Below are 70336 nucleotides of genomic sequence, written 5' to 3'. Positions count from 1 at the left end.
GAGCGGACGTTCGTGCCCCGTTCGCTAGGGGTCGGCTAGAGGCCCAGAGGCGCGCCCAAAAGTACCTACGGGTGATCTGCCGGACCCGGTCCCCTGTCGACGGGGTCCGAGGGCTCGATGCCTCCCTCTGATGGGATTCCGTTACAAGATCGTTCCCGCTGGTCTCGGAAATGTCCTAGGGTACCTCGGGAGCGCAGCCCGAGCCTTGGTTATGTATCGAACGTACCCATGGTCATCCCTCGCTCTGTGCGGCTGTGAACCTTTCGAGGGCCAACCTTCGAACCCCTGATCAGTAGTGGGCGCGGAGCCCGAGTAGCCTGAGGCGGTCGTTGAACCCTTCCGAGGGGCCGGCCTTCGAACCTCTGACTAGTAGTGGGTGTGGAGCCCACGCGCTCTGAGGCGGCTGTTGAACCCTTCCGAGGGGCCAGCCTTCGAACCCCTGATCAGTAGGGAGGCTCGGAGCCTGGTTCCTTCACGGAGAAGGATCCTTTTCGGGGTATCCCCCTTTCCCGGTCCCTATTGTAAGAGAGAGAAAGAGGAAAAGGAAAAGGATACGAAATTGAACGACGCGGCATACCTTTTTTGACGCGGACATTATGGCGAAGGCGAAGCGTCGCTCGCTTCCCCTGCCAGAGGCGCCGCCTTTCCCGCCATGGAGTTAATGCGACGGGGCGTGCGGTTCGCGGGGCGGCCGTTGCGCGCGCGCGAGCCGTTCGAGGAACGGAACACGGGCGCGTCGTCTTCACGCCGTGAGAGAGGGTTCTCTCGCTGCCCCCGGATGGGACGTAAGCTTGGCTGACGACGTGACCGCTGCTCCTGCCCGCCTGCCACCGCCATTACTGCCGGCCCATTTTTTGCCGCATTGACCGTCGCGCCAGGCTGGCGCTGCTGGGTCGTGCGTAGGGTTGCCTCGAGTCGCGGTACTGGTTACGCAGTCGAGGAGGCGTGGCAGTGGCGCGAGTGGCGGTGCAGTTGCTCGCGCGTAGCATCCGGCGCGCCGGTTGCATGACGCGTGGGCCTGGGCCTCCATGCTGGGCGCGCTGGAAGTCGGAGAGGTGCGCCCACTTGGCGCGGTTGCATGCCGCCTGCATGGCTGCCCGCCCTCTCGCCCGCTGGTCTGGGCGAAAGTGGAGGGACGCTTGTAACCACTGGACGGTTGCATGCACCGCTCGCGGAGGTTTGGCTCCTTCCGCCCTGGGCCGGCTTGCATGACGCGTGGGGCCCAGCCCCCGCGCCGTCGGGGGAGAGGACCTTGGAGCTTGCTGGAGAAGACTCAGCCCGTGACGGCTGGGGATGCAAGTAGGGAGAGTCGCCTTTAAAAGGAGGGTGACCCCCTTGAAAGGCGACCATGTCTTCGCGCTTCCTCATGCATCATGTCTTTCCACCTTCCGAGCCCCCGGATGGGGGATGCCCGCAGTCTTTCCGCCATGTCGTTGAGGAATGCAACTCCGTGGGAGTTGGTACCTTTCAGCCATCGTTCGGCTTCAAGGATTTTCATCATGCAGCCCGGCTGCACCCCTCCACCGGCGGTCACCCAAGACGGTGACCTCCAGTTTGATGGCGGGGGAAAGCAAGTCGGGCTGCGGCCTCTGCCCCTCCCTCAGCCTCAAGGATTTTCATCACCGGTGCTGGGGAGGGGAGAGTGTCGAGTTGGGGTCGGCCCCTGCGTGGGCGGTGGCCCGCTCCTTCCCTCAGTGATCGGGGGGAAGGGCGGTTGCTGTCCGTGGCGCTGGCAGCTGCCGCGTGCCTGGCTCTCGGACCCGAGTGGCTTCGGAGCCGCTCTCGGCGCCGGCTTCCGCCACGGCAGCTGGAAGAGGTTCTTCCGCCGGCGAGATAGCCGGAGCCGCCCACGGACCGACCTCCAACTCTACGGCCTTCTGCCCGTCCTTGCCTCACGAGTTTGGGCATGGGCGGGGGGCCCCTGGCAGCAGCATCCGCCCTGAGGTCATTGCTGCCGCTGTTCGGCCCCCCGAAGCAGAAGTCGTCGTCGTCGCCGCTGCTGGAGCAGGTGACGGCGTGCCATTCGTCGGTCTTCTGTTGCTCCGCAGGCCCCCCCCCATCGAGTGGGGTTGTTCGTACCTGCGGAGGTGGAACCGGAGTTCCGTTTGTAATGGCACTTTGAATGCCAGTGTTTTTGTTCATTGTGGCTGTCGAGGCCTGAACATGTATGTATTTTTTCCTCATTTTCGAGCACTAAGACTCGCCTGTTGGTTGTCTGAACCGCTTCACCAAGCGTGAGTTGCCCCGTGCAAAGGTGACGAGTGAGGTATCCATATCCCGGAGGCGTAGGAGTCCCTCGGCTCGGTCGGCCTTGCTGCCCGAGGCTTCTCTTGCTTAGTTAAAGGAACCCCTCGGCCGCTCTTCGATGAGCCGAGGCCAGGGGTAGCGGTGTCAGCATGGACAGAGGCGGAGTTGGCTCGAAAAGGAGACTTGGTCGGCCGGAGCCTGGTCGGGTCGTCCGTTAGCGGGACCGACGCCGGAATTGATCTGCCGAGGCCTCGGGTCGGGGTGATGTCCTCGGAGGACAGCTGGCCGAGGCCTCGGGGTGACCAGCCGAGCCGCCTGCTCGAGCCGGATTCTTGGAGGAGACCCGGGCGGCGATGGCCCGGGCGTGATGATGAAGTCGTCCTTCAAGGTGGAGATCCTCCGACCGCGTCGCCGTCCGAGGCTAGGTCGGACCTCGCCGAAGGTGTTGTTGACGCCGAAGGTGCTGCGGCTCCCTTCAACTGTCCAGATCCGAGCCTGCAGGATCGGATTATCTTGTAGCGTGTGTTTTCTGCGGCCGCCGAGGCCCAAACACACCCTCGCCGTGTTGTAAAGCTGCGCTTCTTTTCCTCTTGTTTCGAGTATCTGGACTTTTTTCTCGGTAACAGAATTGTCTATGCGAGCGAGAGTTGCTTTTCACGGAAGGTGATGAGTGAGGTATCCGTATCCCGGAGGCGTAGGAATCCCTCGGCTCGGTCGGCCTTGCCGCTTACGCACGCTCTCGCCTGTCCTTGGGGTTCTGTCACCGACGCAGTCGAGAAGGCCCGAAGAACCGCTTCGGCAGAGGAGCTTTCGAACGTGAAGACTTGTTCGGTCCGCGGAATCACTTTTCCGAGCGTGAGTTACTTATCGCAGAAGGTGATGAGTGAGGTATCCGTATCTCGGAGGCGTAGGAGTCCCTCGGCTCGGTCAGCCTTGGCTGCTTACATGTACTCCGTCGTTTTCAGGATCCACTTTCGAAGTAGTCGAAAAGCACGAAAGACATTCTGGCAGAAAGGATCTTTTTTCGAGGAAAAAAATTCAACGCAGAGGGGGTTCCCCCCTTTTAGCCCCCGAGGGAGGGTCGGGCTTTGCCGAGGCAAGGCTGACCCTTCCTTGATGACTAAACTTTGCACGGGAGCGAGGTATATGGATAACTTGAAAACATCTTAAGGGTAGAAGCGACGTAGCTATTGGATGTTCCAAGTGTTGCTGTAGACCTCGCCTTGGCTGTTGGCCAGCTTGTACGTTTCGGGCTTCAGAACTTTGGCGATGACGAACGGCCCTTCCCAGGGAGGCATGAGCTTGTGCCGCCCTCGGGCGTCTTGTCGCAGCCGAAGCACCAGGTCGCCCACCTGGAGGTCTCGGGACCGGACCCCTCGGGCGTGGTAGCGTCGCAGTGACTGCTGGTACCGCGCCGAGTGTAGTAAGGCCTTGTCCCGAGCCTCTTCCAGCTGGTCCAGCGAGTCTTCTCGACTAGCTTGGTTGCTTTGGTCGGCGTAGGCCCTCGTCCTCGGGGAACCGTATTCTAAGTCTGTGGGCAAGATGGCCTCGGCCCCATAGACTAGAAAGAACGGCGTGAAGCCCGTGGCTCGGTTCGGCGTTGTCCTCAGGCTCCAGACCACCGAGGGGAGTTCCTTCATCCATCGCTTGCCGAACTTGTTGAGGTCGTTGTAGATCCGAGGCTTGAGTCCTTGTAGAATCATGTCGTTGGCACGCTCTACTTGCCCATTCGTCATGGGGTGAGCCACGGCGGCCCAATCCACCCGGATGTGGTGATCCTCGCAGAAGTCCAGGAACTTTCTGCCGGTGAACTGGGTGCCGTTGTTGGTGATGATGGAGTTCGGGACCCCGAAACGGTGGATGATATTGGTGAAGAACGCCACCGCCTGCTCGGACCTGATGTTGTTTAGGGGTCGGACCTCGATCCACTTGGAGAATTTGTCGATGGCGATCAGCAGGTGCGTGTAGCCCCCGGGTGCCTTCTGCAAGGGGCCGACGAGGTCCAGACCCCACACAGCAAAAGGCCAGGTGATGGGTATCGTCTGCAGAGCCTGAGCAGGCAGGTGGGTCTGCTTTGCGTAGAATTGACACCCTTCGCAGGTGCGGACAATTCTAGTGGCGTCGGCCACCGCCGTCGGCCAGTAGAAACCTTGCCGAAAAGCGTTTCCGACAAGGGCTCGAGGCGCTGCATGATGGCCGCAAGCCCCCGAGTGTATCTCTTGTAGGAGTTCCTGACCTTCAGCGATGGAGATGCATCGCTGGAGGATGCCTGAGGGGCTCCGGTGGTAGAGCTCCTTCCCATCTCCCAGCAAGACGAACGACTTGGCGCGCCGCGCCAACCGCCGAGCTTCGGCTCGGTCGAGGGGGAGCTCTCCTCGGTGGAGATATTGCAGGTACGGGGTCTGCTAGTTTTTATTAGGCGTGACCCCGCTTCGCTCCTCCTCGACGCGCAGTGCCTCACCCTCGGGGGCCGAGGGTACCTCGGGCTGAACCGAAGATGCCTCGGGCCGAGCGGAGGGTGCCTTGGGCCGAGCCGAGGGTACCTTGGACTGAGTCGAGGGTACCTCGGGCTCGGGCGTGTCGTCGATCTTGACGGAGGGTTGATGCAGGTCTCGGGAGAAGACGTCCGGGGGAACCGTTGTTCGCCCCGAGGCTATCTTAGCCAGCTCGTCCGCAGTCTCGTTGTAGCGCCGGGCGATGTGGTTGAGCTCGAGCCCGTAGAACTTGTCCTCCAGGCGCCGAACCTCATCGCAGTAGGCCTCCATCTTCGGGTCGCGGCAGTGGGAGTTCTTCATGACTTGGTCGATGACGAGCTGCGAGTCACCGCGAGCGTCGAGGCGTCGGACCCCTAGCTCGATGGCGATCCGCAACCCGTTGACCAGAGCCTCATACTCGGCCACATTGTTGGATGCCGGGAAATGGAGGCGTAGCACGTAGCGCAGGTGCTTCCCGAGGGGCGAGATGAAGAGTAGGCCTGCGCCGGCTCCTGTCTTCGTCAGCGACCCGTCGAAGAACATGGTCCAGAGCTCCGGTTGGATCGGAGCTGTTGGGAGCTGGGTGTCGACCCATTCAGCCATGAAGTCCGCCAAGACCTGGGACTTGATGGCCTTCCGAGGGGCGAACGAGATTGTTTCGCCCATGATTTCCACCGCCCACTTTGCGATCCTACCCGAGGCCTCTCGGCACAGGATGATCTCCCCCAGGGGGAAGGATGACACCACAGTTACCGGATGAGACTCGAAGTAGTGTCGCAGCTTCCGTCGCGTCAGGATCACCGCGTACAACAGCTTCTGAACTTGTGGGTAGCGGATCTTGGTTTCGGACAGTACCTCGCTGATGAAGTAGACTGGCCTCTGAACGGGCAATGCATGCCCCTCTTCTTGCCTCTCGACCACAATCGCGGTGCTAACCACCTGAGTGGTCACGACGACGTAGATCAAGAGGGCTTCTCCGGCAGCTGGGGGCACCAAGATAGGCGCATTCGTGAGGAGCGCCTTCAGGTTCCCGAGGGCTTCCTCGGCCTCAGGGGTCCAAGTGAAGCACTCGGCCTTCCTTAAGAGGCGGTACAGAGGCAGACCTCTTTCGTTGAGGCGTGAGATGAAGCGGCTCAGAGCCGCGAGACATCCCATGACCCTCTGTACGCCCTTCAAGTCCTTGATGGGTCCCATGCTGGTGATGGCTGCGATCTTCTCCGGGTTGGCTTTGATGCCCCGCTCGGAGACGATGAACCCCAAGAGCATGCCTCGGGGTACCCCGAAGACACACTTTTCGGGATTGAGCTTCACGCCTTTCGCCTTGAGACATCGGAATGTCACTTCAAGGTCGGAAAGGAGGTTGGAGGCTTTCCTCGTCTTGACTACGATGTCATCGACGTAGGCCTTGACCGCCCGGCCAATGTGTTCGCCGAACACATGGTTCATGCACCGCTGGTACGTCGCACCCGCATTCCTCAAGCCGAACGGCATGGTGACATAGCAGTACATGCCGAAGGGTGTGATGAAAGAAGTCGCGAGCTGGTCGGACTCTTTCATCCTGATTTGGTGATACCCTAAGTAGGCATCGAGGAAAGACAGGATTTCACACCCAGCAGTGGAATCCACGATTTGATCGATGCGAGGCAGAGGGTAGGGAACCTTCGGACATGCTTTGTTTAGACCAGTGTAGTCTACACACATCCGCCATTTCCCTCCCTTCTTTCTCACAAGCACAGGATTGGCAAGCCATTCGGGATGGAATACCTCTTTGATGAACCCTGCCGCCATTAGCTTGTGGATCTCCTTGCCTATGGCTCTGCTCTTCTCTTCGTCGAATCGGCGCAGAGGCTCGGATATCCAGCGAGTGCTCGGCGACATCCCTCGGTATGCCAGGCATGTCCGAGGGACTCCACGCGAAAACGTCGGCGTTTGCGCGGAGAAAGTCGACGAGCACTGCTTCCTATTTGGGATCGAGCTCGGAGCCGATCCGGATCTGCTTGGAGGCGTCGCCGTTGGGGTCGAGGGGGACGAACTTAACCGTCTCCGCTGGCTCGAAGTTGCCGGCATGACGCTTCACGTCTGGCACCTCCTTAGAGAGGCTCTCCAGGTCGGCGATGAGGGCCTCGGACTCGGCGAGGGCCTCGGCGTACTCCACGCACTCCACGTCGCATTCGAACGCGTGTTTGTACGTGGGGCCGACGGTGATGACCCCGTTGGGGCCCGACATCTTGAGCTTGAGGTAGGTGTAGTTGGGGACGGCCATGAACTTCGCGTAGCATGGCCTTCCCAGTACCGCGTGGTAGGTTCCTCGGAACCCGACCACCTCGAACATCAGGGTCTCCCTTCGGAAGTTGGAGGGTGTTCCGAAGCAGACGGGAAGGTCGAGTTGCCCGAGGGGCTGGACGCGCTTGCCGGGGATGATCCCATGGAAAGGCGCAGCGCCTTCCCGGACCGAGGACAGATCGACACACAGGAGCCCGAGGGTCTCGGCGTAGATGATGTTGAGGCTGCTGCCTCCGTCCATGAGGACCTTGGTGAGCCTGACGTTGCCGATGACGGGGTCGACGACGAGCGGGTATTTCCCCGGGCTCGGCACGTGGTCGGGGTGGTCGGCTTGGTCGAAGGTGATGGGCTTGTCGGACCAGTCTAGGTAGACTGGCGCCGCCACCTTCACCGAACAGACCTCCCGACGCTCTTGCTTGCGGTGCCGAGCCGAGGCGTTTGCCGCTTGCCCACCGTAGATCATGAAGCAGTCGCGGACCTCGGGGAACTCTCCTGCCTGGTGATCTTCCTTCTTGTCGTCGTCGCGGGCCCTGCCACCCTCCGCGGGTGGCCCGACCCTGTGGAAGTGGCGCCGAAGCATGACGCACTCCTCAAGGGTGTGCTTGACGGGCCCCTGGTGATAGGGGCACGACTCCTTGAGCATCTTGTCGAAGAGATTGGCACCTCCGGGGGGTTTCCGAGGGTTCTTGTACTCGGCGGCGGCGACAAGGTCTGCGTCGGCGGCGTCGCGTTTCGCTTGCGACTTCTTCTTGCCCTTCTTCTTGGCGCCGCGCTGAGTTGACGCCTCGGGGGCATCTTCCGGTGGGCGGCCCTGGGGCTACTTGTCCTTCCGGAAGATAGCCTCGACCGCCTCCTGGCCAGAGGCGAACTTGGTGGCGATGTCCATCAGCTCGCTCGCCCTGGTGGGGGTCTTGCGACCCAGCTTGCTCACCAGGTCGCGACAAGTGGTGCCGGCGAGGAACACGCCGATGACATCCGAGTCGGTGATGTTGGGCAGCTCGGTGCGCTGCTTCGAGAATCGCCGGATGTAGTCCCAAAGAGACTCTCCCGGTTGTTGCCGGCAGCTCCGGAGGTCCCAGGAGTTTCCAGGGCGCACGTACGTGCCCTGGAAATTGCCGGCGAAGGCTTGGACCAGGTCGTCCCAGTTGGAGATCTGCCCCGGAGGCAGGTGCTCTAACCAGGCGCGAGGGGTGTCGGAGAGGAACAGGGGGAGGTTGCGGATGATGAGGTTGTCATCGTCCGTTCCACCCAGTTGGCAGGCCAGCCGGTAGTCCGCGAGCCACAGTTCCGGCCTCGTCTCCCCCGAGTACTTTGTGATAGTAGTCGGGGGTCGGAACCGGGTCGGGAACGGCGCCCGTCGTATGGTCCGGCTGAAGGCCTGCGGACCGGGTGGTTCGGGCGAGGGACTCCGATCCTCCCCGTTGTCGTAGCGTCCTCCACGCCTGGGGTGGTAGCCTCGGCGCACCCTCTCGTCGAGGTGGGCCCGACGGTCGCGGTGATGGTGCTCGTTGCCGAGGCGTCCCGGGGCCGCAGGCGCTGTGTTGCGCGTGCGCCCGGTGTAGACCGAGGCTTCCCGCATGAATCGGGAAGTCGCAGCATGATGTTCCGAGGGGTACCCCTGCCTTCGGGAGGCGGAGCTCTCGGCCCGTCGGACCGCGGCGCCTTCCAGGAGATTCTTGAGCTCTCCCTGGATTCGCCGCCCCTCGGTGGTTGATGGCTTCTGGCATCGCACGGAGAAGCATTGCTGCTGCAGCCAGGTTCTGGCCGACCCCACTGGATGCGGGTGGCGGCCTAACCCTAACATCGTCGACGATGCGGTGCTGGAAGCCCTGGGGTAGATGACGCATTTCTCCGGCCAGAGGTTGGCCCGCCCATGCCTGCCCGACGTCCCGGCGGATTGGCTCAAGCGCTCCTGCTCCCTCGTCGAGCCTGGCCTGCACCCCGCGGATTTGCTCGAGCTGTGGGTCATGGCCCCCCGCCTGGGCGGGGACCACAGCTAGCTCCTGTGGGATGTCAACGCGAGGCACCGGCCTAGGGAGATCACCGTCCTCCGGCATGCCGAGATGGTTGCCTTCGGAGGGACCCCCTAGATCGACGTGGAAACATTCGCGGCTTGGGACGCAGTCCTCGTCGCCGAGGCTGCGGCTACCGTCGGAACAGTCGGAAAGGCAGTAGTCGCATGCGGTCATGAAGTCCCGCATGGCACTGGGGTCGCCAAGTCCAGAGAAATCCCAACAGAAGTCGGGCTCGCCATCTTCCTCGGACCCCGAGGGCCCGTAGGTCGAGACGTCCGTCAGCCGGTCCCAAGGTGACCGCACACGAAACCCCAGAGGGTTTGGACTCGCCTCTACGAGAGCGTCCGCCAAAGCAAAGCCGCTTGGCGGGTCGAGGCTGAATCCGAAAGGCGTGAGATGGGAATCGGTCGGTACCTCTTGGTCGACGGGCGGTGATGAAGTCACGTCGGGGACTGACTGCACCGTCGTCTCAAGTACGAGGGTGACGTCAAGCAAGCCTTTTGCGAGCGTGCTGGCGTCGTCCGTTTGCTCGGGATTGGCGTGTCGCGGGGAGACGGCGCTCGTCTTCGTCTCAAACGCGAGGTCGATACCCGACGCGCCCCCCATTGGGGCGCTGGCGCCGTCGACTCGCTCGACAGCCGACGAGGCGCTGCCTCCTGCTTGGCCTTGGTTGCCCCGCCCCCTCCTCCGTCGGCGGGGGAGAGGACGGGGTGACCTCGAATGTTGTTCTTCTACCACGCGGGGAAGACGTCGTCGATTCCGCCGCCGACGGGCGGGCTGTCGGCCGCCATTGTCGCTGTCGCACGGCGATGGAAGGAGTATCATGTCGTAGCTGCCGTCGAGAGACATGAACTCGAGACTCCCGAAACGGAGCACCGTCCCGGGCTAGAAAGGTTGCCGGAGACTGCCCATCTGGAGCTTGACGGGAAGCTGTTCGTCAACACGCAGCAGGCCCCTACCTGGCGCGCCAACTGTCGACGTTTCGAGACCGGGGGGTCCCTGGGCCGACGAGTGAAATATCGCTGCGTGCCCCAGCCCAGATGGGTCGGCGCGAGGCCGAGCGCGAAGGGGGGAGAAAGGTGGCCGGAGACGGGCGTGAGAGAGGTGGAAATCCCGCTGCCTTCGTGTTCGTCCCACGCCCAGGTCGGGTGCGCTTGCAGTAGGGGGTTACAAGCGTCCACGCGGGTGAGGGAGCGAGCGGCCTTGCGCGAGCACCTGTCTCGTCCTCGTCCCCGCGCGGCCAACCCTCTGTAAGAGGGCCCTGGTCCTTCCTTTTATAGGCGTAAGGAGAGGATCCAGGTGTACAATGGGGGGTGTAGCAGAGTGCTACGTGTCTAGCGGAGGGGAGCTAGCGCCCTAAGTACATGCCATCGTGGCAGCCAGAGAGGTTTTGGCACCCGGTTCGTGTGGTGTCGTGGCCGTCGGAGGAGCGCTGGATCCTGGTGGAGGGACAGCTGTTGGGGCTGTTGAGTCCTTGCTGACGTCCTCTTGCTTCCGTAAGGGGGCGGAGAGCTGCCGTCGTCAGGGAGCGTGCGGGGCGCCATCATTGCCTATCTGGTGGAGCGAGCCAGATGGGACGCTGGTCTTGTTCCTCGTAGCCTGAGTCAGCTTGGGGTAGAGTAATGATGGCGCCTCCCGTCGATGTGGCCGGTCCGCGCCCTAGGTTGGGCGATGTGAAGGCTCCTCCGAAGTCGAGGTCGAGTCTGTCTTCCGTGGCCGAGGTCGAGTCCAAGCTCCTGGGTCGGGCGAGGCGGAGACCTTCGGCTCAGGCCAGGGCGGAGTCCGAGCCCTAGGTCGGGCGGAGCGGAGTTCGCCGTCTTCCGGGGCTTAGCCCGAGTCCGAGCCCTGGGTCGGGCGGAGCGGAGTTCGCCGTCTTCCGGGGCTTAGCCCGAGTCCGAGCCCTGGGTCGGGCGGAGCGGAGTTCGCCGTCTTCCGAGGCTTAGCCCGAGTCCGAGCCCTGGGTCGGGCGAAGCGGAGCTTCCTATGGTGCCTGCGGCCGGGCCTGACTGCCTGTCAGCCTCACTCTGTCAAGTGGCACCGCAGTCGGAGCGGCGTAGGCGGCGCTGTCTTTCTGTCAGGCCGGTCAGCGGAGCGGCGAAGTGACGGCGGTCACTTCGGCTCTGTCGACTGAAGGGCGCGCGTCAGGATAAAGGTGTCAGGCCACCTTTGCATTGAATGCTCCTGCGATTTGGTCGGTCGGCGCGGCGATTTGGTCAGGATTGCTTCTTGGCGAAGACAGGGCCTCGGGCGAGCCGGAAGTATGTTCGTCGCTGGAGGGGGGCCTCGGGCGAGACGGAGATCCTCCGGGGTCGGCTGCCCTTGTCCGAGGCTAGGCTCGGGCGAGGCGTGATCGAGTCCCTCGAATGGACCGATCCCTGACTTAATCGCACCCATCAGGCCTTTGCAGCTTTATGCTGATGGGGGTTACCAGCTGAGAATTAGGAGACTTGAGGGTACCCCTAATTATGGTCCCCGACAGATACCGAATGGCTATGTGTTTAGTGCGGCTATGCTCAACGGGATTATCCGCCATGCGGATTGCACTCTCATTATCACATAGAAGAGGGACTTTGGTTAATTTGTAACCGTACTCCCGAAGGGTTTGCCTCATCCAAAGTAGTTGCGTGCAACAATGTCCTGCGGCAATATACTCGGCTTCGGCGGTAGAAAGAGCGACGGAATTTTGCTTCTTTGAAGCCCAAGACACCAAGGATCTTCTCAAGAACTGGCAAGTCCCCGATGTGCTCTTTCTATTGATTTTACACCCCGCCCAATCGGCATCCGAATAACCAATTAAATCAAATGTGGATCCCCAAGGATACCAAAGCCCAAACTTAGGAGTATAAACTAAATATCTCAAGATTCGTTTTACGGCCGTAAGGTGAGCTTCCTTAGGGTCGGCTTGGAATCTTGCACACATGCATACGGAAAGCATAATATCCGGTCGAGATGCACATAAATAGAGTAATGAACCTATCATTGACCGGTATACCTTTTGATCGACGAATTTACCTTCCATGTCGAGGTCGAGATGCCCATTGGTTCCCATGGGTGTCTTGATGGGCTTAGCACCCTTCATCCCAAACTTGTTTAGAATGTCTTGAGTATACTTCGTTTGGCTAATGAAGGTGCCCTCTTGGAGTTGCTTCACTTGAAATCCTAAGAAATATTTCAACTCCCCCATCATAGACATCTCGAATTTTTGTGTCATGATCCTACTAAATTCTTCACATGTAGATTCGTTAGTAGACCCAAATATGATATCATCAACATAAATTTGGCATACAAACAAATCATTGTCAAGAGTTTTAGTAAATAAAGTAGGATCGACCTTTCTGACTTTGAATCCATTAGTGATAAGGAAATCTCTAAGGCATTCATACCATGCTCTTGGGGCTTGCTTGAGCCCATAAAGCGCCTTAGAGAGTTTATACACATGGTTAGGGTACTCACTATCTTCAAAGCCGGGAGGTTGCTCAACATAGACCTCTTCCTTGATTGGTCCGTTGAGGAAGGCACTCTTCACGTCCATTTGATAAAGCTTGAAGCCATGGTAAGTAGCATAGGCCAATAATATACGAATTGACTCAAGCCTAGCTACGGGTACATAAGTTTCACCGAAATCCAAACCTTCGACTTGGGAGTATCCTTTGTCCACAAGTCGAGATTTGTTCCTTGTCACCACACCATGTTCATCTTGCTTGTTGCGGAACACCCATTTGGTTCCTACAACATTTTGATTAGGACGTGGAACCAAATGCCATACCTCGTTCCTAGTGAAGTTGTTGAGCTCCTCTTGCATCACCACCACCCAATCCGAATCTTGCAGTGCTTCCTCTACCCTTTGTGGCTCAATAGAGGAAACAAAAGAGTAATGTTCACAAAAATGTGCAACACGAGATCTAGTGGTTACCCCCTTATGGATGTCGCCGAGGATGGTGTCGATGGGGTGATCTCGTTGGATTGCTTGGTGGACTCTTGGGTGTGGCGGTCTTGGTTCTTCATCCTCCTTGTCTTGATCATTTGCATCTCCCCCTTGATCATTGCCGTCATCTTGAGGTGGCTCATCTCTTTGATCTTCTCCTTTATCAACTTGAGCCTCATCCTCATTTTGAGTTGGTGGAGATGCTTGCGTGGAGGAGGATGGTTGATCTTGTGCATTTGGAGGCTCTTCGGATTCTTTAGGACACACATCCCCAATGGACATGTTCCTTAGCGCGATGCACGGAGCCTCTTCATCACATATCTCATCAAGATCAACTTGCTCTACTTGAGAGCCGTTGGTCTCATCAAACACAACGTCACAAGAAACTTCAACTTGTCCAGTGGACTTGTTAAAGACTCTATATGCCCTTGTGTTTGAATCATATCCTAGTAAAAAGTCTTCTACAGTCTTAGGAGAAAATTTAGATTTTCTACCCTTTTAACAAGAATAAAGCATTTGCTACCAAAGACTCTAAAATATGAAATATTGGGCTTTTTACCGGTTAGGAGTTCATATGATGTCTTCTTGAGGATTCGGTGTAGATATAACCGGTTGATGGCGTAGCAAGCGGTGTTGACCGCCTCGGCCCAAAACCGATCCGAAGTCTTGTACTCATCAAGCATGGTTCTTGACATGTCCAATAGAGTTCTATTCTTCCTCTCCACTACACCATTTTGTTGTGGCGTGTAGGGAGAAGAGAACTCATGCTTGATGCCCTCCTCCTCAAGGAAGCCTTCGATTTGTGAGTTCTTGAACTCTGTCCCGTTGTCGCTTCTAATTTTCTTGATCCTTAGGCCGAACTCATTTTGAGCCCGTCTCAAGAATCCCTTTAATGTCTCTTGGGTATGAGATTTTTCCTGCAAAAAGAATACCCAAGTGAAGCGAGAATAGTCATCCACAATAACTAGACAGTACTTACTCCCGTCGATGCTTATGTAAGCAATCGGGCCGAATAGATCCATGTGTAGGAGCTCTAGTGGCCTGTCAGTCGTCATGATGTTCTTGTGTGGATGATGGGCACCAACTTGCTTCCCTGCTTGGCATGCGCTACAAATCCTGTCTTTCTCAAAATGAACATTTGTTAATCCTAAAATGTGCTCTCCCTTTAGAAGCTTATGAAGATTCTTCATCCCAACATGGGCTAGTCGGCGGTGCCATAGCCAACCCATGTTAGTCTTAGCAATTAAGCAAGTGTCGAGTTCAGCTCTATCAAAATCTACCAAGTATAGCTGACCCTCTAACACTCCCTTAAATGTTATTGAATCATCATTTCTTCTAAAGACAGTGACACCTACATCAGTAAATAGACAGTTGTAGCCCATTTGACATAATTGAGAAACGGAAAGCAAATTGTAATCTAGGGAGTCTACAAGAAAAACATTGGAAATTGAATGGTCAGGAGATATAGCAATTTTACCCAATCCTTTAACCAAACCTTGGTTTCCATCCCCGAATGTGATAGCTCGTGGGGGATCTTGGTTTTTCTCATAGGAGGAGAACATTTTCTTCTCCCCTGTCATGTGGTTTGTGCACCCGCTGTCGATGATCCAACTTGAGCCCCCGGATGCATAAACCTACAAAACATGTTTAGTTCTTGACTTTTGGTACCCAAATGGTTTTGGGTCCTTTGGCATTAGATACAAGAACTTTGGGTACCCAAACACAAGTCTTTGACCCCTTGTGCTTGCCCCCAACATACTTGGCAACTACCTTGCCGGATTTGTTAGTTAAAACATAAGATGCATCAAAAGTTTTAAATGAAATGTCATGATCATTTGATGCACTAGGAGTTTTCTTCTTAGGCAACTTAGCACGGGTTGGTTGCCTAGAACTAGATGTCTCACCCTTATACATAAATGCATGGTTAGGGCCAGAGTGAGACTTTCTAGAATAAATTCTCCTAATTTTGCTCTCAGGATAACCGGCAGGGTATAAAATGTAACCCTCCTTATCTTGAGGCATGGGAGCCTTGCCCTTAACAAAGTTGGACAATTTCTTAGAAGGGGCATTAAGTTTGACATTGCCTCCCTGTTGGAAACCAATGTCATCCTTAATGCCAGGGCGTCTCCCTCTATAAAGCATGCTTCTAGCAAATTTAAACTTTTTGTTTTCTAAGTCATGCTCGGCAATTTTAGCATCTAACTTTGCTATATGATCATTTTGTTGTTTAATTAAAGCCATGTGATCATGAATAGCATCAATGTTAACATCTCTACATCTAGTGCAAATAGTAGTGTGTTCAACGGTAGATGTAGAGGATTTGCAAGAATTAAGTTCAACAATCTTAGCACGCAATATATCATTTTTATCCCTAAGATCGGAAATTGTAATATTGCAAACATCAAGTTCTTTAGCCTTAGCAAGCAAATTTTCATTTTCATTCCTAAGGCTAGCAAGAATAATGTTTAATTCTTCAATCTTAGCAAGCAAATTATCATTATCATTTCTAAGATTGGGAATTGAAACATCACAAACATTTGAATCAACCTTAGCTAACAAATTAGCATTATCATTTCTAAGGTTGTCTATAGTCTCATGGCAAGTGCTTAGCTCACTAGATAGTTTTTCACATTTTTCTACTTCTAGAGCGTAAGCATTTTTAACTTTAACATGCTTATTGTTTTCTTTAATAAGGAAGTCCTCTTGGGAGTCCAAGAGATCATCCTTCTCATGGATAGCACTAATCAATTCATTTAATTTTTCTTTTTGTTGCATGTTTAAGTTGGCAAAAAGAGTACACAAATTATCTTCCTCATCACTAGCATTATCATCGCTAGAGGACTCATATCTAGTGGAGGATTTGGATTTAACCTTCTTCTTTTTGCCGTCCTTTGCCATGAGGCACTTGTGGCCGACGTTGGGGAAGAGAAGGCCCTTGTCGATGGCGATGTTGGTGGCATCCACGTCGGAGGAGGAGTCGGAGGAGCTCTCCTCCGAGTCCCACTCGCGGCATACATGGACGTCGCCACCCTTCTTCTTGTAGTATTTCTTTTTCTCCTTTCTTCTCCCCTTCTTGTCGTCGCCCTGTCACTGTCACTAGAGATAGGACATTTTGCAATAAAATGACCGGGTTTACCACACTTGTAGCAAACCTTCTTGGAGCGGGGCTTGTAATCCTTCCCTCTCCTTTGCTTGAGGATTTGGCGGAAGCTCTTGATGACGAGCGCCATTTCCTCATTGTCGAGTTTTGAGGCGTCAATTGGTTGTCTACTTGATGTAGACTCCTCCTTCTTCTCCTCTGTTGCCTTGAATGCAACCGGTTGTGCTTCGGATGTGGAGGGATCATCTAGCTCATTGATTTTCTTTGAGCCCTTGATCATATACTCAAAGCTCACAAAATTCCCAATTACTTCCTCGGGAGTCATTAGTGTATATCTAGGATTACCACGCATTAATTGAACTTGAGTAGGGTTAAGGAAAATAAGTGATCTAAGAATAACCTTAACCATCTCGTGGTCATCCCACTTTTTGCTCCCGAGGTTGCGCACTTGGTTCACCAAGGTTTTGAGCCGGTTGTACATGTCTTGTGGCTCTTCCCCTTTGCGAAGCCGGAAGCGACCGAGCTCCCCCTCGATCATCACCCGCTTGGTGATCTTGGTTAGCTCATCTCCCTCGTGCGCGGTCTTGAGCACGTCCCAAACTTCCTTGGCGCTCTTCAATCCTTGCACCTTGTTATACTCCTCTCGACTTAGAGAGGCGAGGAGTATAGTTGTGGCTTGGGAGTTGAAGTGCTCGATTTGGGCCACCTCGTCCTCATCATAATCCTCATCCCCTACGGATGGTACATGTGCTCCAAACTCAACAACATTCCATATACTTTTGTGGAGTGAGGTTAGGTGAAATTTCATCAAATCACTCCACCTAGCATAATCTTCACCGTCAAAGGTTGGCGGTTTGCCTAATGGAACGGAAAGTAATGGAGTATGTTTAGGAATGCGAGGGTAGCGTAGGGGGATCTTACTAAACTTCTTACGCTCATGGCGCTTAGAAGTTACGGAGGGCGCGTCGGAGCCGGAAGTGGAAGGTGATGAAGTATCGGTCTCGTAGTAGACCACCTTCCTCATCTTCTTTTCCTTGTCGCCACTCCGATGCGACTTGTGGGAAGAGGCTTTCCTCTCCTTCCCTTTCTTTTTGTTGCGGGACTCTTCCGATGAAGCCTTCCCGTGACTTGTAGTAGGCTTGTCGCCGATGGGCTTGTCGCCGGTCTCCATTTCCCTCTTGGCGTGTTCTCCCGACATCACTTCGAGCGGTTAGGCTCTAATGAAGCACCGGACTTTGATACCAATTGAAAGTCGCCTAGAGGGGGGGTGAATAGGGCGAAACTGAAATTCACAAAATTAATCACAACTACAAGCCGAGTTAGCGTTAGAAATAGAAACGAGTCCGAGAGAGAGGGCGCAAAACAAATCGCAAGCGAATGAAGAGTGTGACACGCGGATTTGTTTTAGCGAGGTTCGGTTCTTGCAAACCTACTCCCCGTTGAGGTGGTCACAAAGACCGGGTCTCTTTCAACCCTTTCCCTCTCTCAAACGGTCCCTCGGACCGAGTGAGATTTTCTTCTCAATCACTTGGAACACAAAGTTCCCACAAGGATCACCACACGATTGGTGTCTCTTGTCTCAATTACAAGTGAGTTTGATCTCAAGAAAGAATGAGAAAGAAAGCAATCCAAGCGCAAGAGCTCAAAAGAACACAACAAATCACTCTCACTTAACACTAATGCTTTTGTGGAATTGGGAGAGGATTTGATCACTTGGGTGTGTCTTGTATTGAATGCCTAGCTCTTGTAAGTGGTTGGAAGTTGGAAAACTTGGATAACTTGAATGTGGGGTGGTTGGGGGTATTTATAACCCCAAACACCAAACTAGCCGTTTGGTGGAGGCTGCTGTCGCATGGCGCACCGGACAGTCCGGTGCGCCACCGGACACTGTCCGGTGCGCTAGCCACGTCACCAGGCCGTTGGGTTCCGACCGTTGGAGCTCTGACGTGTGGGCCCGCCTGGCTGTCCGGTGGTGCACCGGACAAGTCCTGTAGACTGTCCGGTGTGCCACCCGCGCGTGCCCTGCTTCTCTGCGCTGGCGCGCATTTAATGCGTTGCAGACGACCGTTGGCGCGAAGTAGTCGTTGCTACACTGGCTCACCGGACAGTCCGGTGTGCACCGGACATGTCCGGTGAATTATAGCGGAGCTGAAATCCGAAGCTGGCGAGTTCAGAGTCGCTCTCCTCTGGAGCACCGGACACTGTCCGGTGTGCACCGGACATGTCCGGTGAATTATAGCGAAGCGCCTCTGAAAATTCCCGAAGGTGCGAAGTATGGCTTGGAGTCCCCTGGTGCACCGGACACTGTCCGGTGGCACACCGGACAGTCCGGTGCGCCAGACCAGGGCTGCCTTCGGTTATCCCTTGCTCTTTTTGTTGAACCCATTTTTTGGTCTTTTTATTGGCTAAGTGTGAACCTTTGGCACCTGTATAACTTATAGATTAGAGCAAACTAGTTAGTCCAATTATTTGTGTTAGGCAATTCAACCACCAAAAAAATTAGGAAATAGGTGTAAGCCTAATTCCCTTTCACCCGGTATGCTTACTTGGGAGTCTCGGACCGTAATCGGGGGTCCGGGTTGCGCGTACAGGGGTCCGGTGCTTCTTCGCGGAGGTCCGGCCCAACTGATACATCCTGGGATGTATCATCTTTTCCCGCCACGTGGTGCCCCTTGAGCCGTCCACGTGGTGGAGTCAGGTGCTGTTCACCGTGCAGTTAGAGAACGCCGTACGGACACCGCCTCTTCATACTGTAGTAAAGGGTACCCCTGTTCCAGGGTACCGACAATAACTATCGTATGATTTTTAAAATTTCAAAAAATAATAAATATATATTAATTAAATGAGTTATAGTGTAGGGGGAGTTGTACAGGGGAAATTATTGGAGACGAACTATACCTAGGAGTATAATATGTTAGAGGAAGTTAGTAAAATACATTAGAAAGTAAAAATAAGGGGAGATGTATAAAAGCAATTGTTGGAGAGAGAGCCTTATAAAGGAGCTTCACATATGAAAATGGTTTGTCAAGTCAAACCAACCAAAAAGTGATGAAGTTGAAGTCATTTTAATCTAAAAACTCAAAACTATAAAAATGCTGTCTTCACCGTCTCTGGAGAAACCAGAATCCTGCCAAAGAGGACGTAAGCCAACCTGCCTGCCTAATGGACAGGATCTTTGAGATAAACTTAGCAGCACTATGTGTTAGGCTGATCAGTTTTTAAGTCAGTCACTCTAGCTACCAGCATCTGCTCTCTTCGGGGTTAGAATCAAGTGAGCTGTGAGAGATTCGCATGAAACCCATGCGTTTCAGGCTCTTTAAAAACTTATCTTTTTTACTTACGGACACCACTAGTTCCTTGGCCTTATGTTGACGGGCGATCTAGCCAGTTGCATGATCTACCTGCGTTTGAGGGTTGCTCTGTGCTCCTGCAAGAAAAATACGGACCCGGCCGTTCAACGAACTCAATCATTGGATCATCTGTTGAGCTTGAGCAGGAGAGGACAAGATTTTGCTGCTGGGCCTGCCAAGCACTGGTCGACAGCAAATCTACGCGCCAGCGGACCCGGAATTTACCGCTGCCGTGCATGGGCTCCAACGCCAGAGCATGAGCCGCGGACGGTAAGGTAACACACAACGCAAGGAGCTCAAGATCGAGCTGCGTTGCGAGGGCAGAGAAAGAGATGGGCAGTGCAGTGATGATGAAGATAAGGACCTGCCTGCCCTTTGAAAACGCGCGCACACACAAACCAACACTGACATCACCGGTGGGGGCTGGGGAGGAGAGGGAGAGCCTTCTTTAAGATCAGTAGATCACCACACCCTCACCCCTCCTCATTGCCCCCCTCACACACACACACACTCACTCTCTCTCTCTCTCTCTCTCTCTCTCTCTCTCTCTCCATTGTGTCACTGTAACTAGCAATTGAGCTCTTAAAATTTTGGTTGAGGTGCAGTAGCAAGGCACACTACTACGATCTACAAACAAGATGATCAGTTGATGCCCGGTGTCTTCAGGATCTTTTCAGGTTCGCGAGGTCCCATTTTGCTTCTCCCCCCGGGCTTGCAGTTGCGTTTGAGTGCACCTCTGAGGCTTTGGTTGGCTCTCGCGCTGCGTACTTAAGCTCTCCGCCCCGTCCACGGCGTTGCATCTCTCATGGCACTCGGTGTCTCCTGATAGCTGCTGCTTCGATCTACTCCACCTAACCGAAAGGTAGAACCGAGATCAGGCCGGGAATTCGTTAAAGATCACTTCTTACTCTGCAACCCGACCACTTCAAACGAACATCGCGAGTTGACGCTTCTTTTGTGCTATACCTTCTGTCCGCGCAGAGCGTCGTGTAGGGTCTTGGATTCTTGGTCCGGTGCTGTAGGCGTGTTCTTGAGATCGAAGATCCAGGAGATGATCCTGCGGCGGAGATCGAGGTCGATGAACAGCAGCGCCGGCGCGCAGAGGAGCCACGTCCCCGGTCAGTCCGCGAGATCGTCGACCAGTCCATGCGACGGTGACAGTGGCGGGGCCGGGGACGGGGCCGCCGCCGCCAGCAGCAAGAGTGCGACCGCGCGTGCCCTGTTCGCCTCCCCGAGGCTGCTGCACTCTTCTTCCCTGCCCGCCGGCACCGTCGCCTTCGCCAAGAGCCCCGCGCCGGACGCCGAGCCCCAGACGGCCTTCTCCATGAGCCCAACCTCCGTGCTCGACGCGGCGGCGGCCTTCGTGCCGGGCACGGACGGCGCCGGCAAGCGCCGCCCGCCGTGGCGGGCGCGGGACAACAACGGTCTCGCGGACGCGCTGGACTGCAGCGACCACCACCACCAGCAGCAGCAGCAGGAGCGGATCGTCCTCGCGGCGACGCCGTCGTCGTGCTCGCTGGCCAGATCGTGCTCCCTGGACCGCCGCGTCGAGTTCGGCGTCAAGAACAGGAGCTCGTGGCTGCCCCTCCGCGGCCGCGAGGCCACGGCGCCGGCGCCGGCCGACCCGTGGGAGATAGAGCCGTCGTCGGAGGACTACACGTGCGTCATCTCCCGCGGGCCTAACCCGAGGACGGTGCACATCTTCGGCGACCGCGTCGTGGAGGGCGGCGCCGGCGCCGGCGCCGACGCCGCGGCGGAGAGGGAGGACAGCTCGCCGCGGCAGATCAATCTGCCGGCGCGCGGCGACCGGGGCTTCTTCAGCCTGTGAATGATCCCATCCACATCCATCCACGAGCGTGCGCGTAGACTGATGCCTAGTAGGTAAAGAAACCGAGTTTGCTGAGTGCTAGTATTAAGTTCAGCCTTCATGTTGCGGTATTGTATCGGTTGCTCCGTTTCCATCTGATCAGATGATCATAGTTGTTTCCTTGATCAGATGATGTGTACTAGATGTTTTGTTCAGGTTGAGCTGAAGCTGTGATATAAAATTTCATTACGTTGTTATTACTACTAGACAAAAAAGCTGCAAATTTTTCACAGGCTGAAAACTAGCTCCCAGTGGCTGAACTGAACTGCTCTCTGATAAATTTCGTCTCCAAAGTCCAAACTCGGTTTCTGCAACCAGCACAATGAGAATGTCAGATCGACCCTGACTAATAACATAACTTCAGAGCAATTCAAGTTCTGACAGTAGCTCAGAACGTCTATAATCTCCCCAATCCTGGCAAGAACTCAGACCATTTTCCAACGAATCCTGCATTAAAACAATGAAACCATACTACTCCTACCAGTTTATCATATGAGAGCATGCTACTGCTGCATGCCCTGGCCCCTGGGTGAGGCGAGTCCCCCAATCATTGGTGGGTTTCTTGCGGCGTGAATGAACCCCATGGAGAAGGAGAAGAGCTGAATGATTGGTGTCTCTTGTGGCGAGCCCTGCTCACCCAGACCAGACGATCCATCGGGCGGGCCTGTGGGGCGGATGCGCCCAGCGCCCACTTGAGCGGTGCCTCGTCGCATTCGGGGGCCCCGCCCGTGGGGCCTGATTCCTTCTCTGCTCGGCCCGTTTGGTCTCATCTGATCTCATCCCCGGGAGTGTTTCGGTTCCCCTGTCAAGCTTCCTTTCCGTGACGCCGACTGATTTGAAACTGACGCCCGTTTTCTTTCTTATTTTCTAGTGACTGTTACGTATCACGCTGTCAGCTCTACCGCTCATGGCCTGGTGTGACGGGCATTGCCTGAGGGCTGAGGCTGAGCATTGAAACCTCTCACTTTCTTGCAGGCCATCATCATATTCATGATGATAGGTCTCATTTTTTTTACGGGTTTTAGCCTCAGTTGTGCTGCGGAATTCTTGTAAAATAAAATAGTTTCACTAGCTTAGTCTGTGTCAGCAGCATATAGTTGTGTAAAATATTTTTTACATTGTAGATAACATTATTTATATAGTGGAGTTTGAAATAAAAGTTACGATAAGAAATGCAATAGAAGAACCGCAATAGAAGAACGGCTGAAGATAGCCCTTAGTACTGCCTTTTCAAAGGTTGGTGACTCGGCGGTGCATTTTATTTTTCATTTTTGTATTTGTGTAAGGATAATCAAGTTTTGGCAACAACACCCATCACTGATTCACAGTACATGTCATTATCATGCACTGGTGTCGATCAACTTTTTTTTGGTGGGTGGGGGTAAATGGTGTTGACCAGCTTCTCAAGTATGCAGCTCTTCCGGACCTTTTTTGTCCTGACGTAAATTTGGAGTTTGGAACATATAGCTCGTGTTCTTCAAAATTAATGTTGTGCACCTAGAACAAGTACAGACATACCTGGCTGTGCACGTTCCGTGCATGAACTCAGCAGCAACTGATGTGCTCATTTTGACCGGCTTCATGGCCTCATGGTGGCATCCTGTCTCCACTGCACATCCTCTATTAAAGTCAGTGCCGAACAAGTACAGTACAGGTGGATTAATTGATCTCTCTCCTGAATGGAGTGCAGGCAGCACACTGTAGACAAAGCTTCTTTGGATAAAGTTTCAAGTAATTACGCCTGTATTTGAACCCCCACCCACAACACATACACTAGACAGAACAAAAAATAAATATGAAGAACAAGTGTAACTTTCTGCAGATGTTCCATTGCCACCCCGACTTAACTATACAAATATAGGTAAGGTAAGGCCAGAACATCCCAACTCAGCAGAACACAAGGATCATGTAGTACTTAATAAATTAATAATTGAAGCAAAATTAACATTCAAAACTATTCCCAAGTCAATGTTGTTTGACTGGTGTCCCAAAAGTTTACCCTTAAAATAACAGCAAACCTGAGCCGTCAATACCAAGAAATTTCAGCCATCAAAACCTTGCAAACCATCACACATATGGCGAACTGAAGTAGTCATCACTACGATGAACAATCACTTCTGATATTTACAACGTTCAGAAATCAGAACCAGTTAATCCGTTCACATAATCACATGAAAACTAGTGTCATCAAGAAATGAAGAGAACACATATTAGCATACTGATGATGCGAAACTCTCCAGTTTCCACGCCTTGATGAAATTGTACATCTCTCAAGACCAGATATAGATATGGTTCCTGTCGGAGGTAGCAAGAGCTCCTAGTCCGCACCATGCACTTGCCAGGACGGGTGAAGAATGACCCTCTAGGATGGTCGGCGTTCCATTCTTCAGCCTCGACCATATGTAAACAGATCCATCAGAAGAACCAGCAGCGATGCAGTTTTCGTCGGGGCTAATAGAAGGTTTGCCCCAGCTGCTCACCACTCTGTTGCCCATGGCCCTGAATGTTCCACAAATCTCCAGCGTTCTAACATCAAAAAGGTTGTGCACGTTATCTCTCCCACTTGTAAGAACGAAATTCCTGCTCCGTGACACGCAGACCGAGGTGACATCCAGATGAGCAGCTATCTGTGTGGTGCATTTCCCACTGCGGATATCCCACAGCCGAAGATTCCCATCCCTGTGACCCGAACAGATGGTGTCACCATCGATGAAAGCTAGCGAGTTGGGGTTGCTCGCGGACATTATGGTGCTCTTGCAGAAACCTGTCTGTAGATCCCAAACCTTGATAGTACGGTCACTGGATGAACTAGCAACAACAAAGCTCTTCACCCAGCTTGCATCAACAGAAGAAACATTTTTCGTGTGACCAGTCAGCGTGTGGCGAGGACGTCCCCCACTGACTTCCCACACAAACAGCTTGTTGGAGCTACAGGCAGCGATCACAAACTTGTTATCGTTGGTCACGGCAAGATCATTAACAGACCCCAAGCAACCATGTAGGGTGGCGGTCAAAGCGCCAGTAGATGCACCCCATATCTTAACAGTTTGATCCTGACCCCCACTAATTAGCTTGTCTGAGTTATGCTCAAACATCAAAGCTCCACACCCACCATCATGAGCACGGATAGTTATTGTGCATGTTGATGGGATTGGCGTTTCTATGTAACCAGCTTCAGAACGCCGTATGATGCCATCAGTTTCTTGCTGTGCATTAAGTTGTATACCACCAACTCCAGCTGTCTTTAGCTTTAGAACCATCTCCTCATACATCGCATTGGCCTAGACAATTATTTTACAACCATTAAAGCACTAACTTATACATGCAAGTGTTATATGGGTACAGTTTTTAGCTTAAATATGGGGCAGATATTTCAAGGCTGGTGTAAGAAGGTCACTTACAAGGATACACTTCGGCAATCAACGCAAATTATAGAATTAAATTAACAAAATTCTACCAAGAGAAATATTCTCCTTTGGAACGCAGGAATTTTATATGAATGATATAGGAATTTCACAGGAATTAGTTCAAAAACACAGGAAAAACGCAGGATTCAGGAAATTTTCCTTTGTTTCAAAAGAGCCCGTACTGTTGTTTGTATCATTATGGTATGATAAGCATCCATGTTTTGATGTATCTAAAATTCTCCATTGGTTATTAGAGTATAATTGCAATTATGAATTATGATAAAGGAATATACATTGGCAATAGGTAAAGTTAATTTGTCTACCAGGCTCAGTAGGCAAGCCACAAGCATAATGCTTGGAAAGTCCCTTATTTCAGATATCACATATTGCAAACCTGCATTTTTAGCAATAGAAGGAAAATAAGGTACCTCATTGAGCCTCTCGGCATCCTTCATCTTCTCTAGCATCCATCGATCAACCAGATTTTGGTTCTCATCCTCTGCAGCTTTTAGTTTCGTCAATGCTTGTTCAAGCTCGGATTTCACTGTCTGATGCTCTTGAATGAGAAGATCTAAGGCTTTTATTTTTTCGTCAAGCGACTGCTTTAGTTGTACATTCTCTTCGCTGAAGAAGTTTTGCACAAGTGCTAAGTACCATGTTGTCCACAACTGTGACCAAGATTAGCAAAAATAAATCACATTTAATACCTTGTCTTCTCAAGTTCAGCCTGCAAACTTGTAACCATCGCTTCCTTCTCTTTGAGCAGTGCTTTTGATACTTTACCTTCTTCTATCTCAGTCACAAGCTGCTCAGAGAGCCGGGATTGCGCCTTGTAGCATTGCTGCAGCTCTAACTCATGCTTCTCAGCCTTCTCCTTCCACTCCAAAGCCTACAAGGAGTTAACAAAACAACCTCTCCTTCACTAAACACCCAAATTACCGTCCAAAATTCTCGAAAAAAATTCGGGATATCCTGGCGATACAAACAGTTGAAATCAGTAGGCTAAGTAATATGATCAGTGACACACATTCGTTTGCAGACTTCAAAGTACGATCAAACAGGGGAGGAGTAAAGTGCAAGATTGGGAAAAGTAGGGAGAGGAGAATAAGAGATTGGCCTCACGTGGGCGGCGAAGGGACGGGTTAGCGCCTCGATGGCCGGGCTGTGCGCCCCTTCCTCGGCGAGATGCCTCCGTTTCAGCGACCGCAGGGCGCGCCGGATCGCCGCCCTACCAGCCTCGGCCTCGACCATCGTCCTGCACACACCCGGCAACAACAGCAAAGCGACCCCTCGTGTCAGGCAAACAGCAAAGAAGAAATAAACTGCGTTAGCTGCCGAGTTGAAGGATTCCAAACATTCTCCCGTGGATTTCGGCAGCAGCCGTGCGTCCGGTGGCTCCAGTTCTCGGCCAGGGCGCCTCGGTTCCGGTCTTCCTTGAAGACTAGACGAAACTAGAAGAAAGAGGAAGACGAGAGCGGAGGCGGCGTCCGGGCCTGCAAGTGGACTTGGACTCGTGCTAGATAGCGTGGGCCCGTACATGGGCCTTTGGCCCAAGCCCAAAACATGGCCCTTTGGGTCCGATGGTTCGTAAGGAATATTCCGGGCTTGGGGGCCACGCATAGTTTCTTCTCCGCTTCCTCCGCTGCCTCGCTTTCCGGCGAAAGTATCGGCCGCTGCGTCCTCCACACCTACCCCACAGGCGCATTGTTCGGCTGTTTCCGTCTCCCCGAACGGCCGAACCCTGTCGTTTGCCCGGGCGCCTCGCTGTCGTCGAGTCTGAACCGTGCTGCGTCGCGGAGGGAAGTGAGTGACATAGAGATAGGGGAAAAGGAAGATCAGATATAATGGCGGTTGCCGTCCTGTTGCGGCAGAGGGCGCTCTCGTCGCCCCACGCGGTCTCATGCCGAAATGGTTCGTACTGCCTTGAGCGGTTGGATCCTTGGGCGTTGCGTATGATAGCTGGTTGGTTTGTTTGTTCTTTTGGTTGGGGTCGGGTGCCATGTGTTCGGTAGAATGCCAAAACCAAGCGCGCCTACTGCAGACATTACCGAACAGTGGTGGTATAGTCTCTATTCGCAGGTTATCAGTAGCATAACTATGTTGTGTTTCATATCTGATTGCATAAATGAGCAGTTGGAAAAGGCGATACTTTTCCTGCTGGGTTGTGATTGTTGTTTTCTTTTCTCTTTTGATGAATATACCATAGCTCTGGAGAAATTTATAATACTAGGAACAAGAAATTGTGGTCCTAATTATGGTGTATGTATGACATGTATGGAATGGACAGCACAGTGTTGCATCATGGTTATGCTATTGTTTCGTACTTCTTTGTATTGTGCTTGATTTTTTTTTGATGGTAACAGGAGGGGGTGAGGGCTCCTCTACTGGATAGATTAAAGAGCAAAAATTTTATTTACAGACATTATGAAAAAGGATAAAGGAAAAGAGAGAAAGAAAGTAAAAATTACACGCCCAGCTATTTAACCACGCTGGCATGACATTCTGATGTGCTTAAATATTTGCTTTAGTACTTCACCTTGTTCCAGTGTCAAAGCATCTGGTGGTTCTATTCATTAGACATTGTTCTTACATATCTGAATTGTTTTTCTGTCTAACAAAGCTCCATGCTCTGTACAGCTGTATATACTAGTGGCCTTTTTTCCAATTCCGATCTACACTCAAAGGTGAATTCTACTAGTTTGAGATTTTGGAGGACCTACCATAATTCTGGGAAGTTTGATTTGACTGATCTGACGTAAGAATCAATATGTATCCTGTTGACCTGTGTAAAATTCAAGCCTTTTCCATGCATATTCAAATTTGGGTGCATAAATTTCATGCATTTTGTACCATACATTCAACACAATCCATTTCTTTACCCCTAACTAACCTTCCAGTCTGGGATGCTGTGACCCAGCATTATTCACTATAACAAAAAAATGAAGTCCAATTCATAGTTAGTTATTATTACTGGCTTGAATTATGTGTACAGTTCAAAATAACCGGGACCGGGATGCACTTATATTGTAGTTCATTTAGTTCTCCCTAGCAATGATCATGCCTTTTCTTTTATTGGAATGGTCCAATGTCTATGCTGAAAGGGTAATGTGAACCTAAAGGTTTTTTTTCGCATGCTAGCGTGCAGCATACTATCTTCTCATTTATTTTCCCATGTAAACTTCAATTAAGCTGTGTGCTACTTTGGACAACAGGCATCCTCATATGTGGTACCCGAAAGCTCGAGAAAAGAAGCGTAATGTGTTTTTACATGTTGGCCCTACAAATAGTGGGAAAACTTATAGTGCTCTCAAGAGGCTAGAAGCAAGCTCTTCAGGTACTATTTTGACCATCCTGTACTAAAGAACGTACTGTTATCATGGTTGCTGAGTTCTCTTCAAATTTTGTAGGTGTGTACTGTGGACCTCTGAGATTGTTAGCAAGAGAGGTAGCCCAAAGGTTAAACAAAGTTAACGTCCCTTGTAACCTGATTACTGGACAAGAAAGGAATGAAATTGAAGGTGCAAAACATAGCTCAGTGACAGTTGAGATGGCTGATATGACAACTAACTATCAATGTGCTGTTATTGATGAAATTCAGGTACTTAAAGTAACACTAACACTGATCTGTAGACTACCAGGATGTGATATTAGATATGTATGTAAATAACTACAGATAGTAAGTTAGAGGCTTGTGAATTTGATTTTATTTTTTAATAAATGATAAAACAATTGTGTTTCTCATTGTCAATAAATAGTTATTTGGAATACTCCATCATTCTAATTTTGTATTATTCCATGGAATAGATGGTTGGCTGTAAATCAAGGGGTTATTCGTTCACACGTGCACTTCTGGGACTTTGTTCAGATGAACTTCATGTCTGCGGTGACCCAGCTGCTGTTCCCCTTATCCAGCGAATTCTTGAAGCTACTGGTGATGTAGTTACGGTAATCTAGATTTAGTAACCAAATGGACAATACTGCTATTGAGGACTTATATATTATTTTTTTGTCCATTATGGTCGTTGTGAATTTGAAGTGTGTTAAGGTTGACAGCCATGTTACTCTGCCAGTATTCTTCCATTATGAAGTTAGATTTCTTGACATCGACAGACAGTTTTTTGTACAAGAAAGAGATATGATGTAGTAACCTATTATGTGATGAAACAATAACAATATCTGTATCTTGCAAGCCTTAGCTGACTTAAGCTTAAGTGTTTCAAATTCTCTCCACTCTGGCTTAAGAAATGCAGCACTTTTCTGGCACTGTCACATACTAAAATACGGTTTCGTTCACATTTATATATTTTGAGTATCATATTTTGTGCATAACACCATTTGTCATACTACTCAATTAGGCCCTTACCCTACTTAGGCCGTGTTTGGATCTCATTCTTATATTGATTCTAGATAGTGATATGGAATCTGGATTCTAGATTAAACAAATGAGGGTTGTTTGAATAATTCTCATGATGATTATTGCTTTCACATAGTGAAAATCTCTAATTTGTAGGGGTTGGATAGATAGTTTAGTGTTTGAATCTCATTTTTCTTAGGAGCTCCAAACAGAGCCTTAGATTGTAACTATCTTGTCTAACACCTCCTGTGTAAGTGGCATGGACAATGCGAAAGGGCTTCTAGCCTAGTGGCTAAGGACTTCCGAGTAGCACCTCCAAGTCCTGGGTTCGATTCCCTTCGGGAGCGAATTTTCAGGCTTGGTTAAAAAAATCCCCTCGCTGTGTCCCATCCGCTCTCGGGTTACAATGTCCTGTGCGCCACCCTCCGGTTGGGCCGTTGCAGAGTGGACAGTTGACGCCGGCCCGTTAGTGATGGGGGGCCAGGGTTCGGGGATTTTCTCGGCCGGGACCATTGTTTCGGTCTCTTCTTAATATAATACCGGGAGGGCGGTCTTTCCCTCCCCGGCCGAGTTTTTTAGTGGCATGGACAATTGGACATTGCTACATTCTCCAAATGCAAGTTCTAACCACTATTATCAATTTTAATATGTTTAAAATCTTTCTAAGAAAATATTTATCAATGCAGTACTTTCGTGTGCTGATTTAACACTAATAAATGTCGACTGTTGTAAAAATCACAACTACAGAGTAAAACCATCTGGTAACGTGCAGTCTTATGCACCCCTGGTTGGTGATATGCTATTATGCTGTTGTTTTGTATATGCAAAGAATGTCGAAGTGGATTGCAGAGGTCTTTGTCCTTGCTCTGTTGCTCAGATGAATTTGTTGTTCTGCGTAATACCCCCCCCCCTTCTAAATTATAAGTCGTTCTGGCTTTTCTAGATGTATGTAGACATCAGTGTCTATCTATATGCATGGTAAATTTATGTATCTAGAAAAGCGTCAAAATTAATTATAGTTTGGAATGGAGGGAGTCCTTTTCTTTCCTTGATAATGATTAAGTACTGATGCAAGCATGTAACAAAATGTTATCAGGAAAATATCCAAATTTAACAGATCCTATGTTGTTGAGCAGGTTCAATATTATGAGAGACTATCTCCTTTGGTTCCTCTGAAATCTCCACTTGGGTCTTTCTCTAACATCAAGGCAGGAGATTGTTTAGTATCATTCTCAAGACGTGGAATTTATAAACTCAAGGTTGGTATGGTTGAACTGGCCATTGCAGTATTGCTTCATATATCAAGCATTTGCATGATGTACTCCACATATCTAAGAAATAAACATAAAATGTCCTTCAAAATTCTTGAAAAACATAAAATACAGTAAAACCTAAGAAATGAGCAAAATCGGATATATGAGAATAGTTGTTTCTATTTAGCAACCATCAAAGTACGTTTTTTCCGTATGCTTTTCACAAGCCTTGCAAATTGAATACTCCATATAAACTGAAGGCTGTGAAACAGATAATTCAAATACACAACCATAAAACATGGACCAATTAAACCAGGAGCTGATCCAGTGCACAAGGATCAAGGACCAGCAACGGAGTTACCAGTTTACCACATCAATGCCCACTAACTTTTCCCCCTATGTCTTCACGATAAAACCCTGAAAACACATCCTTGTATTGATCTCAATGATTTCAAGTCGCCTAGTCGCCTGGTCGAACCTTGGGACCGACCAGGCGACTAGTCGCGATTAGGCGACGACTAGGGCGACTAGTCGACCCCTAGTCGGTCCTAGTCGGTCCCTGGTCGTCCTAGACTAGTAGCTATACTTATATAGGTATATATATATATATAAATATACCTGTATACATTATATAAATTAGAACAAACAACTAGGATAAACAAAGTAACATATTGCTTCATTGTGATTTGTGACTTACCTGAACTTGATGGGCTAAAAAAGGCCCAATAACTGAACCCTAGCCAGGACGACCAGGTCACACAAGTCGGACGACTAGTCGCCCTAATCGACGATTAGTCGGACGACTAGGACGACTAGGTTGTCTAGTCGAGTCGTCCACCAAATCGTGCACTAAATACCGACCAGCCCGACTAATCGCGATTAATCGCGATTAGTCGGACGACTTGAAATCATTGATTGATCTACAGAGAACAGATTAAAAATATATATCCAGTAGATGAAGTGAATATGAAGTTTCTGGCACCTTTCTTATGTTGCAATTTTCCATGCATTCAGAAAAGAATTGAAAGGGAGGGAAAACATCTTTGCTCTGTGGTCTATGGTTCATTGCCACCAGAAACTCGAACAAAGCAGGTATTTGCTTACATCTGGGTATTTAGTGTCATACTATACTATTGTACTTTTGCCTCATTGCTGCCACACGTTCCATATATTAAGATGAATAGCAGCATGTGTAAGATGTTACTTGGGTTATACTCAATGATAATCATACAAGGCCATCCAGTATTGATGCTGGGCTTTTAAGTACACAGCCAACCCGCTTTTTCTTGGTTTGCGCAATTAATTTCATAACCGACAAGCTCATAGTTTAGCCAGCATTTCAAGATTGAGTCATGTTTGTAGTCTTTTTTTGGTCATGAAATTAACCTTTCTGGTGGTCATGTGTGGATTAACTTATTCCTTAAGCTTGCAGGCGACAATGTTCAATGATGATACCAGTGACCTTAATGTGCTAGTAGCTAGTGATGCTATTGGAATGGGTCTTAACCTGAACATTTCCAGAATTATTTTCTCTACTATGATGAAGTTTGATGGTTTCTGCAACAGGGAACTAACTGTGGCCGAAATCAAACAGATTGCTGGTATTGAATTTTCGTCTTATGGTTCACCTCCAGCAGTTTCCTTTAAGCCATTTTGTTTTCCCTTGATTCACAGGCTGTTGATCATCAATTTAGGCACATCTTACATGTTGCCTTCTTTCTGTAGGTAGGGCTGGAAGATATGGATCTAAGTTCCCTGTTGGAGAAGTGACCTGTCTAAATCCTCAAGATCTCCCATTGCTGCACTCGTCTCTGAAATCAGCTTCCTCCATTATAGAGGTCTCTTTTCTGCACATTACTTTCCAGCAATATGAATGCAGCAAGAAGCTTTGTATAATTCATAATTAGCACAAACAACCACAACTGCTGACTTTGTTTCTCTGCAGCGTGCTGGACTTTTTCCCACATTTGATTTATTATCTTTGTATTCACGATTACATGGAACTGACTTTTTTCACCCTATACTGGTAAGCTAAACAAACCATCCCTCATGCTATGTGTAAAATACCTCAATACAAACACATACTTTGGATTCTATAACTGGTTATCAACTGCATAGTTACATGTTTTAATTGACAAACAACTTAGCGGTGATACTATGATAACAGTTTAGCTCGGATACTATAAGTTCCTGTGCTATTTTTCAATATCCAGAAGTTTCTAGCACCATAAAAACTCAATCCTGAGGGAAGAACTCCCGTGGGCTTTGCACTAAAACGAAACAACTCATCAGCAGGACCGAGAAAACCGCCCAGATCCCAGTTGCCATGTGTTTCTAACATTATAGCTGCTTCATAATTATTTAGGTTGTTGTTGGTTCAAGCAAATATGTAACAATCTTTTGCATTGGCATTAATTGGATTTCCTTTACGATGTTTTTCATTTCTTTTGAGGTATATGGGTATTTATTCAAACTTCTGCTGCTCACCTTGAGTTGACTTGTTCAGAATATTAAAGTAGAGTTACCTTTCATCTATCTACAATGTATAGGAGGAATAGAATTGGTGGAATAGGTGATTGTATTTTTTAGTCTCATGGGCAGATTGGTGTACATTGCATAGAAGACAAGAAGGCTCCCTTAGAGTTAAGGTTGTTGACGTGTATAAGTGCATTGTCTATCTTCTCCTAACATCTTAAGTTTTTAGGTTGAATTGGTTTTGATTAGTACGCCCACTTTAACATGGTATCAGAGCTAGAGGTCTCGAGTTCGAATCATGATAGAGGCTTTATTTGTGCCTCCACCCCTTTATTTTCTCGTTTGTGCCTTTGTTATGGTCGGCCACCACTATAGGTGCCGACCACAGGTCACAGGTGGCCAGAGAGATTAGATAAGGCTTATCTAATAAAAGAGATTATCTCAGGTTAGTTAGATATAAATGAGAGATTTTCTCAGGTTAGTTGGATATGGATTAGAAGTGATCTCATATCTCTTATCCTTAGATCAAGATAGGCATTAGCAGGGATATAAATACTTGTAAGTGGTCATCTAATGGAGATCAAGCAGAAGCAACCATTGTTGCTCCCTGCGCCCAGCAGCCCCTCTCGCCTCCTCTGTTCTGCGCAGCACCAGCAGTACCTGCGCCCTGCAGCCCCCGCCCTTCTCTCTGTTCTGCGCCAGCAACACCTAGCCACGGTGTCTCGTTGCGGGATCTCCAGCCCACTCCATCATCTCACCCCTATTCTCTATGAGACATCCCCAGTAGGATCCACAATCCTATCAGCCTTCCTCTGGCTACACGTGAGTGGGGGTGTTGACGTGTATAGTGCATTGCCTACCTTCTCCCAACAACTTAACTTTTAGGTTGAATTGGTTAGTGCATCCACTCTAACAAAGGCAAGCCAGGATTATAAGATCATAATCTACCATATAGGGAGATATCCCAATATACTCTAACTTACATCTTTGAATAGCTTGTTATCATATTTAGTTTCCCCCCACTAAATTTATATCAGTGCTTTCTGGCTCTTTGCAGCTAATACTTCTTATGGTCAGAAAATGTGTGTTAGTTTTCATTTTGTTGGGTTGCAGGAACGTTTCTTGGAGAAGGCTAAACTATCACCAGACTATTTCATTACTGATTGTGAAGATATGTTGGTAATTTTTCCAATACCTTTTTCTTTATTGGGTCAAATTTTCTACAAGGAACACTATATAAAATCAAGATGAGATCATTTGAGTAGAAAGACACTGAATGTCTGCTGAAAAAACATCAAGAGACAATTCAGCACCTCCTAGCCTCATGCATCTTTACCTGTCAGTTTTGGTTCAATATTTTATCTCCTTTTGGCTTGGGCCATCTTACTCCTGCTGTTGATGAACCCTCTTTCGCGGAATGGTGGAGACGCCTGGTTCTTAGAGTACCCAATGGCAGGGAAAAGGGACTCAACAGTGTCATCATTTTAGGGGTGTGGTGTGTTTGGCTGCACCGCAACAAAGTGATCTTCAATGGGGAACCCCTTCCTTGGCCAATCTACAGAGAAGCTTCTTAGATGAATGTGTATGTTGGGTGATGACTGGAGCTGAAAATCTAGGTTCTCTAGACCTAGCTATAGACCTAGCTAGTGCCTTGAATGTAGTTGGCTCTGCTCCCTAATGCTTAGGGCAGCTGTGGGGAGGGTTAGTATAAGTGACTCTATAGACGGTTTTTTGTATTCTTGTTTTCTGACCTCCATGAGGTTTTTGTATCTGGGTCTTCTTTAAACCTTTGTTTCTTCTTAATATATAATGAGGCGTAGTTCTCCTGTGCTTTTCGAGAAAAAAAAATTATCCTTAAGTTTATAACAATAGCAAACTTTACTATGTAGAGTATGTTTTCTGTTAAGTTGCAAGTATAGTATTTTGTTAAGTGTTTTTCCTTTTGTTGTTTTAACAGAAGGTTGCTGCTATTGTTGATGATTTACCTCTTGGGTTGTATGATAAATACCTCTTCTGTATGAGGTGATTTATATTACTTTGATACTGTATCAATCTGTCCTCTTATATGTATTTTTTAATTGTCTTGCTTCACAACTCTTGTGAACTACTGTTATCTAATTACTTTCCAACTGATTATATTGCAGTCCGGTGGACGTAAGTGATGATATATCTGCCCAAGGACTAGTTCAGGCAAGCATTTCTATCCTATTATTTTTCTTTACTATATTTTGTGGAACTAGGATACATGTTTCTAATTTCTTCAATATGCAGTTTGCAGAAAATTATGCAAGGAAAGGAATTGTTCGACTTAAAGAAATATTCACACCTGGAACATTACAGGTTCCTAAAACAGACAATCAACTCAAGGAGCTTGAATCTGTTCACAAGGTTATTTATTTGCACCTAAATTATTAGTTATTACTGTTAGTAACTTCACATGCCTCAAATATGAGCAGGCTGTAGATCCCCGAATAATATCAGAATCATTGATGCCTTGTATATATTTATTTTTATTATTCTTGTTCCTTTTTGCTGGTGTCTCATGTTTGGTTTCATCTGTAGCCTACTGCAACTAGGCTTTGTTGTTGTAGTAGTAGTTACTTAATAACTTGTCAGTCTATAGCCATTTACTGTATATACTGTCAACATTCTTCTGAAAACAAATTCTTCTTAGTACTCTAAAATTGTTGCATTGAGATTAAGTGCAATTCTTTATGGTGATCACTTCAGGTCCTAGAGTTATATGTGTGGTTAAGCTTCAGAATGGATGATTCCTTTCCAGACCGTGAAGTAGCTGCCTCTCAAAAGTCAATCTGTAGCATGTAAGTTCTTATATTCATCTAGAACTCTTTTTTGCCATTCTGTGGATCAGTTCTGTTTAGTTTTTTTTGTCTCTGGTAATATCAGGTTGATCGAAGAATATCTGGAGAGGTTTGGATGGCAGCCACAAGACCGAAGAAAGGTTTTGGGTGGAGCACAAAAGCTGCTCCAAGAATACGATGTATCACAAATGTATGATCTCTTTAATCTTCATTAATGTCCGGTATTGTTTTCAATGTTTGGGATAACCGTGCAAACCTCTTCTACACAAAATAGTTTTCATCTTCAATTAACTCAACAAAAATATACATTACTCCCTCCATTTCAAATTGTAAGTCGTTTTGGCTTTTCTAAATACATAGCTTTTGCATGACTACGAATGTATATCTATTGAATAGCAAAAGCTATGTATCTAGAAATTTCAAAAGGATTTGTAATTGGAAACGGTTAAAACGGAGGGAGTATTATGGGGTGGGGTGCATTAAAGCTTGAACGTTGAAGAACATTGCTAGATTCCCTAGAGGTACTTGCACATCGTAGGCTGTATTGCACACTGCATCATGTATGGAACCATCTGTCTCGAAGCCAGCTTGACCTCTTGATATATTTGTGAACGCTGTTCTTGCTCTTTTTTTTTCATATTTCTCTCTAATAGAATGTTCCTACATTCAATTTTAAAAATCATCATTCTATCCGTGGGTTTTCTAAATATTTCTTCAAGTAACCATCTTGTTGTTAATGAACAGGAACAAATATTTTCAAGAAGTCAACCCAGGACCGAAGTAGAAGGACTATACAGGAAATGAGCCTCACCACTTCCAGTCCAGATTTGAGGAACCAATACCATCCAGAGCATTTGCGTTCTGCCTCACTGGTTATGGATCACCGGCACAAAGTGGAACTACACTTCGGACGACCGAAGATATACGTGGACGCATCTCAAACCGTGATCATCTAGATTGATTTGGCAGCACGCATTTCCATCAGCCAGATCGTGATCGACTAGTAGGACTTTTTTCCCCAAAAATGAAACTACACTCCAGTCTTAAGTCATAATGAATACAGAGCCATGAGCCCATGATAGGGCCGCTTCTGAGACGGAGATTGTGTATTAACGGGTACACAGACGGTACTTGCATTCTAGTCTGAGTTCGATGAGTTGCAGCAATAGCGGCTGTAATCCTGTATATAAAGAGGGAAAATAATGTTGCTTGTGCTGTTATTTATTGCAAGATCTGAATGTTTGTGTCCAATGACAATTTAGTAGACATTTTACATGCACTAACTAATAGCTAATGGCCCGTGTGTACCTTTGTATATATCCTTTCAGATTTTTTTGTGTCACGATGCTGATGAGCTGCAAAATGGAGTTCCAAAAGATGAGGGCAGAATAATGGTTCTCTCTCTCCCAAAACAACCGTTACCCTGCATTGATTCGTTTCAGCATTGTATTGCTAAGGTATTTGTCCAGAAGGGGCAAACAATAAGTCGTGGGCTACCAGCCAAAAGAAGCGGTATCCACGTTTACAATTAGAGAACTGTTTGGTTTACGAACTATAACATAAATGGCAACAATAATGATTCACACTCGAGCGCTAGCACTTACGTCCCTAAAAACCCTGACAAGAGATAGTTGCAGATGCCGTTGTAGCCAAATCATCTAACCAACCAAACCAGAATATTAGCTTGGCGAGGCACAAGGGTGTCGAACACACAAGTGTCTTAAATAGAGAACGGGAAATTGCCTCGTTGCTTGTCAAAGGCTCAAAGCAGTTAAAGTTCATCGAAGACAGTCATGCTAGTGCATCTTGACATGTGCCTTCCTCTCCGCCACCACAAGCCCACGCCGGCAGGAGGCCCAAGATTTTTCTTTTCCTCGCGTTTTCCCACCGTCGTCTTCACGTCTTGCAGCTCAGCCCCTAGGCACCATGTACCCCACTGAGCAGCAGGAGACCGGGTGCTAGCCTCCAATTATCCAGACGTCTGCTCACGGTGGTTGAGGCATCAGACACTGCCAATTACATGCACGACCAAACTGGAAAGCCTCTCAAGCGCGTTGCCTCATTGGATGTATCCACGGCTGGGCCTGCGTGCTTTCGGGCCGGTGGACATGGCTACCCCTGCATGCTTTGTTCGGCGACCAGCAACAGCATCGACCTGCAACAAAATGTCTGGCCTGGCGGCGCCAAAAAGCCAGACCTGAAGGAGTAAAAGTCGTCCATGCTGCTGAAAGCCTCTCTAATCTGAAAAAATCCTATTTAGGTGGCGCTTTTGAATATGGAGACTCTGAATTTTAGAGTCTGTGAGTACCCAACTCTTTTTTTGTGAAATCTATTTTACAAAGTAGCTAAATCAGTAAATTTGGCTAATCTCTTGAGGAGATGCTCTTAGCCTGTTACAGGAATCTATACAGATGGTTTTAAATATAAAAATGAAATCATTAGTGATCAAGCCCTGCCTCTAGATCAGTCTAAGGAAAAAATGTGAACATATGCATGTACTACTTCATATGAAAATGAAATGGTAGATAGGAAGGAGCAAAGGTATCAAACCAGTAAAACCATTCTGTATCCATCTTTATATTAGTAAACTAACTTTGTCAATTGATCCGGTTCCAATCTATAAGTTCATATGACTGTCCAATGGTATAAAAACCTGCACAAAGCAAACCATTGCTATGTTACAAAACAAATTCGAATGAGCCATAAACGAATATATTTGGATCGGTAGGAGTGCACAAAAACGAGACAACATCAGTGGGTCAGAAGAAAAGGAAGCAGCTACATATAATCCTGGACAGGATCTACCACCACTCATCAAGGTACCCACTATTAGGATGGCAGAATCAGCAAAAGTCCACAATGCATATTATTGACGCAACATCCTCAAAGTTCAGATATAGTTTCGTGCATACTCTTTTCATTGGATAGTCAAGGTTTCACTAGAACAAAACAGCAGATTCAAAAACACCCAACAAGATATTTTATTAAGGGTAACACGATAGTTAACTGGTAAATATACAATTAGGCCCATTTGAATCCTTGGAATTGAATTCTATTTGAATAATCATAACTGACACAGCTCAATTAAGCTAGTATGATTTTATGCTGAATATATTTGTGTACCACTTTTAGCCATACGAGGGAGGTATTTATGTGTTATATTTCTGCTACAGGGAAGTAAGCCGAAGAGCATGTTATAAATTAAAGAGTAGAAACATATCATGGAGATACATAAAATCAATTTCTATCCCTCCACCCTACGAATTTGATATAGGCTTATATTTAGACTTTGGAAAGTTGTGGAATGTCAAATTCCAAGCTAAATAGTCTACTTTATTAAGTAAATTCCAATTCATCCAAAATGAAGAGATCCAAACGGCCCGTTAGTGCAAGTGGAAAGCAAGCAAAGATAATTCGTCTTTAACTGAACAAACATTCTCCAAAGTTTCCAAAATTACCTTCTGAACAATATGCTATACGCCCAGTACTGATTGATCATGTGATATGTGGAAGCGATCTGTGCTAAGCATCCATTGATGGCACAGAGAAAATGGATGTTTCAGAGCAGCTAAGAAAAGGATGATAAAAGGTTAAAATGCTGGAGAAGTGGAAAGACAATGCGTAAATGTTTCAAGCCTGTTCTATAAGTAAAAAACGGCATATAACTCTCTCTTGGTGCTCCGTTTTAATAGACAAATGTGGCTATAACTCCATGGAAATTCAGTTGTTGAAAGTTGACTATAAGGTCTGGAGAATGGCTGGACTTTGTAAGCCACATGGATACGCCACAACATTTCAACAAATAAGTATGTTCTTGAACAGCAGTTCACTTAATCATGAATACAAAAATACCCCCTGAATATAACTTAGGCACATCACATGATGGTTTCAAGTAAATTGTTAGGCTTCAGTTTTATTATGTGGGGAGTAAATGATGTCCCTGAATATCCTGAAAAGCATATACACAGTGAGAATTACTGCACCGAAATTTGTATATGCTAATAACGAACCTGTAAATGTCATTACAACGAAACAAACAGTCTGGCTATGCAATATGGTGGTGAAAAAATCCAAGGAAAAACAAGCATATACTGCCCTTGTCAATTGGTAAGGGTAAAAAGATAGATATTACTACAGATCGAGGCAAGATTAAGGTGCGAGGAAAAAAAAACTAACCATCCTTGGTTGATATGTGCATATACATAAATTCTTATTAAAAAGAGAAAAATACGAGCAGCATACAATGAGAAGTACAATATTCAAGTGTAAAAGGCTAGAGATCAACAGTAGTTTTTACAGTATATGCACAGCTCTAGGTACCTCTTTTCCATCTATTGAAGATTCAGCTTCACTAGTGTTTGACAATACAGCATAACAGTGTCTATCGTGACCATCCTCTCTCAAATAAGATGGAACACCGCTCCTACACCTAGTACCTTCTGTGTGCATCCTGAGAAGCTGAATCTTTCTCACTGCTGAAAGCATGTGCATGTTCTTAAGCTTCTCCAGCACAAGATCAAAGGTCGCCTGCTGTGGAGTAAAGCCCTTCAGCACCATCTCCTCCAAGAATAAGCAGGACTGGGTGAGCCTCCCGTTCCGGCATAGCCAGCACACCAGCAATGTGTATGTGCTGAAATCAGGGGTGATGTCCTTCCGGAACATATGACATATCAGGAACAGAAGCGTCTTCACCCATTTCCTTCTGCAGCAGAGCTTCAGCAAGGGGGTGTACGTCTTGATATCTGGGTTGCATGACTGTTCCTCCATCTGAACCAACAATTTAAGTGCGTTCTCAGCCAGAGAGTGATCACAGGCAGCAGAAATCAGGGTGTTAAAGGTAGTCAAGTTTGGGGATATTCCAGTTCGGTGCATTTCTTCGACCACAAAATTTGCATCTTGCAACCTCCCAGCTCTGCATAGTATGTATATAAGACAGTTGTAGAAAGAAGCATCTAGGGCACAGCCATCTTGCTTCACCTTGTCAAAAGTATCCAAAGCTTCTTGTGTCCTCCCAGCCTTCCCTAGCGCATGCATCACAATTGTGTATGTGATAATATTTGGAGTGCATCCTTTTGTGTGCATCTCATCCAAGATACCATCAACCGTCTGAAAATCTTTCTCCATGCAGTACGCTTCTATCAGGCAGGTGTAAGTCGTTACTGAAGGACTGAAACCATGCCGCTCCATCTCCTTCATTGTTTCGCGAGCCTCCTTCAGCATCCTTGCTTTGCACCAGCCATGAACCAATGTGTTGAAGCTACTTTCATCAGGAGGAATTGTCCCCTTCAAAGCTTGGAAGGCACCTCTTGCACGCTTCACACTCCTCTCCTTGCACAATGTGTCCAAGAGCACATTCATGGCCTTTGTGTCCTTCGCCACCCCAAAGCGGTCCATTTTATGGAAAGCATCAATGGCGTCACTCCATCGGTTGGCTCCACATAGCCTCCTCATCACCTTCGTCATGGTCGCTAGCGACACCAACCCCCCAATCTCATGCATCTGGCCGATCAGACCGCACATCAAATCAAACTGCTTGAACTTGCCCAATATGTCTACCATCATGTCATATGAATCAGCACAATGACAGTAGCCTTCCTGAGTTCCGGCCCACATGAAGAACCCAAATGCGGCCACCCAATCATTGCTGAACCTGCTCAGGACCTTGCTGACAAGGCGTGCTGACACCCTGACAGGGCAGCAGTCCATGGTGATCACAATAGCCTCTGGAGAAGCAAACCGGGATCTCAAAATCCTGCTGACCTCATCCATGTCGGCCTCAAATTCGGCATCTTCATGGGATGCAGGGCAGCTGGCAAGGATCGACAGTGGACTGGATCCTCCACCGGTGGCAGAGCAACCTTGTTGTTCTGAGAAGTCTGATTTGGCCGGGAGCACAAAGTCATCATCGCCATTGCCATCCAACCTGGAACAAGGATAACCATCCTTTGGGTTCCTGAACCAGTCGGGCAGGTCGAACCCCACGGTAGAGAAGGATGTTTTCTGAAAACAATCATTTCATTTCTAGTTAAAAATTAAGCAGATAATACATATAAGCATAAATGATACTATATTTTTTGAAGAAATATTGGCAGGATGCTGCCGATTCATTTAGCAGATAAGAGCAACTTCAAGAAGACGCGAAAAGCTCCCGAAAAAACGTTTTTTTGGGGGGGGGGGGCAGTGGGAGAGCTTTCAACGACGCCGGTGGAGGCGACGGCGGGAAAGCTTTCAACGGCGCCGGTGGAGGCGACGGCGGGAAAGCTTTCAACGGCGCCGGTGGAGGCGACGGCGGGAAAGCTTTCAACGGCGCCGGTGGAGGCGACGGCGGGAAAGCTTTCAACGGCGCCGGTGGAGGGGGGAAAGATTTCAACAGTGCCGGAGGTGTCGGCGCTGCGGATCAGGTCCCCGGCGACGGAGTGTCCCTGCGAGGTACATTCAAAGTTGGAGAAGCACCTCGACCTTCGATGGTAGCATCAAATAGGTTCACGGCAGTTGGGTGGCTGGAACTGAATGTTCTTTTCTACCTATCATACTGCGTCACGAATTCAGTTCACATGGGGTCTTAAGTGTATGCAGATGAGCGCCACTTCCTGATTATATCTGCTGGTCCTCTCTTGTTTATTTCCATGTGTCATCTTCTTACTCAGGCTAATGTCATTTGTCAATTCGCTTTTCATAATATGCCGATCAAATCTGAACTGTGTGTCTTATTGTTCGAACTATGAGTCAACAGGTACTGCTTTCATCATGATTATACTACCTGTTTTGTCTTCTTAATCAGCTTGTGATAGAGTGACCCAGTCTCCGATTCAATGCCTGAATGTTCGTATATCTACCTGGTGATACTCTGATATTTCGATGCTTTGATGACTTAGCATATTAGGTTTGTCACTCAGTTTGTCTCACTGTCTCAGTTTCCTATGTGTTTCAGTTTCAGTTTCCTATCTGTTTCAGTAGCAGTCTCACTCAGTTTTAGCCTCAGATTCCTATGTGTTTTTGTCTCAGTTTTACTTATATTCATTCTACATGTTCGGTGACAAAGTGACAATTTAATATATGATGAGCATACTTCAGTTTCAGATTACAATTCTGTTTCAGTTTCCTATGTTGGTAGAAGTGTTCTTGAATCTGTTGGTAGCAGTGTTAGACCTCTGCGTGGATTTTATTTGTGAAGGATACAATAACTAGGAAAGCACTGTATGAGATGCTACATTCCATACAAACAGCAGCATCCAATCTAACGTGCAAAGACCAGGTGGTTTCAGTTTTAAAAATTATTTTTTTTCGAATACGCAGGAGGGTTGCGTATCATTAAATTAAAGTAGAGGGAAAAAGGGCTTGTGGCCCGGGACAAACAGAACACACACAACACAAACACACACTCACCCTTACAAAGCACACACCACACAGACACATACGACACCCCAACACCCCCGTCTTTTAATAGGCTATAAGACTTTCCTTTCTCTATCCAGGGTCAAAAAGAGAGCGCAAGTTCTTGGCTCCAGCAGAAACCCACAATCTCATCTCGTCTTTAAATCCATCCTCTAAGGTATTAAGGCAGGGTCGAGCTCCTTCAAAAACACACCTGTTTCGCTGCTTCCAAATACTCCAAGCCCCAAGGATTATCATACTATTAAACCCCTTTTTTTTTGCTCTTGGGAATCTTGGTTGAAGCCTTTCTCCACCATTCAGCAAAAACTGAATCTCTTCTCTTAGGACCCACAGAAGAGAGACCAATGGAGGTTAAAATATTATGCCAAAACTGTCTTGTGAAGACGCAATTAGATAAAATATGCTGCACAGTTTCGTCTTCTTGGTCACATAGAACACAAAATTCAGGATGCTGAAGTCCCCTTTTTTTAAGTCTGTCCGCTGTCCAACATTTGTTATTTATGGCCAGTCAAACAAAGGTCTTACACTTAGGCGCTGCCCAGCTCTTCCAAATTCTTTTCCAGGGCTCAAAGGATTCTGCTCCAATGAATAAAGCTTTATAGGCAGATTTGGAGGTGTAGAGACCATCGTTGCTAAATATCCACACATGCTGATCATTTGAATTTTGAAGCTGAAAAGATTCAATTACCTCCCATAATTGTAGATATTGCTCAATCTCAGCCAGAGAGAGGTTCCTCTGGATATCTTGAACCCAGAAATGAGAGGTGAGGGTCTGCTGCACAGTCCTTACTTTTTTAAACTTCATCGGAACTGCAGCAGCAATAAGGGGAGCTATATCCACAATAGAATACCCATGAATCCACTTATCTTTCCAAAATAAAGTTGAAATACCATTACCCATGGTGGTAGTCACTGCTATCTGAAATAAAGCTCGGGCCTGGGAAGATATTTTAAGATCTAGGCCACTCCAAGGCTTCGAAGGAGCAGTTTTTTGTAGCCAAAGCCATCGCAATTGTAGGGCCCAGTTCATCTTTTGGAGATTAGGAATTCCAAGGCCCCCTAAATCAAGAGGCCGAGAGATTTTATCCCAAGCTACAAGGCAATTACCTCCTCTAGCCTCCTTTCTTCCTTTCCACAAGAAGTTCCGTTGAATTTTATCAATGGCTTTGATAACCCATTTAGGAGCATTAAGAGCAATAAATAAGTAAACTGGGATGACAGAGAGGACAGATTTGATAAGAGTGATTCTTCCCGCAAGATTTAAAAGCTCAGCCTTCCATCCTGGAAGCTTGGCAGCAATTTTATCTATCCAGAGAGCAAGATCCTCAGCACTAAGTTTTTTGCTGCTTAGAGGGAGACCAAGATAGGTTGTGGGAAATTTTTTTGAGGCACATCCCAAGGTCTGAACAGCCAGCGCAGTCCTCTCAGTATTGCACTGAATTGGGTAGGAGAAACTTTTTTGCAAGTTAGTATGAAGACCTGAGGCAACACCAAAACACCTCAAAATTTCTCTGACTACCACTAAGTCCCCATAAACTGGTTTTACAAACACAGCAACATCATCTGCAAACATTGAAACCCTTTGGCTAATGTTTCTGCCAGCAAGGGGGTGTAATAAACCACACTCATCTGCCCTGATGAATAGGCTATTAAGAACATCCATGACTAGGATGAATAAAAGGGGAGATAAAGGATCACCTTGTTGCAACCCACGCTTGAGATTTATAGGCTGTCCAGGCACTCCATTGACAAGAACTTGAGTGGAAGATGTCCATAGCAGGTTCAAAATCAGATTGCACCAAACCTGCTCAAAACCTAAGTGTCGAAGAATTTCCAGCAGAAATGCCCAATGCACTGAGTCAAAGGCCTTTTTAATGTCCAGCTTCAAGAAAATTGCAGGGATTTTTTTCTGGTGCAACATCTTGGCAGTTTTAAAAATTATTAGGGACAAGTTTTAGCGTTCTGGTGTGGATTACAGTTTTTTGGGGGAATTTTCTTTTTCCAACAGCCCTAATAAGATGTTTTGGGGAACAATTTTAAGTGAACTTTTGGAGTTGCTAAGTACATAGTTTAAACCTCATGGATTCTCCCAGTCCCAGGCAGCGTTGATCTTACACTTAATTGCATTACATAAAAGATGGGTAATCCTGATCTATATCATTATCCAAAAGAATCCAACAGATAATTTGTAAATTTTGCATCATGACTGTTAAGTGTCATTAGGTTTTCTTCTCCTTCAATATTGAACTAAATGCAGGAGAGTGAATCACCTTATGCTTGCAAGCAAATTTCTCGAGCTGTGATCGGACCATCCCAAGTCGCTGCTTCTTCATGACATCGGTCCCGACCTTGGCCATATTCTCCCCGACCAGTCCCAACTGGTTCTGAAAGTTCCTAGCAATACTCTCATCTCATCTTCCAAACAGAGAAAAAAGAACGCAGATCTCTTATATTTAAAACAAGCATAAGGGCTGCACATACGAGAGTAGCCGCCACATTCTGCAAGCCAGTGATCCCAGGACGCCTCCTCATGCTTCGCGGTGGCGACAGCGGAAGCGAGGACGACGAGTTCGAGGCGCCGGGACGGGGCGAGCTTGAGCGTGGACGGAGGGCGAGCGGCCGGGGAGGGCAGAGGAGGCACAAAGCCGGCGGAAACGCCCGCAGCGCGTGCAGGGTGTACTGGTGTAGTGGTGTAGCAGTGGCGACAGAGCCTGTCCATCTTGACGAAGTTGTATATCGTGGTATCTTTAAAGCCCACCAAAGCCCATTTAGGGCTTGTTCGATTCTACCCTAATCCATATGGATTGAGGGGGATTGAGGGGTTTCAATCCCTATTAAGTCAAAATCTCTTCCAATCCGTATCAATCCTCTCCAATCCATATGAATTGAAAATAACCGAACAAACCCTTAGGATCTATCATCAAGGCATGGTCTTCATAGGAGTCTGCAGATTTTTTTAATACTACCCCTCCATAGGAGTCTACAGATTTTTTTTAATACTACCCGTCCCAAATTAAAATTTATTTTATCTTTTTAATAGATTATACAATAATTAATATATTTGTATATGTGTCTAGATTTATAATAATCTATTTGAGTATAGATATAAAAACAAGAGCTACAATGACTAATATGTTAGGATGAAGTGAGTAAGAATTAGTTTAATTTCACCGGATAAATATAGAAAATAAATCACGTTTCAAAAAAGCCTTGACGTTTTTCCAGACTGGAGCTTGAGAAAATTCTAAAAACAATCTCAGCTGTGCACGTCTTTCTCTCAAAAAATAGTGTGCACGCTGTCAGATTTCTTTCCTCCCTAAACCGAATATTTATATCTCTTATCAAGTTAATCTTTACTAAACGTTTATCTCAATGTGCAAGACATCTACATCATCTTTCACTATCTACATCATCTCAATCAGTACCTGATGAAGGGCATACTTGCCTTCTCACTAAAAGTATCTACACAAGAAATTGACATACGAGCTCACAATAGAAAGGTCATTACTTTCGAACCCTTATGTGCATTTGGTTGCGAGACAGCCAGAACAGGGACGTCTCCTGTCGTTCTCTCTCGTACCTCTAATTTTGAGGAATAACTGGGAACAACACTGGGATAGTCCTGTCCCAACCCTTGACCCCGAACCAAACAACCTTATTTGAGGGATCGTCTCATCCCGTCTCGTCCTATCATTGCAACCAAACGCATCCTAAGGGCCCGTTCGGTTTTACTCGCATCCACGTGGATTGGAGGGAATTTGGTAGGTTCAAATTCATGGCAACTCAACATCTCTACTAACTTTTTTCTAATCATATATAATCCATGTGGCATAGCAATACCCAAACAAGACCTAATAGAGAGCCTAGACACTAACATGATTTATAAAGGGTGCTCCTAACTAAGTCTACCGAATTGCATGACATAGCGTACATGAATAAGCCTCCAGAGAACCTCGCGTCTCACGACACTTAGACCCTCACGTCTCATGACACTTAGACCTAGTTTGATGACTCAATTCCCTCCGAGATTGAAAGGGATGAGAGTGAATTGGTTCATTTCTCCAATCTTAAGGTGTCGTTCGGTTGTTTAGGATTGATGGGTCGGAACGATTCCTAACCGGATTGCTTCTCTAATTTATATAAACTTTGATTAGCTAGAACGATTTCGGGTGCAATCCAGCACAAACGAACAAGGCCTAAGGGTATGTTCGTTTCAATCCCAATTTATATAGATTGAAGGGGATTGAGTGTGTTTCAATCTCTAATAAGTTAAATTATCTCAATCCATAACTAATCCTTTTCAATCTATATGGATTTATAATAAAGGAACAAACCCTAAAGGAAGTTTGAGTTTCCAAACTAGTCCTTGACGATATAAGTTTGGGAGGAAGATTGTTGGACACTTGATGAGTGAATGTCCATCGTGTAGTTTTCTGAGGTTTTCCCATGCCACATGACATGTCATCTTAGTTTGTCAATCCTCTTATTAGCTAATTCTGAACTAGAAACCATTAGGTGGTACATTGGCTATGAAGAGAGGAATGCATTCACCAAAGTTTCATGCCCCCTGCTATAGATACAATAGCTTTCCTTTGCGTCCCAACAATCTGGCTCCAATTTTATCGATCAATTGTTCTACTTGCAATCGTATTTTTCTAGTATGTAGGGGTAACCTCAAATGTTTCCCTGGGTAAGTGCCAATTTTACATAGGTAATTATGGACAATGGAGCTAAACGTGGTGCTATTTCATTTTGATTGGGAAGATTTCAATTTTGGACAAGTTGATATTAAGGTCTTAGAGGGTGTTTGGTTTCTTTAGTCATCTCCTAATCTTTAGAGACTAACCTTTAGTCCCTAAAACATCTGGCTTAAATGATATAATTTAGTCACCCCGTTTGATATTTTAGTGACTAAATTTTAGTCACTAAAGCTTAGGAGGTGTGAACCAAACATGTCCTTAAAAAATGGTTTCTAAGTCCATAAAACCCCTTAGCATTCCCAAAAATCATGAACAACTTTTTTGCAGACTATTGAGTTCGGTTGTGTCTGCTATTGCAAATATTGAACATGTAAGATTTCTCACACTTGGAAGCACTGACTTGAGGATTCCTTTGTTTGGTTTTTGTCGTACTCCTATAATGCATTACAAGTGATAAATTGCAACGATGAATAAGAGTGGAGATAGTGGCTCCCCTTGGCGTAGTTCACTGGGATGATGAATACTCCAATTTGGCTGTCCATTTACTAAGATATGAAACGAGGATATGGCAAGGATTCAAGATATTCAGTTTCCCGACTCTAGACTGGAACCTAGTTCTGATAGAACTTACAATAAAAGTGAAAGTTGCCTAGAGGGGGGGTGAATAGGCAAGTTAAAACTTTTTCAACAAAAACTAGAAGCAAACTGGGTAAAACTGAATTGATCTTGAAATTCACCCAGTTAACTTTGGAAATGAGATGTTCTAAATGATCCACAGGGTTTAAAGTGGTAGATCTGAGAAGGGCACTTCTCAAAATCCACACACCAAAAAGATATGAACAAATCTTCCACGGAAGGGTGAGAGAACGAAGAACATGAATAAGCACAATGAACAAGAACACAAGAGACACAAGATTTATCCCGAGGTTCGGTCACACCACAAAAGGTGCCCTACTTCCTCGTTGAGGCGCCCACAAAGAGCGGGTCTCTTTCAACCCTAATCCTCCCTTCGCTGACCACAAAGGTCAAGCCCACACAATAATCTTTGCTCAAACGAGCGGGTAATACAAACTTACTTGTGGTCTTCCACAAGATTTGGAGACTCACAAGAGACACCTAGTCGTCTAGGAGCTAGAAGCTCCAAGAGTAATGAATCCACAAAGAACTCGATGTAGTACCAAAGCTCGAATGAAGAAGAGCAAGAGAGATTTGGAGATGAAGCACAAAAACCGCAGCTCTCAAACTCACTCAAGATTTCTCTCCAAAGATTTGAAATGGGAGAGGCAAGAGATGTGTGAGAGAGAGTGGGAGATGTTCTTCAAGTTAGAAATGGAGTTTGGGTCGTGCTCATCACTGTGGGGAGAGAGGTAGGAGGGAGTATATATAAGTGGAGCTCAAAACTAGCCGTTGGGCAGATTTTTCTGCCTGAGACCGGTTGAACCGCCCCCTAGGGCGGTTGAACTGCCCCTGGCAGGCCTGGCAGCCTGTCTGCCAGTCTGACTAGCAGACTGACCTGCAGACTGGTCAAGTTGACCAAGACCGGTTGAACCGCCCCTAAGACCAGTTCAACCGCCTGGGGGTCAGACTGGCAGTCAGTCTGCTAGTCAGGAGGTCAGACCGGTCAGGTGACCCTAACACCGGTTGAACCTCCCTAGGACCGGTTCAACTGGTATTGACCAGTGAGGTCCGGGAAAAAAACCCCGGCTGAACTTTTCTTGGACCCCGGTTGAACCTATCTAGACCCCGGTTGAACTTGCCTTGGACCCCGGTTGAACCTGCCTGGACCCCAGTTGAAGTTGAAGTTCAGCTGGAGTTGAGAAAGTTCAACTCAGCTGAAGTTCAGCTCAGCTGCAGCTGAAGAAGCTCAACTCAGCTGAAGTTCAGCTCAGCTGAAAAGCTGAGCTGCAGCTGAAGAAGTTCAGCTGCTTTTCAACAAGAACACTCTAGGTTTCTCAAACCTAACCATGGTCTACCATATAATGTTAAAGAGATTTTTGTTTTTCAAAAATAGCTTTTGAATATAGAGGTTTGAGCTTTGGCAAACACCAACCTTCTTTTTGGATCCCCCTTTATAGTACGACGATTCCTGTACTCAAATTAAATAAAATTAATTAAGTAAACTCCTTGAGTCATTGGTGTCTCATGTGTGATTTCTCCATGGTGTTGCTTCATAAGGATCACAAACATCTTTGTATCAGCTTTTGAAGCAAACACAAATCAAACCCTGTGACTTGTACCATATCACCATATATGAGTTCAAATCATGGCTTCAAGTCACCTTACTGATGCATCAACATGTTATAACTCTTCATAGCTGATTAGTTCATCGACTTAGTGCAAGTACTCTCTTCTTCACCTTAGCCATGGTACCTCGGTCCACAAGCCGTCGCTTGGCCTTCACCTTCGCTTAGTTCCTCGAAGCCCTTTCCTTGCTATCTTCACCCTATCAAGCCATTCTTGAGTCACATCATATTGAACATCCTTTGAGAGAATCATTTCTTCAATATTGTGAACCTTGCTTGAATGTCTTCTAGATATAACTGTTAAGATTAATCAAGCTCTAGTTTGATTCTCATAGAAGCATATATGGACTGATAGTAATATGGTCAAGCCAGTTCACGATTCCTCATATCTTATTCACTTTGGCTTGACCAATCCTCTTAATCACTTCAACCTCTATTCTGATCATATGTATGCAGTGATTTCTTAGGTCTTTCCCATATATTCAAACCAATATAGAGAGACCATATTATATCCATTTGCATTGTCTCACTGGATTTAACCTTGTGTTGAACCTTCGTTCACTGATCATTATACACTATTCAAGTATGTTCATCATACTGAATTTCCTGTTCAACACTTAGCAAACTTGTTAGACCTTTAAATGTGTTGTTATCCAAATCACCAAAACTCACAAAAGGGATGAATGCACTTTCAATCTCCCCCTTTTTGGTGATTGATGACAACACATTTAAAGCTTACATAAGATTTAATAAATAAGATTTTAAATCCTATGATATAGTTTCCTCCCCCTAAATATATGCATTTCAGAAAATACCAATTTTGTACTCAAATACCAAAAGCACATATTTGGGTCGAAGTATGAAGACAACTTATATCATACTATTCATAGGGTGTAGTGTGTCATAAAATAAATGTGATGCTCATGACATAGTATGCACTCATCAACTTTCTACATCTTATGTTTTTCTTATGATTCCCCCTTTTGTTAATTATTTCTCCCCTTTTCAAAAATAAAGATAAGCTTTAATGCAAAATTTCTCCCCCTTTGTCATAAATCTCCAAAAAGGATACAAAGAATATAAAGGGTAGAAATTATGATTTAAGCAAGATGTGAACACACTATCATGAAAAGGATCCTTAGATGACAAAAAAGTAATGTAGAAGTGACATGAAGTGATGTACCTTTGTGTTTTACCTTTTCAAGGGGGGGTGTTCCAAACTTGTGTTGGATTTTGAATTCATTTGCACGCTCTTGTTGGTATAGTTGTGACATAAGTCCAAGATATCACATGAAGATTATCATACTAAATCGAAGGTGAAACTTGATACCTAGAGTCTAGATGTCACCTAGCATTTTCTTATCACAACAAGAGGTAACATGAAAATTGCACAAGTATGGATTATGCAACTAGTGATCATGTATGAAAAATATCAATTGAAAAACACCAATTGATACAATTTGATAGATAAGCAGATCACTAATAGCATATTACACTAAGTTCTCCTCAAGTTTTAGTGCACACATATATGTGAATTCAATTGATATCCGTTGAAAGTACTTATTTGCAATTTAAAGTACCATTGGCATAAAAGGAGTATCAATTGAACATAATCATGCAACATAAGAAACATGTGCACTATTTAATCAATTAAGTTCTAGACAGGAGAATTTATAAGCTATGCTACTTTAGACATTTGCAATCCAAAAGGATGTGATACATGTTTACCAATTTTAGATGATGTTGGATTAGCATATAAAAGAGAAACTCATTCCCTTATGAAATGTATAAAAGATGCATTTATTGGAGCAAAGAATCTTTGATACCCATCAAAATTTGCAGTGGAAGCGATTGTCTTTGCACGAAGATTCCTTTCTAATTCGAGACTACACACATAATAGACTTGGAAATGAAGTTAGTCTCAAAGATTCAAATTATAGACTATTCTCCCCCTAAATGTGTGCGTACAAGTGATGAATACTTGTTTAGCTTATGCACTTGGACTTGTGAGGCCAGGGGATTAAGTCCTACAATTTGAACCTTGGTACAAATAAAGTATAAAAATGTGAAATTGTACCAATTTAAGGAATTACTCATAATTAAAAGGTATACTAATAGACATGATATGCAATATTTTAAGCCAAGATTCTTGAGAAGTTAGCATGTTTGACTCATACCTCACTAAGATGACTTAAGACTAACTTATGATATCACCACAAGAGGTATTAATCAAATATCTAGAGATTCTTTAATCGTCACCACAAGTGCAACCTTATGATGTGACTTAAGATATTGCATATACATGCACACACTAGCATGTAAGAGCCTAGATACACAAATGTAATACAATAGTTCATGGAGTGACACACCTTTGTTCTACGCCACATGGTTTCCATTATAATCATGAATTTCCATCTTAGCTTTTGATAGGCTTGACATTTCAAAGAGAAACTCATCCTCTTCAAACGATCAAGAGAAACTCATTTTCTTGATAGGTTCAAGCGAAACTCATTTTCATTTCTATGGAACCATTCATCCTCATTTGATGTTCTCCAAGGTGTGAGACTACACAACATGAACTTGAAAGAAATCATTAATCTCACAAGATATAGGCTAAACTCTCCCTCAATTTGTGCATGCAAGAGTACACAAAGTACACTTATGCACATTAACAATGTGAGGTTAAAGGAGATGTTTGTACTATATCTTGGCTTAACATAACATGCTTTATATAGATGATGAAAATTAAGACAATTGAAGATTTAAGAACTGAAAGTATATCAATTGAAATCCTGAAGGGTAAAGCATGCTAATATGAACCTCAAACCTCATAATGAAGGATATCATATAAATAAGTCACTACATCTTCATCATTTGGTTGACAGGATAGTTCAACTTCCTTCTTGATTCACTGTGATTTCTTTTCTCATTATGATTTCATCCAACCAAGTGATCTTGAACTTCATTCATCTTTTCTTGATTCGATCATACTTGATATGAGGTTAATTGAAACTCAATGATTGAAAGAACCAAGACTCTTATATTTGTAGATTCTAAATCCATCTTCAAAGAACTTGGAAGGACCTTATTTGTAACACCCCTGGTGTTACTGTAACTAAAACTTGAGCATGGCATCATAAACATTGGCATTGCATATGTTTGACACACCTAGAGTGCATTTACTAGGTAAAAATTTCAAACAAGTTGTATTGTTTTGGTGTTTTGCAAACAAGACCCTGGAATAGGAAACTCAACCCTAAATAGGGATTAAAGGGGTAAGACATAACCCAAATTAAGAAAACCTAAAAGCTTTAGGGGAATGGTCACAAAATGTTCCCAAGAATGAAGTTGAATCACTTTTATACCCCTGGGATACCAAAAATCCCCATTTGAACCCTGGAAAACCCTAAAACTAAAACCTAGGGGCTTATGTGCAAAATTGATGCACATTTGGACTAAAGTGCAAAAACCAAGTTAATAAAGTATCTTAAGTCCCTTGATTCACTAAGGTGTGAATTTGGAAGCCAAACCCTAAGATTTGGATTCATTTGCAAAAAGGCCCCTAGTTGTGATTTCATACTAAGTCTGAATTTCAGATTGATGAGCTCAACTTTGGAGCCTTGCAACTTTTAAAATATAGGGTTTTTACCCTAGGTCACCACATCAAACTTGTAGACCTACTAATGGATAACAAGTTTGTTTAAGAGTGCAAGCCATGTTATTATGAAAAGTTTGGAGATAATCATACCTGAAGTCTGGCTGTCAGGCTGATTAAGTCTGAAAATCAAGCTGAGAGTGGACTGACATCAACTTCAAGCCCAAGTTTATGCATGATCTGCTGACTTTTTGTGACATCACCATATAGCAAAGATGTAGTTGGTATAATGCTCTACAAGTTTTCTGCAGAGCTTGACTTGTGTTGTCACTAGGAATTTAGAGAAAATCTCGCTCCAAGTTGGGCTGTCAGGCGACTGCATCAGGTTTTGCCATGGTACAGTATGAAGATCAGATCGCCAGCTGGATCGCTCGTCGCCGGCGATAAGGATGCCGCTGTGGCCCGGATTGGTCGTCGGCGGCCGCCGTAAAAGCTCCCGGCGACGTGTCAGAGTGTCACTGAGGTGGCAAGCTCCGGTTAAACGGCGATCGCCACGCTGTCACCGGAATCCGCCGCGCGGCATGCTCGCCAACGCGATCCCGAGCTCCCCGACCCTCGTCTACGGTCGGTGGCCTATAAATTGAATGCGGGCGCTGCTTCGTCACTGCACTCCGCACATCAACAACTAGTCACTTGACTCGAGCTCACCGAAAAACCAACGAAGCTCCAATTCTCTCTCTCTTCTGTTCTTAGCTCCGCCGAGAAGAAACGCCCGCGGCCAGCGGTCCTCGGGTAAGTACCTGTCCAATTGTTGCATGTTCTTGCTTGCTGTTAGCCTCCGATTGCTTCCTGTGTCAACCAATCGGAGGACGGCCGAAACTCTTCACCAGAACGAGTGTTTGCTCTGTAGAACGCCGCCATAACCCCCTCACCGTCGACCCGCTCTTCGGGTCTTGTATTGCCCAAACCAAGGCATGTCCAGGAACCCTGGTGAACCCAGGAACCTTTCCCTAGCTTCAATTTAGCCAGCCCAGCCTTCGGTGATCCGGAACACGATAATCCACTTGATCACCCGCACTGACACCGTGGCCAGCATCTCTAGCAAAATTGATTGGGGGGAAAGGTGTGGATGGAGCCTAATTTGATTCCTGTCGCTTGATAGCTCCAGCCGTGGCGTCATACGGCCGGTCTAGCTCGTCGGAGCTCAGCTCCTAGCCTGGATCGCCGTCGAGGACCTTCCTCTGCGAAGGGATAGAAGTATGAGGGCTTCTCTGCAATTTGTCAGTGACCTAAAGAAACAGTAATGGAACTCGTTTCTAGTTAGCTAGGACCCCGAGGGCGTCTTCGCGAAGTAGCCAGCGCGCGGGCGCGCGCGAGCGCACTTTTCCCCCTGGACTGGGCCGTTTGGGCTGAAACCAGCCCATCACTGTTACACTTTTTCCTTTTTCTTTTTCAGTGAAGCTTTAGAAATATGTAGAAAATTATAGAAAAATCCTAAAAATATGAGACCAATTTTCCTAGCCTTCTTATTTTCCCTAGAATTTAATAAAAATAGTTTTATGATTTTTAGGGGAAATAAGGAATTTTAAGGCATTTTAAGTAGTTTAAAGTAATAGTTCTGGATTTTTAGAAAATAAATAATAATCTCAAAATTGCCCAAACTTTTTATGTGAACTTTATACATCATTTAGAAGCCTTGGGTAGAGTTTAGGTTGATTTGGACCTTGTTTGATACTTAGAATCCCAAAACCCCCACCCCTGCTCTATGAACTCCTTTACTGACTCCGGAAACCCTAAGTTCTCGGAGTTCCGTGAAGGAAAGTTGTATTCAAGACTTAGATAATAAGTTTATATTATCTTTGCACTCTCATGAGCATTACATGGCATTCATTCTTATACATATATGTGGTTATGTTTAGAAAACGAAGAAGAAACTGAAGTAAGTGAAGTAAAGGCACCACCACCTTTGGACTCTCAGGCAGGATCTTGTCTTTATTTTGACATCTGCGGGCCTGAGCCAGACTCACCTACGAACGAAGGCAAGCCCCGGTGCATTTGCCACCTTCCTTGATGTTTTTAAAATCTTTTTCACTTGATTGGTGCATTAGGTGATAGGAGTTGATTGCTAAAACAATTCCTGCATTACCTTCCTTGAATTTGATTACCTTCCTTGATCACCCGTTTTACAAAAGATTTTGATGCTTAGCCTTGCTTTAGAAAAACAAAATGTTTTGTTTTTTACAAAATATGATGTGGCAAAAGTGGGTGGGATGTTTTCGAAAATAAAACTTGATGGTGGATCCATCATGGCCATGATGGGTTCAACATCCGGAAAAGATGTACCTCTGTCAAGTACCAAACCTTGGGTTGAAATGATTAAGCTGAGACCGGGCGGGTGACTTGCACGAGAAGAGAGTCTCGGTGTAGTGTCTCCGTCTGAGTCGATTAAGGACCTTGTCGATGTAGGCCTGCTGACCGAGGACCCTTTAACTGGTCACATGCCTCGTCATGGGTAAGCCTTGCCTCGGGCAGACTAAGGCCAGAATAAGATAACACGAAATGGGCATGGAGCGGTGGCGAGAGTAGCGTGTACCCTCCGTAGCAAGAGGCTGGACGGTGGTGTATCTGTGCTCTCGGTTTGCGTGAACCTGATCTGGTCTTAAGAACCCCGGTGGCGGGTTGACATATGCAAGGGTTAAGTGCTACATATGTCGTGTGATCGGAGATCCTCAGCTGAGTATAATCGATTCGGATCGCCGTACCTCCGCGGTTATGGAGACTTGGTCACTGACTTATACGTAGAATTCCACTAAAGTTAAAGGGATTTGATGAGAAATTGGCTAGTGTAGGACAAGTGTTTGAACTAGAATAGAAAGAACTCTAGATGTAGGTAATCTTACCTAACTTGATAATAAAACTGGATTTTTAAGGATCCACTTTTAGTAAGCATTTATGCAAACAAGAGTCTTTGATCATTGAGAAACCTCTCCTTGACTCCCTGATAACCAGCATACCCTTGAGAGTCTTTTCTTTAGTCGGGTAAGGCTTGCTGAGTAATCCCATACTCAGGGTTTATTCCCTCGTTGTTTTTAGGTGAGGAAGTAGTAGATTTCTGTTGCTTCTGTACCAATGTGGTTCCTCAGGAGGAAAAGCAAGAGTAAAGATGCGGGAGGACTTGGTCCTCCATAGGAAAACTTTTATGTAAAACTCATCGGGGGGAGTTTTTGCCCCCTTGGTTATGTAATAATATTACTCTGCACTCATTTATATTTTCTGGTCTGTATAAACAACTTAATCTTACTTTTTAAATAAAGGTAAGTTTATGTAATCACTTCCGCATTTCGATATCTCCGATGTTCTGTAATGTCTGCAAGACGGGTGAAACGTTCCTGGAAAGGTAAGGAAAGATACCGAACTTGTCAAGTGATTTAGGAACATCTACAGGGTTGTCTGATGTCTGTTAGACAAGGACAACTGTAGGTGGGCCTAATGACTTGGGAGGTTTCGTCACAGCTGGTATCGGAGTGTAGCCCTTCTTTGCAGATATTATGAGGCATTTTCAAAAGGATTTTCTAAAACTCACCTATAAAAAAATTTCTTCTATTCTTATCCCCCATATCTGAAGAATCTTTATGAAAGACCAGATAGGAGGAGTGCAATGTATAGAAGGTATGAATCAACTAAGGTTGATTCTGTAATTACACATGCATCATGCTAAGAATTATACTAATAAAAATTTACCCCTAGAGAAATGCCGCCGCGCACGAGGAAGACTGCCCGTAAGTCAACAGGCCCAATTGGAGTACCTCGTCATCAACTTGCCCCGCGGGATGAAGATAGTAGTAGCGGAAGCAAAGATCCAATTGGGGATCTCGAAGCCCGCGTGAATCAACTTCAAACAGAACTGCAACGCAGGACCAGTATGTGGGTCGCGGATGGCGATAGGATAAACGAATTAAGGAGTTATATCCACCGTCTGCAGGATCAGCTTGCTGATCGGGATTTAGCGCTCGACTGGGCGGTACAGTCTCGTTCAGTGGCTTGGGCTAAGGCAGCAAAGGCTCGAGCCCGAGTCGAGGAACTGAGTTCTGCCATGGACAACCTGCAGGCGTATTGCAATACCCTACATGAGGAAGTCTATGTATTGTATTCGCAACTACATCCCAGTGCCCCTATGGATCCTGTCGGGTCAGAAGCCGGACCCTCGCATGTTGCGGGAGAAGTGCTTGGTGGTGAGCTAGACCTTTTCAAGCCCCCCTCCTTCTTTGAGGCTGGTTGATGAATGGTCTCCCACACCTGACGACGAGGCTGCCAGGAACAACCAGAAGCAGGAATAGTAGTATAGCTGTAGGAATAGAAATAGTGTATTGTAGTTTGTACTATAGTATAATAGGTAATGCTATTGTATACTGAGTAATGTATCCTGTTGTAAAATCGAGTCTGTACATTACACTTTTTGGTAATGTAAATTGGATGGTTTTATCTTTGGCATATTATATTTGTTTCCAAATGTTTGTTGCCACAGATGCCGTCCAAGACTCGATCCCAGGATGCGGCGGGACCCTCTAGTGGAAGGGAATCTACACCGAATCCACCTCCTGTTCCTCCCACACTGGCTGAGGCGATTGCCGCCTTAGTGAACGCAACTGCTGATAATACCTGCTTTCTGAGAGAAATGGCGGGCCAACAGTTTCAACAGCATGGTGGGCGGGGTTATCAACAGGGCCCCCGCGAAACTTCTTATCTGGATTTTTCGGAGACACGTCCACCCTTGTTTGTTAAAGCTGAAGATCTGCTAGAAGCCGATGAATGGCTCCGGGTGATTGAACAAAAATTCGGACTTCTACGCTGTTCGGAGACCCAGAAGCCTTTATTTGCAGCCCAGCAACTACGCGGCCCTACCAGCACTTGGTGGGGAAATTTCGTGGCCGTTCAACCGGCCAATCACCAAATAACCTGGGAAGAATTCAAAGTGGCCTTCCGCGAGCACTATATACCCGAAGGTGTTCTGCATATGAAGCAAGAAGAATTCATGAAGCTAAAGCAAGGAGGAGATACTGTTAATCAGTATCTTAATAAGTTCAATCACCTGTCACAATATGCAATCGATCAGATGAACACTGATTTGAAAAAGAAGAATTGCTTTATGAGGGGTCTAAATGATCGACTGCAGAGAAAAATGGCAACCTGCATAGATCTTACGTATGGAAGAGCTGTCAGTGCAGCCTTGGATGTGGAAGCAAAGTATGCAGGTGTCGGAAAGTCTAAGGGATTTGGAGGTGATAGGCCTAGTCAGGGCCCGGTAAAAAGGCAACGGTTTATTCTCCGGCCTTCTAACTAGAATCGTTCTCGTGCACCATCCTTCCCTTTCAAGCAACCAATAATTATTCATCCCAATAATGCCCCCACTGCCCCAAGTCAGCCGGGTGCCCCGGGCACTCGATTCCCTGCTTTGCCCAGCTCTTCAACCGGGTGTTTCAATTGTGGCAAGTCTGGGCATTTCATCAAAGTTTGTCCCTATCCCAAGCAGAATCAGGCAAATAATCAGCAAGGATCGGGGAATTCAGCTCAAAGCAAGGGAAATGTTAAGGGCAAAAATCTCAAGAAGACGGGACGCGTATATTATACACAAGTGGCCACTACACCGAACGGAGAGCCGGTAATGATGGGTATGTTCCTCGTGGCCAATCATCCTGCAGTCATTCTTTTTGATTCTGGTGCTTCGCATACGTTCATTAGCAAGAAATTTGTGGAGCAACATCACATTGCATGCCATGAATCAAAAGAGGGGTTTAAAATACACTCACCTGGGGGACAAATCTTTACTAGAGAAGTGGCCTATCAAGTGCCCGTAGCATTGGCCGGACGGGACTTTCCTACCAATATGATCGTTCTGAAAGGCCAAGACATAGATGTTATTTTGGGTATGAATTGGTTGGCCAAGCATAAAGCAACACTCAATACTGATCAAAGAACCATCAGGTTGAGTCATAATCAAGAAGAAATTCTTTTGCCCATCCCTATTCCAAACAAAATTACTGGCAGAATTTATGAAATCACGATACCGGAAATCAAGGATATTCCAGTAGTGTGCGAGTTTCCCGATGTCTTTCCCGAGGATTTGCCGGGATTGCCACCTGAAAGGGATGTAGAGTTTGTAATTGAGTTAAAGCCCGGTACGACTCCCATTTCTCGAAGATCGTACTGTATGCCTCCGAATGAGTTGGCAGAATTGAAGATTCAATTACAAGACCTCCTAGAGAAAGGATTCATCCGGCCAAGCTCGTCGCCATGGGGTTGTCCAGCCATATTCGTCAAAAAGAAGGATCAAACCTTACAGATGTGCGTGGATTATCGACCCCTGAATGAGGTCACTATCAATAACAAGTACCCTCTTCCGAGGATTGACATTCTGTTTGATCAATTGACCGGGGCGAGGGTATTCTCCAAAATTGATCTCAGGTCGGGCTATCATCAGATCCGTATCCGACCCGAGGATATACCAAAAACTGCATTCACTACGCGGTATGGGTTGTTTGAATATCTGGTAATGTCTTTCGGGTTAACAAATGCTTTGGCCCACTTCACATATTTGATGAACTCGGTATTCATGCCCGAGCTAGACAAGTTTGTGGTGGTCTTCATTGACGATATTCTAATATATTCCAAGAATGAAGAGGAGCATGCTCAACATCTACGGATCGTGTTAACGTGCCTGAGGGAACATCAGTTGTATGCCAAGTTTAGCAAATGCGCGTTTTGGCTGGAGGAAATTCAATTCCTGGGACATGTTCTATCTGCCAGAGGGATTGCGGTAGACCCCAGCAAAGTCAAGGATATTTTGGAGTGGAAACCCCCAACCACTGTTCATCAAGTCCGAAGTTTCCTTGGACTGGCAGGATATTACCACAGATTCATACCAGATTTTTCTAAGCTTGTGAAACCAATCACAAGTTTATTGAAGAATGATATTAAATTCAATTGGTCTTCTAAGTGTAATGAAGCTTTTGAACAATTGAAGACATTATTAACCACTGCTCCGGTATTGGCTCAACCGGACATCACCAAACCTTTTGATGTATATTATGATGCATCAGGCAGTGGACTCGGTTGTGTATTAATGCAAGAAGGCCGAGTAATTGCATATGCTTCAAGGCAGTTGCGCCGACATGAGGAGCATTACCCAACTCATGATCTGGAGCTAGCTGCTGTGGTTCATGCCCTGAAAATTTGGCGTCACTATCTGCTGGGAAATGTCTGTCACATTTATACAGATCATAAGAGCTTGAAGTATATCTTCACCCAGTCAGAATTGAATATGAGACAAAGGCGATGGCTTGAGCTTATTAAGGACTATGAATTAGAAATTCATTATCACCCAGGCAAAGCCAATGTTGTGGCAGATGCACTGAGCCGTAAGGTTTCCTGTCATTGTCTTACGGTGAAAACCTCTGACAATACTTTATGTCAAGAGATGGAAAAGCTAAACCTGGGAATGGTCCAACAAGCAACCCTGAATCAGCTAAAGCTTGAGTCAATCATCTTGCAAAGGATAATTGATGCTCAAAGGGATAATGCGGGTATGAAACACATTCGTGAGAAGATAAGGGCTGGAAAATCCAAATGTTTCAAAGAAGACGATCAAGGTGTGGTATGGTTCAATAACCACATAGTGGTGCCGAAGAATGAAGAACTCCGCCAGCAAATCTTAGATGAAGCGCATCTTAGTCGCTATTCTATTCATCCGAGAAGCACTAAGATGTATCATGATCTAAAGCAGCACTACTGGTGGACGAAGATGAAAATTGAAATTGCACGCTATGTGGCTAAGTGTGACACTTGCAGACGTGTCAAGGCCATACACATGAAAACTGCTGGTCCATTACAATCTTTGCCGATCTCAACATGGAAATGGGAAGACATAAGTATGGACTTTATCGTGGGATTGCCCAGGACTGCAAAAGGGTATGATTCTATCTGGGTTATAATTGATCGGCTTACAAAAATTGCTCACTTTTTGCCGGTCAAGACAAATCACCCGGTTGTGTCTTTGCCCAACTGTACATTGCTCGTATTCTTACTCTGCATGGTGTTCCGAAGACCATAGTGTTGGATCGTGGACCTCAATTTGTAGCCAAGTTTTGGGAAGCACTTCACAAATCCTTGGGTACTAAGTTGCTCCACAGTTCGGCCTATCATCCACAAACCAGTGGACAGACTGAGAGGGTTAATCAAATACTCGAAGATATGTTACGAGCATGTGTTCTGGACTTCTCACAGAAATGGGATGAATGTTTGCCCTTGGCGGAGTTTTCATATAATAATAGCTATCAAGAAAGTATCAAGATGGCACCTTTTGAAGCTTTATACGGGCGATGATGTCGAACTCCGCTAAATTGGTCTGAACCTGGAGAAAGGCACTTCTTTAGACCTGATATGGTGAAGGAGGCCGAGGAAAAGGTTCAGAAAATTATTCATAATATGAAGAAAGCACAAGCTCGTCAGAAAGGTTATGCAGACAAACGGCGAATGCCCTTGTATTTTCATGAAGGGGACTATGTTTACCTGAAGGTTTCACCAATGAAGGGAGTATCGCGTTTCGAGGTTAAAGGGAAGCTTGCACCCAGGTACATTGGTCCATTCCCGGTACTTGAGCAATGTGTACCAGTGGCGTATCGACTACAGCTCCCCGAAATTATGTCTGCTATACATAATGTGTTCCATGTGTCGCAATTGAAGAAGTGTCTTCGGGTCCCCGATCGAACCATTGAAGTAACAGATGTTGTCCTTGAACCAGACTTGACATACTCTGAGCACCCTATTCGAGTCTTGGATCAAAAGGACAGGGTTACCCGGAGCAAAACTCTCAAGTTCTATAAGATACAGTGGAACCAACATTCTGAAGAAGAGGCTACATGGGAAACTCAAGACTTTTTAGATAAGAATTTCCCAGGCTTCTTAGCCTCATGTAATTTGTAAAGTGGGAAAAGTTATTGTAATAAAGGAGTGAACCCCACACCACCCCCTGCCTTGTACCAGAAATAAGGGAATAAAAATGTGACACATTTCCTTTTCCATTACTCACCCTAGGACTTTTAATCTTGGGACGAGATTCCTTTATGGGGGGAAGGATGTAACACCCCTGGTGTTACTGTAACTAAAACTTGAGCATGGCATCATAAACATTGGCATTGCATATGTTTGACACACCTAGAGTGCATTTACTAGGTAAAAATTTCAAACAAGTTGTATTGTTTTGGTGTTTTGCAAACAAGACCCTGGAATAGGAAACTCAACCCTAAATAGAGATTAAAGGGGTAAGACATAACCCAAATTAAGAAAACCTAAAAGCTTTAGGGGAATGGTCACAAAATGTTCCCAAGAATGAAGTTGAATCACTTTTATACCCCTGGGATACCAAAAATCCCCATTTGAACCCTGGAAAACCCTAAAACTAAAACCTAGGGGCTTATGTGCAAAATTGATGCACATTTGGACTAAAGTGCAAAAACCAAGTTAATAAAGTATCTTAAGTCCCTTGATTCACTAAGGTGTGAATTTGGAAGCCAAACCCTAAGATTTGGATTCATTTGCAAAAAGGCCCCTAGTTGTGATTTCATACTAAGTCTGAATTTCAGATTGATGAGCTCAACTTTGGAGCCTTGCAACTTTTAAAATATAGGGTTTTTACCCTAGGTCACCACATCAAACTTGTAGACCTACTAATGGATAACAAGTTTGTTTAAGAGTGCAAGCCATGTTATTATGAAAAGTTTGGAGATAATCATACCTGAAGTCTGGCTGTCAGGCTGATTAAGTCTGAAAATCAAGCTGAGAGTGGACTGACATCAACTTCAAGCCCAAGTTTATGCATGATCTGCTGACTTTTTGTGACATCACCATATAGCAAAGATGTAGTTGGTATAATGCTCTACAAGTTTTCTGCAGAGCTTGACTTGTGTTGTCACTAGGAATTTAGAGAAAATCTCGCTCCAAGTTGGGGTGTCAGGCGACTGCATCAGGGTTTGCCATGGTACAGTATGAAGATCAGATCGCCAGCTGGATCGCTCGTCGCCGGCGATAAGGATGCCGCTGTGGCCCGGATTGGTCGTCGGCGGCCGCGATAAAAGCTCCCGGCGACGTGTCAGAGTGTCACTGAGGTGGCAGGCTCCGATTAAACGGCGATCGCCGCGCTGTCACCGGAATCCGCCGCGCGGCATGCTCGCCAGCGCGATCCCGAGCTCCCCGACCCTCGTCTACGGCCGGTGGCCTATAAATTGAATGCGGGCGCTGCTTCGTCACTGCACTCCGCACATCAACAACTAGTCACTTGACTCGAGCTCACCGAAAAACCCACGAAGCTCCAATTCTCTCTCTCTTCTGTTCTTAGCTGCACCGAGAAGAAACGCTCGCGGCCAGCGGTCCTCGGGTAAGTACCTGTCCAATTGTTGCATGTTCTTGCTTGCTGTTAGCCTCCGATTGCTTCCTGTGTCAACCAATCGGAGGACGGCCGAAACTCTTCACCAGAACGAGCGTTTGCTCTGTAGAACGCCGCCATAACCCCCTCACCGTTGACCCGCTCTTCGGGTCTTGTATTGCCCAAACCAAGGCATGTCCAGGAACCCTGGTGAACCCAGGAACCTTTCCCTAGCTTCAATTTAGCCAGCCCAGCCTTCGGTGATTCGGAACACGATAATCCACTTGATCACCCGCACTGACACCGTGGCCAGAACATGATAGACCATCTCTAGCAAAATTGATTGGGGGGAAAGGTGCGGATGGAGCCTAATTTGATTCCTGTCGCTTGATAGCTCCAGTCGTGGCGTCATACGGCCGGTCTAGCTCGTCGGAGCTCAGCTCCTAGCCTGGATCGCCGTCGAGGACCTTCCTCTGCGAAGGGATAGAAGTTTGAGGGCTTCTCTGCAATTTGTCAGTGACCTAAAGAAACAGTAACAGAACCTGTTTCTAGTTAGCTAGGACCCTGAGGGTGTCTTTGCAAAGCAGCCAGCGCGCGGGCGCACTTTTCCCCCTGGACTGGGCCGTTTGGGCTGAAACCAGCCCATCACTGTTACACTTTTTCCTTTTTCTTTTTCAGTGAAGCTTTAGAAATATGTATAAAATTATAGAAAAATCCTAAAAATATGAGACCAATTTTCCTAGCCTTCTTATTTTCCCTAGAATTTAATAAAAATAGTTTTATGATTTTTAGGGGAAATAAGGAATTTTAAGGCATTTTAAGTAGTTTAAAGTAATAGTTCTGGATTTTTAGAAAATAAATAATAATCCCAAAATTGCTCAAACTTTTTATGTGAACTTTATACATCATTTAGAAGCCTTGGGTAGAGTTTAGGTTGATTTGGACCTTGTTTGATACTTAGAATCCCAAAACCCCCACCCTTGCTCTATGAACTCCTTTACTGACTCCGGAAACCCTAAGTTCTCGGAGTTCCGTGAAGGAAAGTTGTATTCAAGACTTAGATAATAAGTTTATATTATCTTTGCACTCTCATGAGCATTACATGGCATTCATTCTTATACATATATGTGGTTATGTTTAGAAAACGAAGAAGAAACTGAAGTAAGTGAAGAAAAGGCACCACCACCTTCGGACTCTCAGGCAGGATCTTGTCTTTATTTTGACATCTGCGGGCCTGAGCCAGACTCACCTACGAACGAAGGCAAGCCCTGGTGCATTTGCCACCTTCCTTGATGTTTTTAAAATCTTTTTCACTTGATTGGTGCATTAGGTGATAGGAGTTGATTGCTAAAACAATTCCTGCATTACCTTCCTTGAATTTGATTACCTTCCTTGATCACCCGTTTTACAAAAGATTTTGATGCTTAGCCTTGCTTTAGAAAAACAAAATGTTTTGTTTTTACAAAATATGATGTGGCAAAAGTGGGTGGGATGTTTTCGAAAATAAAACTTGATGGTGGATCCATCATGGCCGTGATGGGTTCAACATCCGGAAAAGATGTACCTCTGTCAGGTACCAAACCTTGGGTTGAAATGATTAAGCTGAGATCGGGTGGGTGACTTGCACGAGAAGAGAGTCTCGGTGTAGTGTCTCCGTCTAAGTCGATTAAGGACCTTGTCGATGTAGGCCTGCTGACCGAGGACCCTTTAACTGGTCACATGCCTCGTCATGGGTAAGCCTTGCCTCGGGCAGACTAAGGCCAGAATAAGATAACACGAAATGGGCGTGGAGCGGTGGCGACAGTAGCGTGTACCCTCCATAGCAAGAGGCTGGACGGTGGTGTATCTGTGCTCTCGGTTTGCGTGAATCTGATCTGGTCTTAAGAACCCCGGTGGCGGGTTGACATATGCAAGGGTTAAGTGCTACATATGTCGTGTGATCGGAGATCCTCAGCTGAGTATAATCGATTCGGATCGCCGTACCTCCGCGGTTATGGAGACTTGGTCACTGACTTATACGTAGAATTCCACTAAAGTTAAAGGGATTTGATGAGAAATTGGCTAGTGTAGGAAAAGTGTTTGAACTAGAGTAGAAAGAACTCTAGATGTAGGTAATCTTACCTAACTTGATAATAAAACTGGATTTTTAAGGATCCACTTTTAGTAAGCATTTATGCAAACAAGAGTCTTTGATCATTGAGAAACCTCTCCTTGACTCCTTGATAACCAGCATACCCTTGAGAGTCTTTTCTTTAGTCGGGTAAGACTTGCTGAGTAATCCCATACTCAGGGTTTATTCCCTCGTTGTTTTTAGGTGAGGAAGTAGCAGATTTCTGTTGCTTCTGTACCAAGGTGGTTCCTCAGGAGGAAAAGCAAGAGTAAAGATGCGGGAGGACTTGGTCCTCCATAGGAAAACTTTTATGTAAAACTCATCGGGGGGAGTTTTTGCCCCCTTGGTTATGTAATAATATTACTCTGCACTCGTTTATATTTTCTGGTCTGTATAAACAACTTAATCTTACTTTTTAAATAAAGGTAAGTTTATGTAATCACTTCCGCATTTCGATATCTCCGATGTTCTGTAATGTCTGCAAGACGGGTGAAACGTTCCTGGAAAGGTAAGGAAAGATACCGAACTTGTCAAGTGATTCAGGAACATCTACAGGGTTGTCTGATGTCTGTTAGACAAGGACAACTGTAGGTGGGCCTAATGACTTGGGAGGTTCCGTCACATTATTGAAACACTTAGAAAAGGGAGAATTAAAAACACAAGAGAGAGTTTCACAAATGATGATCCTTATATGTGCATGGCAAATGAATCATCATTATTGAAACCCAAAAGGATAGACTAAATTCCTTTAAATTAGTGCACACATATAGTTGATGTCAAAGTTATATGCACTATTGAACATTTTATATTGCAAGGAATTTAACCTATACTATGGTACATCCCACTAAGGATAGAATACTAAAACAACTGAAGGAGAGGAAGTTTTCATACTTTGTCCTCTGATCAACTTCTTCTTACTTTAGTTGAATAGTATCCTTTAAGCTTGTGATTTATCCAATTTAAAACAAGCACCATCTCTTAACATAGATTTTATATGGATAAACTTAACACAAGAAATGACATTAGTAGCACAAGCACTAGTTTCTTATTTAGCAACCCTTTATATGTGGAAGGCAAGCGAGTTGCTAAAATAGACAAACCTCATAATATGGACTAAATTTCCCTTGAGCCCTTATGCACAATATATTTTAAATGACATGGATAATATGCATGGTTGTTCAATGAAGTCTAAAGGGCTGACTTAATCCATATTATGGTGAGTGTATAATAAAGAAGAATCAAATCCAAATTAACTAGAAAGAGTACATCACATAGTTTTGGATTGTTGACCATATGATAAGATTCATTTTTCTTCCAATTGGACTTTTACTTCATAATCAACAATTGATGTATACCCTCAAGTGCTCCCTCTTCCTTAGTGGCTGCACAAGTCACAAAAGAGATAGGATTTGAAAATAATATGCACTTGAGATTCAGTTGTTATCACCCTTGCTACTATGTCCAAATATGATTTATACATTCATTATCGAGCACCCAACTTGATCCATTAAAGGAGTGATCCTGCAAAACAAGTTTAAGCTTCATATCTTGGTACCCAATTTGAATTGGGTCCTTTGAGATTAGTAGTAAGAACCTTGAGTACCCACACAATCCTTATTGTGGCCTTTCTCTTTGTGTAGGCACCCACATATACTTGACAACCATCTTACATGGTTTCAAGTCAATATTTAATCACATAGATAAAAACTAGAGTTAAGAATAGGAGCCTTTTCTCCTTTTCTTGATACATCATTGTGTTGCCTTCTTGATGATGAACCTAGATTGACCTTGGGTGCACCTAGCTTATCAAGGTTAATCGCACAAGCATTCATATCATAAAGACAAGTTATGCAAGTAATTTACAACTTAGTGATCCAATTCAATGTGAAGCATATGGATACCGATTGAAGTAGATTTCTAAGATATCAAATTGTAGGTTTCCAAAATTTAGAGTATGAATCACTAATTTCATTTTTTTACAGTTTAAAAAATCATATCCATGTTAGTGCATATGTATGTGATGAATATAAAAAAGGATTCTTATGCACTTTTAGTTTTAACGATAAGAAAATTTTAAGATGCATCAAGAGTAGCTATTTAGAAAACAAAGATTACAATCCATATGAATGAAATACAAATTTACCATTTTGGATTGAGTTAGTATAGCTTACTAAAGAGAAACATATTCTCTGAGACACAAGATATATAATGTGCTCCTACTAGATATGTGCATCAAGTATTTGAATGACTTGCCAAATGCACTTTCAATTCAATTAAGAGTCGCATGAGGAGTACATTACATATATTGGTCAAGGCATGACAAATTTGCAATGAATTAACTTATGCCTAAGAATACTCACCACCATATAGAATGTACCATTTGTTATACCAATTTGAAAGATCTTACTATCTGTGGTGGTGTCACCTTAGTATTCTTATTTTCATCATTTGTGGAGACTTCCTTCTTTGTTATCTCTTTTCCTTTTAAAACTAGTCGATAAAACACTTTGAAAAGAGGCATTAGTAGTACAAGGAAGTATTTAATGAATGGTGATATCTATATATGAATGGCAAACAAATCATCATTTATGAGGCATAAAGGCATAAAATAATTCCATTTAAATTAATGCACATGGATGAGTGAATTAATAATATGCACCAATTTACAAATTTAAGCCAAAAGGAATTTAACCTTCATATTGGCATTTCTTTCCATAAAATAGATTATTACCAATTGAAAGAATGCCACTTGAAAGGAACTATTATTGGTCACATACCAAATGAAACAACTAGTTCCATACCTTTGCCTTGAGCATTCCTAATCTTTCTTTGTTTGAAGATTAACCTTTAATGCTTGTGATTTTACCAAATGAAAGAGCACAATCTCTACTTATGAATTTCCATGAAATGGCTTAAAAGAGATTGCATTAGAAACACAAACAATAGTTTCCTATTTAGAAACCTCTAGTATATGAATGACAAGAAGGTTACTAAAATAAGAAAACTTCATGATATGAACTAAATTGCCCTTACAAGCATCATGCATAACACCAAAATTAAACAAGGTGAAAAAACATGATTATTTAATTAAGTTTACATGGCAAGTTTAATTCATAGCATGGTAAGTGATTAATGTAGAAGACTCAAAACCAATTTAAATGAGAATGAATACATCACATAGTATTGGTTAGATCTTCTTTGAACGTTGAATGTCACACTCCATTTGGGAAACACATTCTCATGTTGTGAAACTACATAAATCACTTAGATAAAAACATTAGTCTCACAACTCTAGTCATATAGAGAATTTCTCTTTTGGTAAGTGCTTTAAGAATTTGAATTTCTTACTTAGCACTCTATTCATTTAAGAAGATGGGATAATCCTCTTTATGTCTAGGTCATGGCAATAATACGATAATCAATTTGAAATATGCCACAAGATACATACAACCAATTTAAAGCATGTAGATTGTCATAATATAAAAATATGAACTTGCAATCTACCATATAATTAGATCCTTTCCAAAGCAAGGTAAAATCTTTTAAGTTCATTCTCAAGTGCTTCATTTTTCCTATGTGGCTACAAAAGACACAAAGGAATATACCAATTAAAAGCAATGTGCACTTAAGAATTAATTGTTACCATCCTTTGGATATCACTTGGTTGTAGGCCTTTTGCTTGATTCCCACAAAGGTTAATCCTTATTCCCTACAACACAAGTTCTTGCTAGAGATAAATATGAAGTTAGTGATATAACAACTCAATTCATCTTTGGGTCAATCTTAAAGGATAGACAATGTAAGATTGATAGCTTGAGATAAGAATCGAGTTAAACTTCTCAAGCACCCTAAAACTTCATATCATCTCTGGGTACCTGCAAAACTTATTAAGTACATTTTGGTACCCATTTTTGGATGGGTCCACCAAGGTTAGCTAATAAGTACTTAGGCACCCAAATGGCCTTTGTGCTAGTTTTAGGTGAACTAATTACCTTTCTAGCACAAGTGTCATTTTTGGGTCTCCTAAGCGAATATGAATGAATTGCATAGTATACTTAGGATACTTACTCATGGGACAATCCTTGCAAAGGTGTCCCTTTCTTCGGCAAGTGTAGCAAATATGATTTTTAATTTTGCAAGACTCCTTCTTGCCTTGCTTCTTGTTTGCTACATGGTTAGTGAGCCTCTTTCTTTCCAAAGTTAAACCACTATCTTTTATGTAAGGACATGACTTAATCTCATGTCCCTTCTCATGACATTGATAACACTTTCTAGTGCATCTTCTCTTATTTGGAAGAGTGGCT

At 45.7% G+C, this 70336-nt stretch overlaps 4 protein-coding genes across 15 annotated transcripts; 2 read left to right on the top strand and 2 right to left on the bottom strand.

Annotated features, from left to right (window-relative positions):
• Window positions 1-19662: 19662 nt before the first annotated feature.
• LOC100277055 (uncharacterized) lies at window positions 19663-21458 on the top strand. The gene is made up of 2 exons (NM_001150723.2): window positions 19663-20256; window positions 20376-21458. The coding sequence occupies exon 2, from the start codon at window positions 20446-20448 to the stop codon at window positions 21220-21222; it is 777 nt and encodes a 258-aa protein (NP_001144195.2). The 5' UTR covers window positions 19663-20256; window positions 20376-20445; the 3' UTR covers window positions 21223-21458.
• Window positions 21459-23151: 1693 nt separating this feature from the next.
• Window positions 23152-26593, bottom strand: LOC100282904 (uncharacterized). 2 transcript variants are annotated; one of them, XM_035967276.1, is made up of 5 exons: window positions 26024-26593; window positions 25791-25923; window positions 25376-25557; window positions 25097-25292; window positions 23152-24542 (listed from the first exon to the last, which is right to left on the bottom strand). In XM_035967276.1, coding segments are annotated over exons 1-5 (1524 nt in total). In that variant the 5' UTR covers window positions 26026-26593; the 3' UTR covers window positions 23152-23531. The 2 variants fall into 2 exon arrangements, with proteins under 2 accessions (XP_035823169.1, NP_001358816.1); NM_001371887.1 differs by having other exon boundaries at window positions 23362-24542; window positions 25791-26120.
• On the top strand, window positions 26263-36889 carry LOC100273495 (ATP-dependent RNA helicase SUV3, mitochondrial). Of its 2 annotated transcripts, none has more exons than XM_008667183.4 (17): window positions 26263-26579; window positions 27306-27423; window positions 27881-28002; window positions 28076-28266; window positions 28473-28613; window positions 30159-30281; window positions 31290-31367; window positions 31708-31876; window positions 32001-32113; window positions 32221-32301; window positions 33864-33929; window positions 34708-34772; window positions 34895-34940; window positions 35022-35138; window positions 35481-35572; window positions 35658-35762; window positions 36317-36889. In XM_008667183.4, the coding sequence occupies exons 1-17, from the start codon at window positions 26513-26515 to the stop codon at window positions 36354-36356; spliced, it is 1734 nt and encodes a 577-aa protein (XP_008665405.1). In that variant the 5' UTR covers window positions 26263-26512; the 3' UTR covers window positions 36357-36889. The 2 variants fall into 2 exon arrangements, with proteins under 2 accessions (XP_008665405.1, XP_008665406.1); XM_008667184.4 differs by having other exon boundaries at window positions 26533-26728.
• Window positions 36890-36996: 107 nt separating this feature from the next.
• LOC100502439 (Pentatricopeptide repeat-containing protein mitochondrial) lies at window positions 36997-45689 on the bottom strand. Of its 10 annotated transcripts, XM_035960174.1 has the most exons (6): window positions 45449-45683; window positions 45238-45351; window positions 39893-41572; window positions 39031-39521; window positions 38123-38225; window positions 36997-37746 (listed from the first exon to the last, which is right to left on the bottom strand). In XM_035960174.1, the coding sequence occupies exons 1-4, from the start codon at window positions 45497-45499 to the stop codon at window positions 39489-39491; spliced, it is 1878 nt and encodes a 625-aa protein (XP_035816067.1). In that variant the 5' UTR covers window positions 45500-45683; the 3' UTR covers window positions 36997-37746; window positions 38123-38225; window positions 39031-39488. The 10 variants fall into 10 exon arrangements, with proteins under 10 accessions (XP_035816067.1, XP_035816068.1, XP_035816073.1 ...); XM_035960175.1 differs by having other exon boundaries at window positions 36997-38225; window positions 45238-45361; window positions 45449-45689; XM_035960180.1 differs by having other exon boundaries at window positions 36997-38225; window positions 39031-39140; window positions 45238-45361; window positions 45449-45689.
• Window positions 45690-70336: the final 24647 nt, after the last annotated feature.

This window comes from Zea mays, chromosome 1 (assembly GCF_902167145.1).
Source record: "Zea mays cultivar B73 chromosome 1, Zm-B73-REFERENCE-NAM-5.0, whole genome shotgun sequence".
NCBI classification, from domain to species: Eukaryota; Viridiplantae; Streptophyta; class Magnoliopsida; order Poales; family Poaceae; genus Zea; species Zea mays.
This window is presented reverse-complemented; position numbering and strand designations above follow the sequence as displayed.

Excerpts from the sequence above, each read along its gene's own strand:
- LOC100277055 (NM_001150723.2), top strand. The coding sequence starts at position 20,446 with ATGATCCTGCGGCGGAGATCGAGGTCGATGAACAGCAGCGCCGGCGCG.
- LOC100282904 (XM_035967276.1), bottom strand. Across the intron at positions 25,558-25,790 it reads CCCGTCCCTTCGCCGCCCAC|GCTTTGGAGTGGAAGGAGAA; the intron begins GTGAGGCCAATC and ends AACTCCTTGTAG. Across the intron at positions 25,293-25,375 it reads GCTGAACTTGAGAAGACAAG|CGAAGAGAATGTACAACTAA; the intron begins GTATTAAATGTG and ends AAACTTCTTCAG.
- LOC100502439 (XM_008649512.4), bottom strand. The coding sequence starts at position 45,499 with ATGAGGAGGCGTCCTGGGATCACTGGCTTGCAGAATGTGGCGGCTACT. Across the intron at positions 45,352-45,448 it reads AGAATGTGGCGGCTACTCTC|AACCAGTTGGGACTGGTCGG; the intron begins GTATGTGCAGCC and ends AGGAACTTTCAG. Across the intron at positions 41,573-45,237 it reads AATTTGCTTGCAAGCATAAG|AAAACATCCTTCTCTACCGT; the intron begins GTGATTCACTCT and ends GATTGTTTTCAG.
- LOC100273495 (XM_008667183.4), top strand. The coding sequence starts at position 26,513 with ATGGCGGTTGCCGTCCTGTTGCGGCAGAGGGCGCTCTCGTCGCCCCAC. Across the intron at positions 30,282-31,289 it reads GTGGAATTTATAAACTCAAG|AAAAGAATTGAAAGGGAGGG; the intron begins GTTGGTATGGTT and ends CCATGCATTCAG. Across the intron at positions 35,139-35,480 it reads AGCTTGAATCTGTTCACAAG|GTCCTAGAGTTATATGTGTG; the intron begins GTTATTTATTTG and ends TGATCACTTCAG.